Raw genomic sequence first — 72089 nt, forward strand, 5'->3', positions numbered from 1 at the left:
TTTTCTGCTAAGGGGACAGGACAACTTCACCGCATCAAAGGGACGATGGACGGGGCCATGTATCATCAAATCTTGGGTGAGAACCTCCTTCTCTCAGCCAGGGTATTGAAAATGGGTCGTGGATGGGTATACCAGCATGACAATGACCCAAAACAAACGGCCAAGGCAACAAAGGAGTGGCTCAAGAAGAAGTACATTAAGGTCCTGGAGTGGCCTAGCCAGTCTCCAGACCTTAATCCCATAGAAAATCTGTGGAGGGAGCTGAAGGTTCGAGTTGCCAAACGTCAGCCTCAAAACCTTAATGACTTGGAGAAGATCTGCAAAAGGAGTGGGACAAAATCCCTCCTGAGATGTGTGCAAACCTGGTGGCCAACTACAAGAAATGTCTGACCTCTGTGATTGCCAACAAGGGTTTTGCCACCAAGTACTAAGTCATGTTTTGCAGAGGGGTCAAATACTTATTTCCCTCATTAAAATGCAAATCAATTTATAACATTTTTGACATGCGTTTTTCTGGATTTTGTTGTTGTTATTCTGTCTCTCACTGTTCAAATAAACCTACCATTAAAATTATAGACTGATCATGTCTTTGTCAGTGGGCAAACGTACAAAATCAGCAGGGGATCAAATACTTTTTTCCCTCACTGTAAATGACTTAAATGTAAATGTTTCTCGATGAGCAGCTCTGGTTGTAGATCCTTGTTCCTGGAGAGCTACCGTCCTGTAGGTTTTCGCTCCAACACCACTTGTAACTAATCTGATTCATTTCATCCACCAGCTAATTATTAGAATCAGGTGTGCTGGATTAGGGTTGGAATGAAAACCTACAGGACGGTAACATCTCCAGGAACAGGGTTGGAGTGCAAACCTACAGGACGGTAACATCTCCAGGAACAGGGTTGGAGTGAAAACCTACAGGACGGTAACATCTCCAGGAACAGGGTTGGAGTGAAAACCTACAGGACGGTAACATCTCCAGGAACAGGGTTGGAATGAAAACCTACAGGACGGTAACATCTCCAGGAACAGGGTTGGAATGAAAACCTACAGGACGGTAACATCTCCAGGAACAGGGTTGGAGTGAAAACCTACAGGACGGTAACATCTCCAGGAACAGGGTTGGAATGAAAACCTACAGGACGGTAACATCTCCAGGAACAGGGTTGGAGAGCCCTGACATATATGTACCTCCATGCAGTAGCAGCTGGTGGGTGCTTAATTGAAGAGGATGGGCTCCAGTGGAGTTAATGGAAAGGCACCGAACACATGGAAAACATGGTTGACATTTTTGATGCCATTCCACTCACTCAACCCCAGCCATTAAATCAAGCCCATCCTCCTCACCACTCCCACCAGGTACTTCCACATACACATCAGTGGCGTTTAAGATGAGGACGACACATTGTTTTTAGGACCATGGCCTTATTTCTATTACAGTATATTGGGGCTAAGGAACAAAGAGCTAATATCTTGCAATCGATGTCCTAGCATTACATTATTGAGTTTATCCTTAGCTCAGAGTTGAGTTGAGGTTTGTCTTTGTATATATGAAATAAAAAAACTAAACTAAAAAACAGATTAAATCAACAACAGTTGGAAGTATGTCATTTCTGATGTGTATAGTGCAATTAACAACTATCAATAATACCTACTAAATTATAGGCATATAGTCAATCAAAAAATTACTCTAAAACGAGGAATGCATTTACTAAATTCAACTAATATAATTTATTATTCACAAAATAATTGACACTCAAACCATTACAGTGTATATGAAGTACATGATACATTAGAGAATAAAACACAGTAAATTACTATCACCAATAGGCTAAAACTTAACGTGGTAACATGTGTCTTCAGTTCAGAACAATCTCTAAGAGAACAAACTGTGTGTCTGATACACAGGAGCTTGGTAGCAAGTTCTCAAAGTATGAACAAATTCACTTCCCTTTTAACCAAATTCAAGCAGGAACGTACCCTCAACCTGAATTAGCATTTCTTAGCAATTTGCTATTAAAAACAAAAGACGGGAAAACACACCCAGTTCTAATCTAATCAACGCAATTGTAATGTTATGACCAGACAACAGGGATGTGCCTGATAACCAGTCAACCCAACATACAATTTCAATCCAGTCATTTTAAAAATACATCAACCAGAAAACATACAATGCAATAAGACCTATCAGCTCTTGAAACAAATCAAACACAACAATTTAATTCACATAGTAACATTATGTAACATTTAGTCAATTCATCAGTCATCACACCTCTCCTGGCGTCTGTGACCCCAAGATTTCTGTGAGAACATCTCATCCTCGAGATTTCCACGGCAAAAGGTGTGACTCTCTCCTGTGAGATCCATCCATACAGCCATCCATCCAGACAATGCCATATTGAATGAACACACCAAGCTGGCGTCAGCAAGTCACATCTTCATCACTGGCCTCCATCATCATTCACACGCTCTATTTTCCACTACAATCTCTCAATCTGGGGTCGGTGGGGCTTTAAAGTAACGTTCAAACTTGAATTGTATGAATATAAATGACTTGAGACTGATGCATTCCTTAACTGTGTTTTTTTGTTTTTGTTTTTTTGCTTCTATACTGAACAAAAATATAACCGCAACATGAAATAATTTCAAAATTTTTACTGAGTTACAGTTCATATAAGGAAATCAGTTGATTGCCCCCAAGACATGCTAACCTATCACCATTACCAATAACAGGGGATGTTGGCATTTTTGGGGGGGTGGATATGATATTTATGCCTCTAACTTTCTCATTCATCATTATTCACGATTCATTCATGATTATCCCCTGTAGGAAGCTACTCTACCTGGCACAGGGACACTGAAGTGCCCTCATTCCAAACCCCAAACCCTGGGTAGAGGGGCTCAGTGAATGTGGTCTGGAATGTGTGCAGGTGGGTCATCGTGTCAGAGTAGACCTCGTAGAAGGACAGAGTGCCGGCCGGCCAGTCTAGAAACACTCCTACTCTGGGGGGTGGGGGGGAGGAGGACTGGTCTCTCTGGGGTTGAGGAGGGTTGATGAGGGGCTGAGTAGGTATAACAGTCTCTTCATTATTGTGGAGGGCAGAGTAATTATCCCCACAGCAGATCAGACTCCAGGACTTGTCATTGTATCCAAGCTGAGAGCCAAGACCTTTTCTGATGATGCCTTTATATGTCACTGCTATTCTAGCAATCACATTCTCTACCTCCCAGTAACAGCGTTGAGTCAGACCCTCTCTACACAGCACCTGGGGATACAACTTAAATCTCTCTCGGTGATCAGGATGCGGCTGCTTCTTTTTAACTTTCTTCACCCTTTTGTTCCCCTCAGACAGAGAGAGGTTTCTGTGTGCTGTGTTTGGGTCCAGTGTGAGATCACAGGCATCTGCAGACAAGAGGGCAGGTTAGAGGAGAGATAATGGACTGGATCAGAACTTTGTGTGTATGTGTATGTGTGTGTGTGTGTGTGTGTGTGTGTGTGTATGTGTGTGTGTGTGTGTGGGGGGGGGGGATTCCTCAAAACAAGCAAACCTACATTTCTTCATCAGCTGTGGTTTTACCCAGAACTCTTCATTATGGTTCACACTGTGGGAGAGACAGAGGAACAGAGTGAGTGACACACAGCCTGTATGAAGTGTAGTCTGTGGTCCTCTGTAGCTCAGCTGGTAGAGCACGGTGCTTGGAACGCCAAGGTAGTGGGTTCGATCCCCGGGACCACCCATACACAAAAATGTATGCACGCATGACTGTAAGTCGCTTTGGATAAAAGCGTCTGCTAAATGGCATATTATTATTATCATTATTATAGTCCAGCCTGTATGAAGTGCAGTCTAGTCCAGCCTGTATGAAGTGTAGTCTAGTCCAGCCTGTATGAAGTGTAGTCTAGTCCAGCCTGTATGAAGTGTAGTCTAGTCCAGCCTGTATGAAGTGTAGTCTAGTCCAGCCTGTATGAAGAGTAGTCTAGTCCAGCCTGTATGAAGTGTAGCCTAGTCCAGCCTGTATGAAGTGTAGTCTAGTCCAGCCTGTATGAAGTGTAGTCTAGTCCAGCCTGTATGAAGTGTAGTCTAGTCCAGCCTGTATTAAGTGTAGTCTAGTCCAGCCTGTATGAAGAGTAGTCTAGTCTAGCCTGTATGAAGAGTAGTCTAGTCTAGCCTGTATGAAGAGTAGTCTAGTCCAGCCTGTATGAAGTGTAGTCTAGTCCAGCCTGTATGAAGTGTAGTCTAGTCCAGCCTGTATGAAGTGTAGTCTAGTCCAGCCTGTATGAAGAGTAGTCTAGTCCAGCCTGTATGAAGTGTAGTCTAGTCCAGCCTGTATGAAGTGTAGTCTAGTCCAGCCTGTATGAAGAGTAGTCTAGTCCAGCCTGTATGAAGTGTAGTCTAGTCCAGCCTGTATTAAGTGTAGTCTAGTCCAGCCTGTATAAAGAGTAGTCTAGTCCAGGACTGTATGAAGTGTAGTCTAGTCCAGGACTGTTTGGCATTCTGTTTTCTGGTCAGAACTCTAGTACAAATAGGATCGAGTAGAAAAAAACAACTAGATTTCCACAGTAACTGTACTAACTTGTTTCTCCAGTCTACAGTGTGGATCTTTCAGTCTAGCAGAGAGAAACTTCATTCCGGAGTCTCCTGGGTGATTACTGTGTGATACCATTCCCCATTCACTACATGAATCCAGTCCTTGTTATTGCCCGTCACTCTGTAATAACCTGCTATTCACTGTGGCAGTGTCTTTATACAGTCCCCCTCTACTCCCTGTTATTGGAACTGCCTATTGCTAGTGTTGTATTCATTATCATCCATTCACAGTGTTCTATTCATTATCATCCATTCACAGTGTTCTATTCATTATCATCCATTCACAGTGTTCTATTCATTATCATCCATTCACAGTGTTCTATTCATTATCATCCATTCACAGTGTTCTATTCATTATCATCCATTCACAGTGTTCTATTCATTATCATCCATTCACAGTGTTCTATTCATTATCATCCATTCACAGTGTTCTATTCATTATCATCCATTCACAGTGTTCTATTCAGTGACACTCTTCTTCTATTATTATATCCATTACATTCATGTTTATTGTATTTAACCATGGTTCTATTCCGTTTTAGACCATTCCTTGCCTCGTCTCTCTAATAAGACTTTGGTGTCAGTAGAGTCCCATAATGTCAATAAAGTCCTCTGTTTGGAATACTCTGGAGTTTGCCTTGTCTCTCTAATAGGAGATATAGTGCATTCAGAAAGTATTCAGACCCCTTCACTTTTTCCACGTTTTGTTATTTTACAGTCTTACTCTAAAATGGATTGAATAATTTTTCCCCCTCAATCTACACACAATACCCCATAATGACAAAGCGAAAACAGGTTTAGACATTTTTGCAAATGTATTAAAAATTAAAAACGGAAATACCTTATTTACATAAGTATTCAGATCCTTTACTATGAGACTCGAAATTGAACTCAGGTGCATCCTGTTTCCATTGCTCATCCTTGAGTTGTTTCTACAACTTGGAGTCCACCTGTGGTAAATTCAATTGATTGGACATGATTTGGAAAGGCACACACCGGCCTATATACGGTCCCACTCTTGACAGTGCATGTCAGAGCAAAAACCAAGACATGAGGTCGAAGGAATTGTCTGTAGAGCTCCGAGACAGGATTGTGTTGAGGCACAGATCTGGGGTAAGGTACCAAAACATTTCTGCAGCATTGAAGGTCCCCAAGAACACAGTGGCCTCCATCATTCTTAAATGGAAGAAGTTTGGAACCACCAAGACTCTTCCTAGAGCTGGCCGCTCGGCAAAACTGAGCAATCGGGGGAGAAGGGCCTTGGTCAGGGAGGTGACCAAGAACCCGATGGTCACTCTGACAGAGCTCCAGAGTTCCTCTGTGGAGACAAGATAACCTTCCAGAAGGACAACCATCTCTGCAGCACTCCACCAATCAGGCCTTTATGGTAGAGTGGCCAGACGGAAGCCACTAATCAGTAAAAGGCACATGACAGCCCGCTTGGACTTTGCCAAAAGGCACCTAAAGGACTCTCAGACCATGAGAAACAAGATTCTCTGGTCTGATGAAACCAAGATTGAACTCTTTGGCCTGAATGCCAAGCGTCACGTCTGGAGGAAACCTGGCACCATCCCTACGGTGAAGCATGGTGGTGGCTGCATCGTGCTGTGGGGATGTTTTTCAGCGGCAGGGACTGGGAGACTAGTCAGGAACGAGAGAAAGAAGAACGGAGCAATGTACAGAGAGATCCTTGATGAAAACCTGCTCAGGACCTCACACTGGGGCGAAGGTTCACCTTCCAACAGGACAATGACCCTAAGCACACAGCCAAGACAACGCAGGAGTGGCTTTGGGACAAGTCTCTGAATATCCTTGAGTGGCCCAGCCAGAGCCCGGACTTGATCCCGTTCTAACATCTCTGGAGAGACCTGAATATAGCTGTGCAGCGATGGTCCCCATCCAACCTGACAGAGCTGGAGAGGATCTGCAGAGAAGAATGGGAGAAACTCCCCAAATACAGGTGTGCCAAGCTTGTAGCGTCATACCCAAGAAGACTTGAGGCTGTAATCGCTGCCAAAGGTGCTTCAACAAAGTACTGAGTAAAGGGTCTAAATACTTATGGAAATGTGATATTTCAGTATTTCTAAAAAAACGTTTTTGTCATTATGGGGTATTGTGTGGAGATTGATGAGGGGAAAAACAATTTAATCAATTTTAGAATAAGGCTGTAACGTAACAAAATGTGGAAAAGTGAAGGGGTCTGAAATACTTTCCGAATGCACTGTAGGTGTCAGTAGAGCCGCAGGCCAGCTTATTCTGGAAGTTCTACTTCACAGTGATCAATCATTTCACAAGTGCAAAAATACCAGTGTGCAGACAACTCTGGCATTCCTGAAGAATACTGGAATACTGAACTTAGAGTCTCAAATGTGCAGTTTGGATCCCCCAGTCCAGCAGAGAGCAGCTTCACTCCTGAATCCTGCAGTTCATTGTGACTCAAGTCCAGCTCTCTCCGGGGAGAGGAGTTTGAGCTGAAGGCTGAGGCCAACGCTTCACATCAATTCTCAGTTAAATAACATTGATTTAGCCTAAAGAAGTCCTGACATTACAAAGAACATGTTGCATGACAGGAAACAAATTAGGCTGCAAAATGTCAGAACAAACAAACAGTTTGTGGTTCAAATAGGATAGAGTACAAACAAAAACAACTAGATTTCCACAGTAACTGTACTAACTTGAGTTTCTCCAGTCTACAGTGTGGATCTTTCAGTCTAGCAGAGAGCAGCTTCACTCCGGAGTCTCCTGGGTGATTGAAGCTCAGGTCCAGTTCTCTCAGGTGGGAGGGGTTTGACGTCAGAGCTGAAGCCAGAAAAGCACAGCCTTCCTCTGTGACTGTACAGAATGACAGCCTGCAGAGAAAAACAATCATGTTTTTACATGCAGACTGCCGCCCTCTGGTGGTGAGGCCCTAGAACTGATTTAGCCTGCATTCCTTTTCGAAGATGTGCTTTTAAGTACTGATAATATTTACTGTGGTTGGATTTATGTCTTAGGGGTGTGTGAAAGAATGTAAGCTTGTTATTTGTTCTTATTGCTGTTATTGTTGCAGTATAGCTGGTGTTGCTTAGTTTCTCCATCTTACTACTGTTGTGTTATTATTCACTATTGTCTGCAACAATTTGTCAGTATTTCCTATTATCTGTTTGTTTTCCGTTGTTCTTGTTGTATTACTGTGTGATACCATTCCCCATTCACTACATGAATCCAGTCCTTGTTATTGCCCGTCACTCTGTAATAATCTGCTATTCACTGTGGCAGTGTCTTTATACAGTCCCCCTCTACTCCCTGTTATTGGAACTGCCTATTGCTAGTGTTCTATTCATTATCATCCATTCACAGTGTTCTATTCATTATCATCCATTCACACTGCTCTATTCATTATCATCCATTCACAGTGTTCTATTCATTATCATCCATTCACAGTGTTCTATTCATTATCATCCATTCACAGTGTTATATTCATTATCATCCATTCACAGTGTTCTATTCATTATCATCCATTCACAGTGTTCTATTCATTATCATCCATTCACACTGCTCTATTCATTATCATCCATTCACAGTGTTCTATTCATTATCATCCATTCACAGTGTTCTATTCATTATCATCCATTCACAGTGTTCTATTCATTATCATCCATTCACAGTGTTCTATTCATTATCATCCATTCACAGTGTTCTATTCATTATCATCCATTCACAGTGTTCTATTCATTATCATCCATTCACAGTGTTCTATTCATTATCATCCATTCACAGTGTTCTATTCATTATCATCCATTCACAGTGTTCTATTCATTATCATCCATTCACAGTGTTCTATTCATTATCATCCATTCACAGTGTTCTATTCATTATCATCCATTCACAGTGTTCTATTCATTATCATCCATTCACAGTGTTCTATTCATTATCATCCATTCACAGTGTTCTATTCATTATCATCCATTCACAGTGTTCTATTCATTATCATCCATTCAGTGTTCTATTCATTATCATCCATTCACAGTGTTCTATTCATTATCATCCATTCACAGTGTTCTATTCATTATCATCCATTCACAGTGTTCTATTCATTATCATCCATTCACAGTGTTATATTCATTATCATCCATTCACAGTGTTCTATTCATTATCATCCATTCACAGTGTTCTATTCATTATCATCCATTCACAGTGTTCTATTCATTATCATCCATTCACAGTGTTCTATTCATTATCATCCATTCACAGTGTTCTATTCAGTGACACTCTTCTTCTATTATTATATCCATTACATTCATGTTTATTGTATTTATCCATGCTTCTATTCCGTTTTAGACCATTCCTTTCCTCGTCTCTCTAATAAGACTTTGGTGTCAGTAGAGTCCCATAATGTCAATAAAGTCCTCTGTTTGGAATACTCTGGAGTTTGCCTTGTCTCTCTAATAGGAGATATAGTGCATTCAGAAAGTATTCAGACCCCTTCACTTTTTCCACGTTTTGTTATTTTACAGTCTTACTCTAAAATGGATTGAATAATTTCCCCCCCTCATCAATCTACACACAATACCCCATAATGACAAAGCGTAAACAGGTTTAGACATTTTTGCAAATGTATTAAAAATTAAAAACGGAAATACCTTATTTACATAAGTATTCAGATCCTTTACTATGAGACTCGAAATTGAGCTCAGGTGCATCCTGTTTCCATTGCTCATCCTTGAGTTGTTTCTACAACTTGGAGTCCACCTGTGGTAAATTTAATTGATTGGACATGATTTGGAAAGGCACACACCGGCCTATATAAGGTCCCTGTCACGGTTTCGGCCGAGGCTGCCTCTCTTCCTTGCTCGGGCAGGCTTCGGCGGTCGTCGTCTCCGGAGTACTAGCTGCCACCGTTGAATGTTTCTATGTTCGTTTGGTTTTGTCTTGATTATGTACACCTGTTTTCTTTTAGCGCTAATTAGTGTCCTATAAGTTCTCGTTGTGTTTGTCAGTTGTTGTGTGTGATTGTTTCGCTGTCGTGTTTGTGCGCTACTGGTTACCGTTTGCTCTTTGTAGCTTTCCTCCTCTGTTTAGGAGGGTATTATCGCACATGTTTAGTGCGCCCTTTTGTTTACGCCTGTGTGCGGATTTCCTCGCCTCCGGGCGTTTGGCTCGTGTATTTGAGTGTGCTTTCACTAAAGTCTTTTGGACTTATTTTCTGCGTCCTGCGCCTGATTCCTGCACCACACCCACCTACAGCACCCTCTGACAGAATCACACACCTGAAGGATGGAATCAGCAGGAGCCGCAGCAGCACATGAGACTCTGGAGGATCGGGTCCGGGAGCAGAATGACCAGATCCTTCGTATCGGGACCGCCCTGCAGGACGTTATTAACACCCTTCAACGCTGGGAGACCAGAGGGACACCCCCAACTCCACCTCCCCTGCCATCACCATCGGCCAGTCAGCCCATTCAAGCTCCGGAATCCAGGGGAATTCGACTCTCGCTCCCGAGGGCCGATGATGGGACCGCTGCCGGGTGTCAGGGCTTCCTTCTCCAGGTGGAGCTATACCTGGCCACTGTGCACCCGGCGCCCTCTGGACACGAGAGCGTGTCCGCCCTCATCTCCTGTCTTACCGGCAAGGCGTTGGAATGGGCCAACGCCGAGTGGAGGAGAATAGACGCCACCACCATCACATACTCTGAGTTCTCCCGCCGCTTCAGGGCGGTGTTTGACCATCCACCTGAGGGGAAAGCGGCGGGGGAGCGTCTGTTCTACCTCCGGCAGGGGAGGAGGAGCGCCCAGGAGTTCGCTTTAGAATTCCGTACTCTAGCGGCGGATGCAGGGTGGAATGAGCGGGCCCTCATCGATCACTACCGCTGTAGTCTACGAGAGGACGTCCGTCGGGAGCTGGCCTGCAGGGATACCAGTCTCTCTTTCGATCAGTTAGTGGACATGTCCATCAGGCTTGACACCCTGCTGGCTACCCGCGGACGTTCCGAGGGGGGTCCGTCCATTTCACCCTCCAGCGCCTCCGAGCCGAGCCCTATGGAGCTTGGGGGCGCTGGCGCTAGAGAGAGGAGGGGTCGGAGTACGAGGGGGCCCGTCTCCTGCACCAACTGTGGCCGTGGAGGACACACCGCGGCTAGGTGCTGGGGATGGTCTCCTAGGGGAGAAAACGACAGGCTCCGCACTGGGGAGTCCTTCCAGGTGAGTAGGCGCCCCACTTACCCAGAGCTCTCTACTGCGCACTTCTGTATACCTGTGCGTTTTCCACAGGTAGCACCTCATTCCCAGCATAAGGCGCTGGTAGATTCAGGCGCGGCTGGGAATTTTGTTGATAGAAAATGTTGTTTAGAATTAGGGATTCCCCTTCTTCCTGTTGACGTCCCATTCCCCGTTCATGCCCTAGATAGCCGTCCGTTGGGATCGGGCTTGATCAGGGAGGTCACGGCGCCACTTAGGATGTGTGCGCAGGGGGGTCATGAGGAGATTATCCAGCTATTTCTGATCGACTCGCCTGCGTATCCGGTGGTGCTGGGCATGCCCTGGTTGAGTATCCATAACCCGTCTATTTCGTGGCAGGAGAGGGCTCTGATGGAGTAGTCTGCCCAGTGTGTGGGTCGATGTGTAGGCGTTTCCGTGGGGGCTACCTCGGTGGAGAGTCCAAACCAGGTGCCCGCATTGCACATTCCCCCTGAGTATGAGGATTTGGCTATTGTGTTCAGTAAGTCGAGGGCGACGCAGTTGCCTCCCCATAGGCAGGGAGATTGTGCGATAGACCTCCAGGCAGGAGCTGCGCTCCCACGGAGCCATGTGTATCCTCTGTCTCAGGAGGAGAAGAGAGCTATGGAGACTTACATAGACGAATCTCTGAGACAAGGATACATAAGGCCATCCACTTCCCCTGCGTCCTCGAGTTTCTTTTTTGTGAAGAAAAAGGATGGAGGGTTACGCCCGTGCATTGATTACCGTAGTCTCAATCAGATCACGGTGAAGTACAGTTATCCACTTCCTCTGATTGCGACCATGACGGAGTCATTGCACGGGGCGCGTTTTTTCACTAAATTAGATCTCAGGAGCGCGTACAACTTGGTGCGCATTAGGGAGGGCGATGAATGGAAGACAGCATTTAGTACCACCTCGGGGCATTACGAGTATCTTGTCATGCCATACGGGTTGATGAACGCTCCTTCAGTTTTCCAATCATTCGTGGATGAGATATTCAGGGACATGCAGGGGCAAGGGGTGGTCGTGTACATAGATGACATTCTCGTGTACTCGTCTACCCGAGTCGAGCATGTGGCTCTGGTGCGCCGAGTGTTGAGGAGGCTGTTGGAGCACGATCTGTATGTCAAGGCAGAGAAGTGTCTGTTTTTCCAGGAGTCGATCTCCTTTTTGGGTTATCAGTTGTCTGCGTCAGGGGTGAAGATGGAGGTTGACCGGGTGTCAGCCGTGCGTAATTGGCAAACGCCAACTACTGTTAAAGAGGTGCAGCAGTTTTTGGGGTTTGCGAATTACTACCGGAGGTTTATCCGGGGTTTTGGACAGGTGGCAGCTCCCATAACGTCTCTTTTGAAGGGGGGTCCGGTGCGTTTGCAGTGGTCAGCCGAGGCGGACAGGGCTTTTGGGAGGCTGAAGGACCTGTTTACTTCGGCTCCGGTGCTGGCGCATCCGGATCCCTCTTTACCATTTCAGGTAGAGGTGGACGCATCAGAGGCCGGTATAGGAGCCGTGCTTTCGAACGGTCCGGCACGCCACCTAAACTCCGCCCCTGTGCCTTTTTATTCCAAAAAGCTCAGTCCGGCGGAGCGAAATTATGACGTAGGGGACAGGGAGCTGTTAGCCGTGGTACAGGCCCTAAAGGTGTGGAGGCACTGGCTTGAGGGGGGCTCAACACCCTTTCCTCATTTTGACTGACCACCGTAACCTGGAGTACATCCGGGCAGCTAGGAGACTGAACCCTCGCCAGGCGCGGTGGAACATGTTTTTGACCCGGTTCGTATTTAAGATCACGTACATCCCTGGGTCACAGAACGGTAAGGCAGACGCACTGTCTCGGCGGTATGACACGGAGGAGAGGTCCGTGGAGCCCACTCCCATACTGCCGGAGTCTTGTCTGGTGGCACCGGTAGTGTGGGAGGTCGATGCTGAAATCGAGCGGGCGTTGCGCACCGACCCTAGTCCTCCTCAATGCCCGGAGGGTCGGACTTACGTTCCGCTCGAGGTTCGGGATCGATTGATCTATTGGGCTCACACGTCACCCTCCTCTGGACATCCTGGTATAGGCCGGACAGTGCACTGCCTTAGTGCTAAGTACTGGTGGCCCACGTTGGCGAGGGATGTGAGGGTTTATGTCTCCTCCTGCTCGGTGTGTGCCCAGTGTAAGGCGCCTAGACATCTGCCTAGGGGTAAGTTACAACCCCTACCCATTCCACAACGACCCTGGTCTCACCTCTCGGTGGACTTCATCACTGACCTTCCCTCCTCACAGGGGAATACTACTATACTGGTCGTTGTGGACCGGTTCTCTAAGGCCTGTCGTTTGCTCCCTATGCCGGGCCTTCCTACTGCCCTACAGACCGCCGAAGCTCTATTCATCCATGTTTTCCGGCACTACGGGGTACCCGAGGATATTGTGTCTGATCGAGGTCCCCAATTCACCTCCAGAGTCTGGAGAGCCTTTATGGAGCGTTTGGGGGTCTCGGTGAGCCTCACCTCGGGTTACCATCCGGAGAGTAATGGGCAGGTGGAACGTGTAAACCAGGATGTGGGTAGGTTTCTTAGATCATACTGCCAGGACCGGCCGGAGGAGTGGGCACGGTACGTTCCCTGGGCAGAAATGGCCCAGAATTCCCTACGCCATTCCTCAACTAACCTAACCCCTTTCCAATGTGTGTTAGGTTACCAGCCGGTTCTGGCACCTTGGCAGCAGAGCCAGATCGAGGCTTCTGCGGTGGATGAGTGGGTGCGGCGTTCGGAGGAGACGTGGAACGCTGCACACGTCCACCTGCAGCGGGCCCTCCGTCGTCAAAAGGCGAGCGCCGATCTCCACCGCAGTGAGGGGCCGGTGTACGCACCTGGCGATCGAGTCTGGCTCTCTACCAGAAACCTGCCCCTCCGCCTGCCCTGTCGGAAACTGGGTCGGCGGTTTGTGGGGCCGTTTAAAGTCCTGAGAAGATTGAACGAGGTGTGTTACAGATTACAACTGCCTATTGAGTATAAAAATATTAACCCCTCGTTCCATGTGTCTCTTCTCAGGCCGGTGGTAGCTAGCCCACTCCAGGAAAATGAGATCAGGGAGACTCCTCCGCCCCCATTGGACATCGAGGGGGCACCGGCGTACTCTGTGCGGTCCATCTTGGATTCGAGACATCGGATGGGGGGTCTCCAATATCTGGTGGAGTGGGAGGGGTACGGCCCGGAGGAACGGTGCTGGGTGCCGAGGAGAGACATTTTGGACCCGTCTCTCCTGACAGAATTCCACCGTAGTCACCCGACGCGCCCTGCTCCGCGTCCTCCTGGTCGTCCCCGAGGCCGGAGTCGGCGCACGTCTGGAGCCGCGCGTCAAGGGGGGGGTACTGTCACGGTTTCGGCCGAGGCTGCCTCTCTTCCTTGCTCGGGCAGGCTTCGGCGGTCGTCGTCTCCGGAGTACTAGCTGCCACCGTTGAATGTTTCTATGTTCGTTTGGTTTTGTCTTGATTATGTACACCTGTTTTCGTTTAGCGCTAATTAGTGTCCTATAAGTTCTCGTTGTGTTTGTCAGTTGTTGTGTGTGATTGTTTCGCTGTCGTGTTTGTGCGCTACTGGTTACCGTTTGCTCTTTGTAGCTTTCCTCCTCTGTTTAGGAGGGTATTATCGCACATGTTTAGTGCGCCCTTTTGTTTACGCCTGTGTGCGGATTTCCTCGCCTCCGGGCGTTTGGCTCGTGTATTTGAGTGTGCTTTCACTAAAGTCTTTTGGACTTATTTTCTGCGTCCTGCGCCTGATTCCTGCACCACACCCACCTACAGCACCCTCTGACAGTCCCACTCTTGACAGTGCATGTCAGAGCAAAAACCAAGACATGAGGTCGAAGGAATTGTCTGTAGAGCTCCGAGGCAGGATTGTGTTGAGGCACAGATCTGGGGAAAGGTACCAAAACATTTCTGCAGCATTGAAGGTCCCCAAGAACACAGTGGCCTCCATCATTCTTAAATGGAAGAAGTTTGGAACCACCAAGACTCTTCCTAGAGCTGGCCGCTCGGCAAAACTGAGCAATCGGGGGAGAAGGGCCTTGGTCAGGGAGGTGACCAAGAACCCGATGGTCACTCTGACAGAGCTCCAGAGTTCCTCTGTGGAGACAAGATAACCTTCCAGAAGGACAACCATCTCTGCAGCACTCCACCAATCAGGCCTTTATGGTAGAGTGGCCAGACGGAAGCCACTAATCAGTAAAAGGCACATGACAGCCCGCTTGGACTTTGCCAAAAGGCACCTAAAGGACTCTCAGACCATGAGAAACAAGATTCTCTGGTCTGATGAAACCAAGATTGAACTATTTGGCCTGAATGCCAAGCGTCACGTCTGGAGGAAACCTGGCACCATCCCTACGGTGAAGCATGGTGGTGGCTGCATCGTGCTGTGGGGATGTTTTTCAGCGGCAGGGACTGGGAGACTAGTCAGGAACGAGAGAAAGATGAACGGAGCAATGTACAGAGAGATCCTTGATGAAGTTGCTCAGGACCTCACACTGGGGCGAAGGTTCACCTTCCAACAGGACAATGACCCTAAGCACACAGCCAAGACAACGCAGGAGTGGCTTTGGGACAAGTCTCTGAATATCCTTGAGTGGCCCAGCCAGAGCCCGGACTTGATCCCGTTCTAACATCTCTGGAGAGACCTGAATATAGCTGTGCAGCGATGGTCCCCATCCAACCTGACAGAGCTGGAGAGGATCTGCAGAGAAGAATGGGAGAAACTCCCCAAATACAGGTGTGCCAAGCTTGTAGCGTCATACCCAAGAAGACTTGAGGCTGTAATCGCTGCCAAAGGTGCTTCAACAAAGTACTGAGTAAAGGGTCTAAATACTTATGGAAATGTGATATTTCAGTATTTCTAAAAAAACTGTTTTTGTCATTATGGGGTATTGTGTGGAGATTGATGAGGGGAAAAAACAATTTAATCAATTTTAGAATAAGGCTGTAACGTAACAAAATGTGGAAAAGTGAAGGGGTCTGAAATACTTTCCGAATGCACTGTAGGTGTCAGTAGAGCCGCAGGCCAGCTTATTCTGGAAGTTCTACTTCACAGTGATCAATCATTTCACAAGTGCAAAAATACCAGTGTGCAGACAACTCTGGCATTCCTGAAGAATACTGAACTTAAGAGTCTCAAATGTGCAGTTTGGATCCCCCAGTCCAGCAGAGAGCAGCTTCACTCCTGAATCCTGCAGGTCATTGTGACTCAAGTCCAGCTCTCTCCGGGGAGAGGAGTTTGAGCTGAAGGCTGAGGCCAACGCTTCACATCAATTCTCAGTGAAATAACATTGATTTAGCCTAAAGAAGTCCTGACATTACAAAGAACATGTTGCATGACAGGAAACAAATTAGGCTGCAAAATGTCAGAACAAACAAACAGTTTGTGGTTCAAATAGGATAGAGTACAAACAAAAAAAACTAGATTTGCACAGTAACTGTACTAACTTGAGTTTCTCCAGTCTACAGTGTGGATCCTCCAGTCTAGCAGAGAGCAGCTTCACTCCGGAGTCTCCTGGGTGATTGAAGCTCAGGTCCAGTTCTCTCAGGTGGGAGGGGTTTGACGTCAGAGCTGAAGCCAGAAAAGCACAGCCATCCTCTGTGACACGACAGTCAGACAGCCTGCATAGAGAAGCCACAATGTTTTTACATGGACTGCTGCCCTCAAATGGTAAGACCATAGAACTGTTGCCTGCACATTGTAAATATGGTACTGGAACTGACCATGTACAGTTGAAGTCGGAAGTTTACATACACCTTAGCCAAATACATTTAAACTCAGTTTTTCACAATTCCTGACATTTAATCCTAGTAAAAATTCCCTGTCTTAGGTCAGTTAGGATCACCACTTTATTTTAAGAATGTGAAATGTCAGAATGATAGTAGAGAGAATTATTTATTTAGGCTTTTATTTCTTTCATCACATTCCCAGTGGGTCAGAAGTTCACATACACTCAATTAGTATTTGGTAGCATTGCCTTTAAATTGTTTAACTTGGGTCAAACGTTTCGGGTAGCCTTCCACAATAAGTTGGGTGAGTTTTGGCCCATTCCTCCTGACAGAACTGGTGTAACTGCGTCAGGTTTGTAGGCCTCCTTGCTCGCACACGCTTTTTCAATACTTCCCACAAATTGTCTATAGGATTGAGGTCAGGGCTTTGTGATGGCCACTCCAATACCTTGACTTTGTTGTCCTTAAGCCATTTTGCCACAGCTTTGGAAGTATGCTTGGGGTCATTGTCCATTTGGAAGACCCATTTGCGACCAACCTTTAACTTCAAGACTGATGTCTTGAGATGTTGCTTCAATGTATCCACATAATTTTTCTTCCTCATGATTCCATCTATTTTGTGATGTGCACCTGACCCTCCTGCAGCAAAGCAACCCCACAGCATGAGGCTGCCACCCCCGTGCTTCACGGTTGGGATGATGTTCTTCGGCTTGCAAGCGTCCCCCTTTTTCCTCCAAACATAACGATGGTCATTATGGCCAAACAGTTATATTTTTGTTTCATCAGACCAGAGGACATTTATCCAAAAAGTACGATCTTTGTCCCCATGTACAGTTGCAAACCATAGTCTGGCTTTTTTTATGGCGGTTTTGGAGCAGTGGCTTCTTCCTTGCTGAGCGGCCTTTCAGGTTATGTCGATATAGGACTCGTTTTACTGTGGATATACATACTTTTGTACCTGTTTCCTCCAGCATCTTCACAAGGTCCTTTGCTGTTGTTCTGGGATTGATTTGCACTTTTCGCACCAAAGTACGTTCATCTCTAGGAGCGGTATGACAGCTGCGTGGTCCCAGGGTGTTTATACTTGCATACTATTGTTTGTACAGATGAACGTAGTACCTTCAGGCATTTGGAAATTGCTCCCAAGGATGAACCAGACTTGTGGAGGTCTACAATTTTTTTTCTGAGGTCTTGGCTGATTTCTTTTGATTTTCCCATGACGTCAAGCAAAGAGCCTGAGTTTGAAGGTAGGCCTTGAAATACATCCACAGGTACACCTCCAATTGACTCAAATTATGTCAATTAGCCTATCAGAAGCTTCTAAAGCCATGACATTATTTTCTGGAATTTTCCAAGCTGTTTAAAGGCACAGTCAACTTAGTGTATGTAAACTTCTGAGCCTCTGGAATTGTGATACAGTGAATTATAAGTAAAATAATCTGTCTGTAAACAATTGTTGGAAAAACTACTTGTGTCATGCACAAAGTAGATGTCCTAACCGACTTGCCAAAACTATAGTTTGTTAACAAGAAATTTGTGGAGTGGTTGAAAAAACGAGTTTTAATGACTCCAACCTAAGTGTATTTAAACCGACTTCAACTGTATATAGTATGCTTACTAACTTTACTGTGTTCTTCTTATTTCTCGTGTGATTTTCTTCTACCTTGTTATTTCTAGTATTACATTGTTATTAATTATTGCATTTTTGGGTTTTGAGTTAGCAAGAAAGGCATTTCACTGTACTTGTGCATGTGACATTAAAACTCGAAACTTGATGTTGTCTGCTTTCCTTTACGAAGATGTGTTTACCAGGGCCGGCCCTACCAATAACATGTGTTTACCAGGGCCGGCCCTACCAATAACATGTGTTTACCAGGGCCGGCCCTACCAATAACATGTGTTTACCAGGGCCGGCCCTACCAATAACATGTGTTTACCAGGGCCGGCCCTATCAATAACATGTGTTTACCAGGGCCGGCCCTACCAATAACATGTGTTTACCAGGGCCGGCCCTACCAATAACATGTGTTTACCAGGGCCGGCCCTACCAATAACATGTGTTTACCAGGGCCGGCCCTACCAATAACATGTGTTTACCAGGGCCGGCCCTACCAATAACATGTGTTTACCAGGGCCGGCCCTACCAATAACATGTGTTTACCAGGGCCGGCCCTACCAATAAGCGACATACAGTAAGTGGTCACTTTGGGCACCGTGGACGGAACTCAGTCGGGGTGTCAACTTGAGAGTATGAATAGTAGAATACACAAGATGGAATTTCTAAATGTGGTTTGTTGCATCAGCAGTTTTACTCTTGCTATGTCAGTCAATGTCAATCACTCAATTAGCGCATGTCAGCTAACATTTTTTTTAGATAGCTGGATAGACTAACTTACTTATCAATCTAAACCTTGTAATATATTGATTTAGCCTAAATAATTAATGTAATCACAAATAACATGTTGTATGACAGTAAACAAAGTAGGCCTCAAAATGTGAGAACAAACAAACAATTTGTCACACCTCAGTATTTCTAGTTTGCAGTGTGGATCCCCCAGTCCAGCAGAGAGCAGCTTCACTCCTGAATCCTGCAGGTCATTTTGACTCAGGTCCAGTTCTTTCAAGGGTGAATTTGCGGATCTTAGTGCATCGGCCACTGTTTCACAAGTCTCATTTGTGAGTATACAGCCAGCAAGTCTGAAAAATAATGAAACAACAAAATAAATATTTAATCCTGAATAGAATAACTGTACAATAACAGTTCAAAACATTCTATTTCACAGTCATGCCATTCAAAATAAACTAACCATTCAAAATAAACTAACCACCATGAAATAACATAATATAATATCCCCAAAACATAACAAAATAACCCCAACAATATAATTAATTGAACAAAAAATATTTACATATCCATTTGAATCCCAAGGCTAAAATCAAATGTCACATTTGATTGTGGAAGTATAATTTATTATATTGATATGTATTTCACAAAAATACTCACAAAGCCTTTCTGCAGCATCTCACAGCTGGGACCAGTCTATTACGCTTGTCCCATGATGCTTTGTATTTCCTCAGGTCAATCTCATCTAGTTCCTCCCCTGACTTTAGAAGCACAGAGGCCAACGCTGAGCAGTGATCTGCTGTGAGTTTAACTGAACTTTTCTTTTTATCCTTATGTGAGAGGTATGCTTGAATGTCTTTATTCAATGACTTGTCTCCCATTTCAATCAAACAGTGAAACAGGTTAATGCATCTTTCAGGAGAGATGTCCTGTGTTGGCATGTACTTGAGGTATTTCCTAATTTCCTCAACACTTTCGGACATTGCTTCAGCATTCTTCGACCTTGTCAGTAGGCCTTCCAGAAGCCGTTGATTGGACTCCAATAAGAAGCCATGAAGGAAGCGGACTAAGAGGTCCAGATGTCCATTCTCACTTTGTGAAGCTTTATTCACCACTCTTTCTAGGAAAGTATGCACTTTAGGCCGACCTCTGAACTTGACATTGATGAAAGACTTCAGATCATTCATTTCATTGCTTATGAAACAATGAAACACAAAAAGAGATGCAAAAAACTCCTGGATGGTTAGGTGGACAAAATAGTACACAGTGTTACTATAAATCACATTCTCTCTTTTTAAGATTTTTGTGAACATTGCAGAGTATAGAGATCCTTTCCGTTCCTCATCAGTGATGCCACATTCTACCAGGTCTTTTTCATAAAACATTTGAACCTCCCCCAGATGATTAAAGGCCAGGCGCCCAAGTTTTAAAATTAACAATCTGTTTTGTTTCAAGACATTCTGTGGATTTGTGTGATTCGTCTGGCCCTTCAAGTCAGTCAAGGTGACTAACAAGTGTGTGTACATGGCAGTCAGAGTTTTAGGGACTCCACTGACTTTTTTGCTGAGCATTTCTCCAAGAATCATGGCAGCAATCCAACAGAAGATGGGTATTTGGCACATGATGTGAAGACTCCTTGACATGGTCACATGTGAGATTATACTTCTGGCCAGCTTCTCATCCTTGACTTTCTTCCTGAAGTACTCTTCTTTCTGTTCATCATTGAACCCTCGTACTACTGTCACCTGGTCGATGTGCTTACAGGGGATCTGATTGGCTGCTGCTGGTCTGGAGGTTATCCAGAGGAGAGCTTTAGGAAGCAGATTTCTCTTGATGATGTTGGTTAACAACACATCCACTGATTGTTCATCTGTTATTTTAAACAAAGTCTCGTTATTCTTGAAATCCAATTGAAATCTGCATTCATCAAGACCATCAAAGATGATCATTACTTTATAGGTATCATATAGCAGACCATCAAGTTCTTTGAGAACAGGATGGAAGCTTCTCAGAAGACTATGAACACTGTCAGATCTTTGGATCAAATTCAGCTCCCTGAAAGGAAGGACATAGATAAAATCTATATCCTTATTGGCTTTTCCTTCTGCCCAGTCGAGGATGAACTTCTGCACAGAGAATGTTTTTCCGATGCCAGCGATGCCCTTCGTCAGCACAGTTTTGATGGGTCTCTCTTCTCCTTTCTCTTTTCCAAGTAAGGGTTTGAAGATGTCATTGCAGTTGATTGTGTCTGCTTTTAGCTGGGATGTATCCTCAAGCTGCGACACTTCATGTTCACTATTGACTCTTTCACTCTCTCCAGTTGTGATGTAGAGCTCTGTGTAGATCTTGTTGAATAGTTCTGGGTCCCTTTCTTTTCCAATACCCTCAGAAACATGTTTATATTTCTCCAGCAGTTCTGCTTTGTGTTTCTTTATGACTGTTGAGACATGATCTGCTGCATGCCTACAATTATAGAAATACAACATCAGTGACTGGCCCTGTTTATATCTGGTATTAACATGTGTCCTTTGTACTTTTCAAGGTAAGTGCACATATGAGGACGCAAAACCCTGAGTTGACAGTTGTGGAGGACGGAAGGCTTAAAGGGATAGTGCGACATTTTGGCAACTAAGCCCTTTTTTCTACTTACCCAGAGTCAGATGAACTCATAGATAACATTTTAGTGTCTCTGTGCAGTTTGAAGGAAGTTGAAGGTCGTTTCTGGAGCCATTGCTAATAGCTTTAGCACAATGACTGGATGTCTATAGTAACAGCTAGCCAAAATGTCGCACTATCCCTTTAAGACAGACTGTGAAAGGGATCTGGCAGACACAGTGAGCTGACTGTAGAGAGAGACTTGGTATATAGAGAGACTTGGTATGTAGAGAGACTTGGCTGTAGAAAGACTTTTGAAAAGTGCCTTTAAGCAGGACTGCAATGTTTGTTTGTGTGCATGCCTGTGTGTTGGCAGTTTATTGATATCCAGGCTATTGAATGGCAACCTCCAGGACACAAAAAAGGATGCCTTCTGTCCATTATATGGTGTGAACACATTTGGGACAATTAGGATGTTTGCTAAAGCCTAGCAACATTCTGCCTCACTGAATTTGAAAGGGGGGGGTAACTATACATTTGTGGCAGTAACGTTAATAATAAACATTCCAGCAAAATCCGAGCAGTGTTGACACAAACAAAATACTGTAATGCCAGGTGTAGGCCAGATTCAACATGCCCAGATCACTGTAATCTGATTTTATGTTATTATTAGGTTTCAGGTATAAAAGGGGACTTACAGCTTTATTATTAAGTCTTAAGTATAAAAGGGGACTTAGACACGACAATGAACGGCTAAAAGCAGTGAGTGGCTGTACTGTGTTAGCGATCACCTGATGGGTGGAGAAGAACAGTGGCTGTTTGAGCTGATACATGTAGAATGATCAGGAAATCAATAGAAAATGACTGACAATATTCTGGTCAGAGGCGACAGAATGGCTACCTGCTGCTTTAAACCGTTCGTCGTCGAGGTCTGTCTGAACTCTTAGATACTGTAATTCACTCTGTCTGGATGAGAGCGTCTGCTAAATGACTAAAATGTAAATGCAATAATCCTTGTCAGCGCATTGATTCCAATTGTCCATTGATGCAATGTTAAGCTAGCTATCATTACAAGAATCAGGCTAGCTATCATTACAAGAATCAGGCGTGAGCATCTGTCTGTTCATCCATCTTTATTAAACAGAACCCTAAATTCCTGTTCCGCCAGCATATCATTACTTCTATCACAGATTAATATTGATAAGGAAAGATACTTTGACTAAGCTGTGTACATACTGAACACATTTCAATTTAAATTTGCTCCAGTGTTTTTCCCCCCAATATGCTCTTTTAACATTTCTGATATGTAAATAAATAGCTAGTAAAAAATATATGTTTTCTTACCCTTGATGTGTGAGACTGGTTTGTTGGGCCTGTGGTAGGCACTCTGCATAAATAACAAAGAGAATGTTGCTTAGGATTCAAACATGTATACCAATCATTAACCAATCACTTGGATGTGGCATGGAAGCTATTGTAACAATAAAACTGTCTAACTGAATTTATTTTGCTCATGTGATCACAAACAACTCTGTAAAACCTTATGAAACAAATTAATGTACTAATGATTTTAAAAAAAATATCACTTACGGCCAACTTATAAATTGGCCCACTTTAACATAAAATCGTTTCAAATTACAACGCTAAATATTCTGATTTTTATTCATACCCCCGACCTCAATGACTGTATATAAGAAATGGACAAAGCCATCGATCACATGACACCATTCATTCCTACAGTACCATTCAAAAGTTTGGACACACCTACTCATTCCAGGGTTTTTCTTTATTTTTACTATTTTCTACTTTGTAGAATAATAGTGAAGACATCAAAACTATTAAATAACACATATGGAATCACATAGTAAACACAAAAGTGTTAAACAAATCAAATTATATTTTATATTTGAGATTCTTCAAAGTAGACACCCTTTGCCTTGATGACAGCTTTGCATACTCTTGGCATTCTCTCAACCAGCTTCATGAGGTAGTCACCTGGAATGCATTTCAATTAACAGGTGTGCCTTGTTAAAAGTTAATTTGTGTAATTTCTTTCCTTCTTAATGCGTTTGAGCCAATCAGTTGTGTTGTAACAAGGTAGGGGTGGTATACAGAAGATTGCCCTATTTGGTAAAAGACCAAGTCCATATTATGGCAAGAACAGCTCAAATAAGCTAAGAGAAATGACAGTCCATCATTACTTTAAGACATGAAGGTCAGTCAATCTGGAAAATTTCAAGAACTTTTAAAGTTTCTTCATGTGCAGTCGCAAAAACCATCAAGCGCTATGATGAAACTGGCTCTCATGAGGATCGCCACAGGAAAGGAAGACCCAGAGTTACCTCTGCTACAGAGGATAAGTTCATTAGAGTTACCAGCCTCAGAAATTAAATGCTTCACAGAGTTCAAGTAACAGACACATCTCAACATCAACTGTTCAGAGGAGACTGCGTGAATCAGGCCTTCATGGTCGAATTGCTGCAAAGAAACCACGACTAAAGGACACCAATAAGAAGAGACTTGCTTGGACCAAGAAACACAAGCAATGGACATTAGACCGGTGGAAATCTGTCCTTTGGTCTGATGAGTCCAAATTTTAGATTTTTGGTTCCAACCGCTGTGTCTTTGTGAGACGCAGAGTAGCTGAACGGATGCTCTCCGCATGTGTGGTTCCCACTGTGAAGCATGGAGGAGGAGGTGTGATGGTGCTTTGCTGGTGACAGGGTCTGTGATTTATTTAGAATTCAAGGCATACTTAACCAGCATGGCTACCACACCATTCTGCAGCAATACGCCATCCCATCTGGTTTGCTCTTAGTGGGACTATCATTTGTTTTTCAACAGGACAATGATCCAACACACCTTCAGGCTAAGGGTTATTTGACCAAGAAGGAGAGTGATGTAGTGCTGCATCAGATGACCTGGTCTCCACAATCCCCCGACCTCAACCCAATTGAGATGGTTTTGGATGAGTTTGACCGCAGAGTGAAGGAAAAGCAGTCAACAAGTGCTCAGCATATGTGGGAACTCCTTCAAGACTGTTGGAAAAGCATTCCAGGTAAAGCTGGTTTTAGAGAATGCCAAGAGTGTGCAAAGCTGTCATCAAGGCAAAGGGTGGCTATTTTTAAGAATCTCAAATATAAAATATATTTTGATTTGTTTAACACTTTTTTGGTAACTACATGATTCCATATGTGTTATTTCATAGTTTTGATGTCTTCACTATTATTCTACAATGTAGAAAATAGTACAATTAAAGAAAAACCCTTGAATGAGTAGGTGTGTCCAAAGTTTTGACTAGTACTGTATGTAAAGACTCAACGGCGCATTTGAAGCCAAGGAAGTCGGGTTAAAATGGCGTCTCATGGAAACATAACATGCGCAGTCAAAGATGCTGGATAAATGAAGATAGTTCACTGAGGCCTTCTACCATTGAAAAACATGGTCAACTACACTTAACTGGGTGTGTCTCCCATAGACATAGATAGTAGCTGGGTCTGGTCTACTTAGTTCATTGGGTTTCATTGAACCAAACCCCCCCACAAAAAAACAGGGAGTGGTCTGTCTCGCTTCCTCTTCCGTCTCTGGCGCAGTTTGAGCTACTCCAGGAAGTGACGTTGCAGGCGTAGCTCAGTGCTGCCCCCTCTCATGGAGTATCTCAATTTGAAGGCCAACCGGCATACTGCAGGCGGCCATTAGCAACAAAATTATCCTTATAACTTATTCTGTTTGCGATTTTAAAATAATAGATTGTTGGTTCCATGATTGTCTTCAATTTATTTATTCACTTACACTAAGATTGCCATTTCCCCATTCACTATAATGGGGGATCCTGTTTTCTGCAAACAATGCCTGCAGTACCGCGTCGGACTTGAACTTCATGGCTTCAATGAGAAGGGGCAGTCGTTCTCCACAAATTTTGCCTACATTTAACTAGACGGGTATCATACGAAGCAAGCTAGATCTACTCATGTTTTTCTAAAGCTAACCAGCTTCAATTAGCTTCACATTCCAGCTCAGCTTCATCCGTACTACGACGGTGGATACTGCTCATCCGGCTGTCGCTAACTCTAGCAGGCTTGTAACTACACGTGCATGTGTCATGTGTCTGGTTGAAAGCCGAACTCTTCATTGAGACAATGTTGAAACCATCAATCCATGGGTGAGTCAGTGTCACATTTTCATTTGTGTCGAAATCAAAATGAAAGAAAAGTTATCTTGCAAATTCAGCAGGCTACGGTGTGAAAGATTATTTTAGAAACGCAGTCTTTGTCTTATTATTTATTGTTAATGCCGTCTTTGGTATGCTTATCAATGCACAAGGAACTTTTTCTCCACTCTTATCAATAAAATAATTGTATTAAGTCATACAACATTTGTACTGTGCGTGAAGTTTCAACTGCATTCTGTCATTACTACATAATGTGATAGGTATATTATAATTTGACTATTTTTTAACACAAAAAACATTTGATTAATAAAATATTTAATCAGTCGTCTTCCTCAAATAGAAAGGATGATGATGCAATCTTTACAAGAGGGAGGGAATCTAATTTAATTGGTCCTCAACTCGTGGCTCAGTCATTTCATTCAGCGTATGTGTAGTTAGCCGTGAGTTAGCCTAGCCCCGAAGCAGGTTAGTTCTGAAAGATTCGTTGCCATAGAAATGTACCAGGCTAAAAGGTGAGTGGTTATACTACGTTGAACTCAGAATTGACCAAAGTTACCCCGCTAACTCCTCAAACCAGGTACGTAGGATACCTCTCAGGTAAAGGGGCAATCTGTAGTTCAAACATCAACAAAGTGGACATCCAGCCACTGTTTTTGGTAGAACTCAGAATTGACCAAAGTTACCCCGCTAACTCCTCAAACCAGGTACGTAGGATACCTCTCAGGTAAAGGGGCAATTTGCAGTTCAAACATCAACAAAGTGGACATCCAGCCACTGTTTTTGGTAAACAGCTGAGAGATGGGGCTGGAGAAATGTAACTACTCTCAAATTCATAGACAGAGGAGAGCTATGGATGCAAGGACTGATCAGCCATGAGATCAAAACTATAATTGTAACAATTCTTTGAGGCAGTGTTTGTTTACGAACAATGGAGTAAAACAAGCGTATATTTTGGGTTGCCAGGGACAGTTACACTAAGCTCACAAGGCATTTATAAGTTATATTCTTCAAGAATAAAAGGGTTTATATCATTAATTTGAATTTATAAAAATGTATGTAGCAATCGCAGGTTGCCCATTTAAGTAACTGAGAACATTCTCTTCTATAATAACAAGCTGAAAACAAACAAAAAACTGCACACTTTGAACCAATTGTAAACTCTTCACCTGGTATAAATCTGGCCCCTAGACTACAGAAGCCTCATTTGAAGTGAGTATTTTTTTTTGTTTTTGTACTTATCACAGCTATTTTAAGAATTATTCACCTTTGTTCAGAACCTGCACAGTGATGCGTCTTGCATTGCAGTGGTAGAACACTGGGGCATTTACAATGCTTTCATTCTGAGCTGTGATGGTAGGCTGGTGACTGGAGGCTGGTCTGTTCACAGAGAGAGAGAGAGACAGAGAGGGAGGTAACACTGGTAACACCACTCCCTGTGTCCTCAACCTGATACTACAACACATAGACAACTTTGACATTAAGTATTACACTGAATCTCAGGTGAAAACATAATTGTGACAACATTGGGATGATAAACTTCAACATGTGATACCATGAAACTACACGTGCCAACATTTTAAAGTTTTTCACATGTGAAAATACATATTAGATTTCCACATGTGAAAGTTACCTTTGGTCTTACCTTTGGTCAAAGGATGTTGCTTCACTGTTGACATTGCCATGCTCATCTCTCCTCTGAGTGCTCCTTGTCTTTACATCGTAGTCCTCCTCTGTAGAAGGGAAGAAAGACTTCAGTCAAGGGTTTAGAGAGATGGGTTATGGCAAACAGTTACTTTACAGTATGAGGAGAAAAATCGCCAGAATATCATCTCAGTTTAGACACACAGCTTTACCTCTTCTCTTCTCTGTCTCACTCAGATCAAGAGACCGGGTCGGTCTGAAAAATGACAAAACATGTAAAAAAGGGTTTTGTGTTTGTGAGGCGAACAGAAAATGTAGTTTTGTTACACGGTGTTCCAGAGTTGTTAGACTTATGAATGTGTGCTGTGCTGGTAAAGAGTCTTAGAGAGGTCACACAGCATAACAGGAAAGAATCATGTTAACAGGAATGGTATATGATGTAATGTATTAATATGTCTTACCTTTCTGTCAAGGGGCAGATAGATTGAGAAGATGTAGAGGGAAGTTGAGGGGAGGGCTGAAGAGAAGAGTGTTTGGGAGTGGGGTTTAGGAGAGAGGGAGGGGTTGGGAACGAGAGAGGAGCTGCTCTGTGTTCTCCTACTGCCTCCTGAACATGGTCACCTCCTACCAAGGGGACAGAGAGCATTATGATACAAAATGGTTGAAGGAGGAGGAGTTACAATTTTCTGGAGCACACCCTGACTTAGGACTGTAATATATACACCATATATACTCATATTATTTTACACATTTTGTAACTGTATAATTTAATAATTGAAGACCCATTACTGCCTCTAACTTGTCTAAATGTCTCTGAACAGTGGTTACTTGTAGTTGGGTTACTGGATTGCTGTGCAGTTTCCATAGGTTCAGCATCCTCATCTGTGTCCAATACAAGATGCTTTCCATGCCCCTGTAACTACAGCAAAGAGTTACTGTAATTCTGTGTCAGATGAGGTTGCATGTAAAGGTACATTTGCTAACATTGATTTTGGCTGTATAATTACTCTATGGATTATTATATTAAAGTATTTTAGTTTCAGAAACAGCTCATCATGAATTTGCAGTACTAATTAGAAAATGTGAAATGACTGTAACTGGCTTTTGTATTAATTTCTGTATGTGACTTCCCTTACTGAAAAAACACATGAGTTCATGTGAAATTGTCACGTTTTTCAAATGTAAATTGTATTTTATTATGTGAAATCATGTGAAACACTTCACATGTGATGATATTTCACAAGAAAATTCACAATTCACATGTGATCACCATGTGATTTTGGAACATTTCACGTGATGATATTTCACAAGTGGATTTTTACATGTGATCACATATCCTTTCACATGTAAATAAACATTTTCACATGATGCCCTGCAAACGTCACGAAATAGCTACACTGTTTTCAACGTACATATTTGACACACTTTGACATATATGATTACATTGTTTATGTTTATTTATACAGTAACTATTATTCAACATGTCCTCACATGGGATTTGAACACAACCTCTTGGTTCACGGCATTCTGATCTCCTGCTATGCCACTACGTCGTGTCAATGACTGATTTCATCTGTATTCTTAAACTTTGGACTTCAAAGTAAATCTCAGCTTTGTATAATATACTCAATAAAAAAAACGATTACATTTATCATAGTGATTCAGGAGTTACATTAAAACAGAATAATATGGCCCAGGAACATTAGACAACTATACAGAAAACTCATATAACGCAAATGTCTAGCAACCCAAAGATTGGTTGTTCAAATCTCATCACGGACAACATTAGCATTTTAGCTAATTAGCAACTACTTAGCATGTAACCCTAACCCTTCCCCTAACCTTAACCCTTTAGCCTAACCTTAACCCTAAACTTAAACCTAACCTTGACCCCTAGCCTAGTTAGCCTTAGCCAGCTAGCAAACGTTAGCATTAGCCACCTAGCTAACGTTAGCAACAACAAATTAGAATTCATAACATATCATACGTTTTGCAAATTCGTAACATATTGTATGAATTGGAATTCGTAACAGATCATACGAATTGGAATTCGTAACAGATCATACGAAATGGATGATGGACCTCCACAAATTAATACATACCATACAAAACGTAACATATCATACTAAATGGAGTGTCCCGGATTTACTGTACAGAATAATATGAAATGCTCTGAGACCACGTTGTAGTCAGATTAACTGATAACTAAAACAGCAGTGCAGATGGCACTCTTTGCTAAGTGCAGAGGTTATGAATGTGTAGAGCAGGGATCATCAACTAGATTCAGCCGCGGGATGATTTTTTCTTGAGCGGATGGTCAGAACATAATTAAGCAATAAGGCCCGAGGGGGTGTTGTATATGGCCAATATACCACGGCTAAGGGTTGTTCTTATGATACAGCCCTTAGCCGTGGTATATTGGCCATATACCACAAACCCCCCGAGGTGCCTTATTGCTATTATAAACTGGTTACCAACGTAATTATAGCAGTACAAATATTTTCAAAATACGGTCTGATATACCACGGCTGTCAGCCAATCAGCATTCAGGGCTTGAACCACCCAGTTTATAATTACAAATCATTTGTAGATTACGAATTGACTGCAAGAAGCGCAAACAGATATGTTTGACTAAAACATAATAATTTCAAACCTTGCTTACATTTGTACACAATCACGTGTCTTTATTATGCATGGGAATACTTGGGAACAGATTTCTTAAATTAAAATCCCTTGGAGCTAATTTCCTGGTGTTTTTACAGTCTTTGATGTCCAACCCAGTTGGAGAACCCTGGTGTAGGGGACTTCTGAGAATGCTTCAGACTTTGCGGCGCAGCAGAAAAATCAACATACTGCGAATCCAGAGGTTGTGAGTTCAAATCCCAGGTGGGGTCATACTGAAAAGTCAGTACTAAGTGATCATGTCAAATGTTGTCATTAATTAAAGATTTGTACACTATTTTAGCTGAATAGCGTACCACTTACATTAAAACCACCATACCATTTAATTACTTCCCTTACAAAAAAAAAATGAGACGTGAGGTCGGTTGTTCACACGTAAAACCACATGTTCACATGTATTCAATATAGAGTTCACACGTTAGCACCACCTTTTCACATGAGGAGAATAACATGTTTTCACATTGCAGGTTCATATGTAGTTTCATGTTATCACATGTTGATTTATGCTGTCACATTAACTTTACATAAGATCACACGTGATCACATGAAATGCATTTGTTTTTTCCCATAAGGGTTATTCATACAGAGATTTAATGGAATATCTTAAGGTGACTCACACGTGAAGAGGACCTTTTCCTTTCGGGTTTCCTGTCATCCTTATTTTCAGATTTCCTTTTACAGGCTGTCAGGTGTCTGCTCACTGATGGTTTCCATGTGTGGTCAAGAGCACGTTTGCATGTTTTGCAACGGAGAACGTCTTCACTCCAAACTGTGTTAGGATACTCTGGTTGAATGTCATTGGCCAATTCTTTGCCCTCATTCTTAGCTTTCTTCTTTGCTAAATGACGGGCTGAAGCCAGATGTTTGTCTATTGATTGCTTCTTTATGTGGTCAAGTACACAGTTGCAAGCGTTGCAAAATAATAGTCCATTTTTCTCCTTTGTATCAGGAAACTGTTCCTCCCTGGTTTTAGGCGATGCACGACTTCTGTGGCCAACTCTTGGTGTGCTGTTTTCATCTGGCATTTTGTCAATATTTCTATGGCAGTATTCATAAGCCAAGCACTTTGTTTATTGAAGAGATGATCCTAGCTGTTAAGGCACGGCATGCCCTTTGCTATCACAGGAAGCACCTGTCCGGCGATACAAAGATGAGGACTTGTTAGTACAGTGGTTCTCAAACCTCTCCTCAGGGACCCCCAGACGTTTCACAACTGTGTTGTAGTCCTGAACTAGCTCACCTGATTAACCTAGTCAAGGGCTTGATGATTAGTTGACAAGTTGAATCAGGTGTGCTATCTCTGAAATAGTTAAAATACATGTAATGGCTGGGGGTCCCCGAGGAGGTTTGAAAACCACTGTGTTAGGATCAGGTGAGGCTTTCCCACAAAAGGCAAGTCGTGCATTACATAGGCTACAGTTTCACATGGCAAGTCGTGCATTACATAGGCTACAGTTTCACATGGCAAGTCGTGCATTACATAGGCTACAGTTTCACATGGCAAGTCGTGCATTACATAGGCTACAGTTTCACATGGCAAGTCGTGCATTACATAGGCTACATTTTTCAAACCATGATAGGGAAAAAGAGGCAAATGTTATAGAGAGAGAGTGAGAGAGAGGTCAAACCCTGTACCCTGGACTGTTCTATGGTAAAACTCCTTCCAGTTATCTGCTGCCAATGACTGGAACGAATTGCAAAAATCTCTGAAGCTGGAGACTCTTATCTCCCTCACTAACTTTAAGCATCAGTTGTCAGAGCACCTTACGGATCACTGCACCTGTGCACAGCCCATCTGAAATTAGCCCACCCAACTACCTCATCCCTATATTGTTATTTATTTTGCTCATTTGCACCCCAGTATCTCTATTTGCACATAATCTCTTGCACATCTGTCATTCTAGTGTTTATACTAATTGTAATTATTTTGCACTATAGCCTATTTATTGCCTTACCTCCATAACTTGCTACATTTGCACACACTGTATATATATTTTCTGTGGTATTTTTGACTTTATGTTTTGTTTACCCCATATGTAACTCTGTGTTGTTGTTTTTAATCGCACTGCTTTGCTTTATCTTGGCCAGGTCGCAGTTGTAAATGAGAACTTGTTCTCAACTGGCTTACCTGGTTAAATAAAGGTGAAAAATAAAATAAATAAACTGTGTAGCTTACCTGCCAGGTGTGTCCAAGTTTTGTCCAAGCTGTGTGCACATGTTGTAAAAAGAATATAAAATGTTTTAATTTAGTTCTAAACAAACTTTCATTGTTTCTTTCATAACACTGCTTACATGTCAGCATTATCACTTCCATATCTGTCCACTTAAGTCATTATTATCTTAACACTGGGCGTGGCCTTGTGAATAGCATATAGGATAGTGAAATCTAGTAAATGGAAGGCCTGGGTACACTTCCTGGCATGTCTGGTTGTGTGTTGGGAAAATAAATAGTGTTGGGTAATCTTGCAAGGGCTACTTGGCAAATGTTTGTTGATTTATGTTTCATTAAAACATATTTCTAAAATATTTAAACAACCATATGCTGGCTATCGCAATGCTAGGATACTGCTCTAGGCCATGTATCTCGGCAGTGAACCCTGACCTGACATGGCAGTGCGTGCCACTTCGTCACTCTACTTACAGTGTTACTCCACAACCCCAGCAACTGCTACAATCCAGGTCAGGAAAGAAGAGGAAAGTTCATGTAGGTGTGTCATCCCTTCACTTGGCCTGAAGACAGGTACTGTATCTGCCCAGACACACACAATCTAATTACATCATGCCAGGAATGTCAGCAGCATTGGGTAGGATTTCAATGGTGGATACAGCAACAGGTGTCCTAAACCAGTATAACAAATGATTTACAAAATACTTTTGCAGGACCGTAGAAGTCATATCTGTCTTTTATAATGTATTTCAAATCAATTTGAGTTGATAAAATTGTCAAGTACACTTATTTTGCTGTTCCACCATAACCACCTGTGATCATTAACAGTTTTGTTCAGCAAATACGTACTTAACCGTACAAACCCCCCCACATCTATATACAATTAATTATACGTTAGTACCTTTCTGGTAGGAGAAGTTTACGTTTCTCTGTAGCGTGGTGTGTCTTTGTCACGTGAGTATCTACTCACTTTGTGTTTGTGAATTGTGCTTCATTATCACGCCTCTACGGCCACACCCTCTCTCTCTCGCATGAATACACACATCTCCCTCTGCCTTTAGTAACTACAGGGTCATTGATAAAACATTTTTACAGTGTTGAGTTTCAACCAAAAGATTTACCACACATTCACTGTTAATTGACGGTTTAGAAAACAGGCGCATTATCCCACCAGTAGTATGTTTCCACCAAATGTATTTTAAAAATCAGCGCGTGATGCTTACATTTTCATGTACCGAATAAAAATCTAAAGTTCGATGTGTTTCCATCGCATTTTCAAATCGACCGGTAGTTTTAAACTTCGTTTTTGGCACATGCGCTCTAGCCAACATCTTGCAGACACAGTGCAGGTAGGCTGGTATACATGATGAGATTATTATGGATAAGAGCGAGAATATGTTCATTTGTCAAACGGCAGTCATCATGTCACCAGAACCAGACCCTAGATATTTATTGAAAAGGAGCATCAAAATCACATTTCACTTTCACCACCCTTTGAAATTCCTAAGTTATTTCATCTGTAGCCTAATAAAACGGCGTGCTTTCCCGAGTCCTAGTGAGAGGACCACACACACCATATCATCGCATGAATCAAAGTTAACTGCAATATGATTGTTATTATATTAATATTTGCGTATAAAGGCATTTCCATCGCCATTTCTCGCTTAATTAATTTTACTGACGCAAAAAGATCCCACCACGTTGAACGAACAAATTCTCTGTCGGCATTTATCAAATTGAACCGAAACGTCCTCTTTCCATGACAGCTGTTGTGTTATTTTTTTTTTTTAGACGGTATGACTTTACTCGCATTAAAAAATGTGGATGGAAACATGGTTAGTGTCCATACCTAAAGTCATGATCACTGTCAACAACATCCCATCATGTCACATGGTTGGGTTAGAACTAGCCTGGGTCTGTTTAAGTTATTATTTAACTCCTTGTCTGGCATGACACAGAGTACAACGAGTGGAATGTTAGCAAAAAAGGTTCTGGATTTCAGGCAAGTGTCGTAGTAAATATAAACTGTTATAGATTGATCTGAATATATGTTGTGTAAGATGTTGTGCAAGACCTATTAGGGTCAGGAGCTTGTTTTCAATAAATGCTGTTCCTATGCAAGAACAATGGACAGAGGACCATATCTTGTCACCAGGTGGCCAAGGACAACACCCACGCCACAGGCCACAATCACTTGTTGCTCCCCACGAGTTTCCCTTGAGACACACACACACACACACACACACACACACACACACACATCTCACTGTGGACGCACACTCATTCTCAACTCCCCTTCTACTGGTCGGGTGCCAAGGGCAGAGGACTCTGCCGTGCACCAATGGGGCATCTGCTCTGGACAGAGCAGACCCGCCTCCTACGCCTCGGGAACCAATCAAGGGACTAGAAGAAGGACCCCTTCCTTTATGTTACATTCTATAAAGTAATGCTGTAAACTCTTTTTAATGGCCCTTCTCAACTGTCTCCTTAAGAGGCAATTGGTTGGGTCCATGCATGTAGCTTGAACAGTACCAGCTATCTCTGTTTTAATAAACTGCCTTTTGCTTAAGCAAATTCCTCTCTGTCTAGCGTCGTTGGTTTTGTACTTCCTCTCCAATTATGTGTTCACCAACACAAGGTTAGAACAGGAGTGTGACTGTGTTACCATGGAGACTCAGGTGTTCCTCCAGGACACAGGAGACTACTCTACCTGGCACAGGGACACTGGAGAATAACCCAGCCACATCCACCTAAACCCTGGGTAGAGGGTCTCAGTGAATGTGGTCTGGAATGTGTGCAGGTGGGTCATTGTGTCAGAGTAGACCTTGTAGAAGGACAGAGTGCCGACCAGCCAGTCTAGAAACACTCCTACTCTGGGGGGTGGGCGGCACGAGGACAGAGCAGGTATAACAGTCTCTTCATTATTGTGGTAGGCAAAATAATCATTCCCAGAGCAGAACAGATTCCAGGACCTGTCTCTCTGTCTGTATCGCTCTCTTGTGGTAGAAATATTAGTTCATTAATATCTCTCAGAAACCAGAGCTTGTGAATTCAGTATAGACTTTATTACAAAGTAACAAGCCAAGCTGGTCCATGGAGCAACTGTTTATCCTGACTCTGAGCTCTCCTTTTATACATTTTCATGCTTACACAACATACATAGTCACTCCACTTTATGTAAATGAGAACGTATTTTAGTGCCACTGCACTATTTGCTTCCAAAGTCCAAGTATTATCTCTCTAGGTGGGGTTTCCCCTCCCCTTTGACAATCATGTTTCTTCTGTTTTACCCTTATCATTTCATAACATATGTACTGGAAAATTACCCATACTCTCTGTCTGTCTGTCTGTCTGTCTGTCTCTCTCATAAAAAATACTACAGTTTACTATAGAATACTGTAGTAAACTGTAGTATACTATAGAATCCTAAACTCTACACTGTAGTATCCCTTCAATCGTGTAGTGCTTACAATATAATGTTGTAGTATACTGTAGAATACTGTCCATTGATCACTTAAACACTTGTTTTTGTGTTTTTTCTTTCTTTCTCAAACAGTGATTAGGCCTCATATTCATCTGGTGATGAAATCATTGAATCACCTGACTTCCTCTTTTATCAAATCAAATCGTATTTGTCACTTGCGCAGAATACTACTGGTGTAGACCTTACCGTGAAATACTTACTTACAAGCCCTTAACCAACAATGCAGTTCAAGAAATAGAATTAAGAAAATATTGACTAATTAAACTAAAGTAAAAAATTAAATAAAAAGTAACAATAAAATTACATAACAATAACGAGGCTATATCTTCTAAACATAAATAGTAAACCAAGATGAATATTAGGCCTACTATAAGATACCTTCCAAGTCAATATATGTCAGTGTTTATTGAAGGAAGATTCTTACCTTTTTGTTTACAGAAGTTAGCTTTTCTCAGAGTAGTGTCAGTGGAACTTCGGGAAGTGGCTTTGTGTCTGTGACACGTCTTTCTTTTCCCCAACGCAGTTAAGCCAAAACCACGCCCCGTTATTCAGAGGGGCGTTCTACAACGCTTTGAGCGCTCTCCAAGTCCGGAAGTAAATATCATGTAGCGCGAAATTTCTGTCACTGATTAACATTTGCCTTGTATTTCAAGATTGAAAAATATTTCAGTCACTGAATAATAACATTTGCCTAAATCCTTAATACATACATATTTTTTTCTATGCCAGTGGCTAACCACTCCCCTTGAGCATTTTGTCTTTGATTGAGACAGTAGGAACTTCAAAGGGAACATCATTTTACTTCACATGTGCTTTATTCACTTTGGGTGAGAACTATTTGCATACACTGAGTCAGACAACTTGTGATGTCTAATTTCTGATGGCCTTTTACTTTTAGCATGTGAACAGTATGGGTGCTCAGAGTGTTAGAAATTGCGTAATTCAAATCTGGTATTGGAATAAGAATCAAACATAATCAAGAGATATTCAATCCAAGCTAAATTTATTATATGCAAAATGTATGTATGATAAGTATGAAGGTTCGTATATACGGGTCCACTGAAATACCACGCAGGGCACTCAGAGAACTAATCCATTGTTATGAGTTCTCCTTAAAATACTCTGACAGAGATAGTTCCCGCTCCCTGCTGGGCCTATCAGAGTAGAGACTGAGCGTGGTTTAGACTTACTCAGCCAATCCGTTGGCGCACCGGCTGGTCCCAGCCCCTTGGCGCTCCACTGTTGCACACTGTTACCAGGCATAAATTGTTATCATAACAACCTGTGGAGTCAGCACTTTTTTGCAGTACCCATGTCCTTGGACGGTTCACAGATCACAAAGAAGCAGTGTAGTCTAGTATTTTGAGACACAAGTTCTTATCTCATCCTAGCCCCTAACGTTCCTCACATGAATCACAGCTTGTTATGTGAAACAATTTATATCAGTACAGTACAAACCTTCTATGTTTTAATCACCAATGCATTCCTTCTAAGCTATTCATCACATCCAGATCCAGTTCTGAGAAACTAGATCCCCACAAGAGCCACTGTTCTGGCTTTTTGGTCGTCCAGTCGTGAGACGCCGTTTTGTACCAGCCTTGGTGGAACGACAGGCAACAGCTGTAGGCTGACAGGGAATCATAGGGCCTGGTCGTCTGGCAGCTCTTCGGAGTGCTGCTGCGCTGTTGTCCGCTGTGCTGATGTGAGACTTCCCAAAGCAATGGATGGCTGACACAAGCCTTGATGGACTGCCTTTAATTGCATTAAATTGCATCGCCATTGCCACCAGTGCTTCACTAAAGATGTCATCGATACTCAGCCTGTTGAGGTCATCCAGCATTCCAGCAACCAGGTCAGTTGGTGATAATTCAGAGGATATGTCTGTAAAATAAACAAACATATCGTTTTGGTGCAATGTAAAATTCTAGGAATTCATCACATTGTTAGGGGACAGACAACTGAAATTACAGAAAATGTGTCACTGTCAAAATAATGGCAGTACTGAATGTGAACTGCTTAGAAGTACAGTTCACTTACCCTCATCATTGTCACTGGGCACAGGCTGTTGGTCAGAGGCACTCCGTTTGTTCCTCCAAGCAGGTGGCCATGTCTGCAAGTGAACATAGAAACTACTAAGATACGACTACTAAGGTACAATGCGCAATGAAGGTTGTATATTTGGATGGTTCAACTGCACTCAATATGGATGACAACACCATATAGCATTATTTTGAAACAACAGTAGAAAACGATAACCCAAACAGAATACAAGTGAATACAATACTTTTCCTGTATTCATTCATGAAGATCTACTGTAAATCTTGTGTTGGCACCTGTAACCAGCCTAAACAGAAGGGGTATTGTATTTATTATCTGACAGTCTGCATGCCTAACATTTGCTCTATCCCATTGACGAAATATCATTTGACCCACTTCAATCAATACCTTGTATGTCCTTTCCTGGGTCTTGTTACGCTGAGCCTCCATGTCACTCCAGTGTCTCTAGTCTTTAGAAGCCACTCATGTAACTCCTCAACAGAATTCACTCCTAGGCGTAGGCTCAATTCAAAAGTTGAGTGGTCTCTCTGAGTAGGTATCTCCACAAGTGAACAAATATTATATTTGTACCCAGGGGGTTGCCAACTCTAAATAGGAAAACAATGTAACTTGATGTGTTGTGTGCTATAGTCAGAGCAACTTAAACAATTTTATAGAAATGATTAGCTAATAAATATTTGAGAAATTATGAATAGTAAGCATTTTACCTGATAATAGACTACTAATGATAATATAACAACTTTAAATACCAAGCTAGTAAAGTTAAGTAGCCTAGGTTAATTTAGCTGATCATTGAAACTCTGAAAAAAAAAAAATACATGGGCAAATGTTACCAAACATGTTAATAATAGGCCTGCAGTACGGTAGGCAGCTAATTGTTAAATGACACTTTCCATCGTTACCTTGGAAGGTAACTGTCTCTCAGGGGTGTGTGTTCATCCATGTCTCTCAACAGGCTGTGAGGCAACGGTTGTCGGGAGCCAACAAACGCTAGCCAATGGGAGCGTAGTAGAACGCCTCTCTGAATAACGGGGCGTGGTTTTGGCATAACCTAGTTGGGGAAAAGAAAGCGTCTGTGACAGCAAAAACATTTGAAGAAGCAGGAAACCACACCTAGCTGGGTTTGTTAAAGAGACAGAGAAGGAAAATGTCCCGCATCTCAATCTTTCGCGAAAACACGTTTTTTTTATTCTTCAGATTTCAAACAATCTGCAGAATTGAACAAATGAGCTTGAGCTTGGAATAAGGTTGAATGATTGGTTGATTTTCCCCCTATATCAAAATTCCAAAAATAACCTAATTAAATTGGTTAAATTAACAGAGATTCTTAAGTGGCCCATTTATATAAAGCTATCGGTATTACTGGGCTATATCAGCCAATAGGCTCGAAATAGTTTGAAGAGAGCTGAGTTGGAGAGACTCGTACTTTCACTAGAGCTACGTTTTATAGCCTAACGTTACCTTTTAGGAGTGGGACGATTTTCAGACGGAGACATATGATCAATATGTATTTCTAGGCAATGTAGTAAACTATAGCCTAATCATATTTAGGAAATACATTTCCTTGGGAAGATAACTGCCCCATGCTTCTCCACCCCATGCATAGGCAGCCTACTCTATTTAATTGAGACCACACCTATATACTAGGCGCACTTGATCTCGCGCACTCAATTGAGAGGAGAAGTAGGCTAGATAATTTGAAGCAGCGAATTCTGAGGGTGAATAATGCGACAAAGATGTCATTTTAGTACAATAGGTAGGCCTGGCCTAATCCACACAAAGCAGAAAGACGACAATTTCAAAATAATCTGCGGGACAACAAAAATATCTGACTGCCCGCGCAGCCTGGTCTCATAATCTACAATCGGGATACTCAAATAGTTTTGATATGTTACGTGTGGTATTGTTACATAAAACAGATGGTTACTTAAGGCAAAAACGAAAGTAGGGTGGGTGGATGGTTGTGAGTTCGAATTATCATGGTCAGCATGAAATTGAATTGCTAATTTGCTAAGTGAGGCTTATTTGATCGAATTAAAGTTTTCGTAATGTTTAGATTGTTACGAATTTACTGATAAGTGGACGCCAGTGGCACTGATAAAAAAAACATTTAATATCGGAGTTGTCTGTTGTTCACATGCATATCTGCCCTCTCATTGGCTAATCCCGCCTCGTCCCTCCTGCCTTCCACCTTTTGAGGACATTTTATTCCCATCGTTAGAGCAGACAGTCCAATATCTTGCCAATATAATAGATTATCTTTGCTGTCGGGAGGAAGGGTCTAGAGAAGTCAGATTTGTTTTTCATTTAGTTAAAAATGTACAAAACTATATAACAATCAGGCAAAATCACAGCATAAAGCCACAACACAAAGATAAAACAATAACCATAAAATAAAAAGATGACGGATTTATATTACACTCTACTGCGCTCGGTTTGAACAACGTAAACTGCGAAGGCGGAGTTTGTTGTTGTATTTTTTTTCTCAGACTCCACCCCTATTCCGAGTCTCGCTGTCAGTTTTGAGCAGGGCATTCGGCGTTTGCCGCCAGGCTCCTCAATTGCCAATCAATTGAAACATCCGCTCACCCAGGCAAGAACCGGGTGTCATGCTCGCTCACTGTCACTGAGAGAACAAGAAGTAGCTAAACCCATTTGAAGACGTAGGAAACAAGGCCTGCTATTGGCTGAGTTTGTGCAAGATACAGATAATAAGAAAGAAAGAAAGAAAGAAAGAAAGAAAGACAGACAGACAGACAGACAGACAGACAGACAGACCAAGAGATAAAATATTCTCTCTTGCTTCAGAGGATGTGCTTTGATTTTGTCGCCCTTGTGCTTTTTGTGAGGCTTTCTACTTTGAATATTTTTTTTAACGGTAATGTCCAAAATGCATCAAATATTATGGCAATGTCCAAAATACATCAAATATATCCCGTCTGTTTAATATTTTTTCACAATACAATGTAATGGTTAGTAATCTACTGTATTCAGTTTATACAGTATGATACTGTTGATTATACAGTAATTTACTGTGACAATTACAGGATTTGTTTTACAGTGTACATATGTAGACTGGAGGAGGCTGTCTAGAGAGGAGAGCAACAGTGGTATTGAGCCACTGGAGCGCGCTCTCCCTCAATCTCAGGCTCAGGGTGTCTAGTGACACCACATGACCCCTGATAGAGTATAATGAAGTCTTCTCCCAGTTATATTAAACACTGAATCCTGGGGAAACATTATGGGCGACATTTTCAAGGTGCAAAATATTTCTTAGCTTTTCTCAATGCTGCTGTGAAGTGACTATTCATGCAATGCCATGACTTTGACTTCGATTTTACTGCCGCAGAAACAGGAAGTGACTATGGCGCCATTTTAGTTGTGCAAGAGAGCGCGGATCTGTGATGAAAATACCTGTTTTACACCACGAAAATGGTGCCCTAAGTTTGCAAAATAATGCAGCCCATGTCAGCTAAGTGGTTTGACACTTCATTCAGATAGTAATGAAATACTCATATGGGGTTACTGAACACAATCAATTGAATTAATAATAGAAAGTGTTGATTATTTGGCTTTGGGGAGAGCACAGAGCATGAAAGAAAACCTAGCGCTGCAGGAAGGGGTGCTGGAAGTGCCGCAGATAAATTGAAATACATTTGCCAAATTATATAATTACTCCCCGTCTCTATAAAAAAAATAAACTGAATTAAACTACACCAGCATAATTTAGCTAGAGGATCAATCGTTTATATATATATAAAAAAAATGGCTGTAGATTGTGTTTTGTCCCATTATGAGAGCATAGGCCTAGTCTACAGTCGGGAATCCCGCTATTAGGCAGCCGCAGATATAAAACAGCTGATTGTTGAGTTGTCGCTGTCAATGAACATCAGGCAGCAGCTACAAGGTATTTCGCAATATTTCGAAATACAATTGCGGGAATAATCTGTTTGAATAGGTGAGTGCCACTGGAAAGATGGTGGACTCTAATTTCCTCATATTGTAGGCCTAAGATCTGTGTATCCACTCATTTCATTGGCCTATGCTATTGGTTGCATTTAAGACATGGGTCGTTCGTTTTATTGATCTCAGTATGTAAATGTCAGAGTAGCTCGTCATTTTGATCATTTGTGTGATATAAAAAACATTATTTAAATGTCTCCAGTCATGTAAAATGATGTCGAATTGCAGTAAATGATTTTAGAAAGCACTTATTTTCTCAGACCCACAAACCCCTCAGCCCCTGGTCTTCAGGACTGAGCCCCAAATGTTATGAAACTCTGGTGAAGGCCCGGAGTATAATTTTCATTGTCAACTAAAAAAAATACATAGGCCTAAAGTCGACAAATAAAAACAGTAGAAAATATTGTTAAAAAAGTATGGTTCTTTCAATCACATTCATCTCTCTACTCCGCCTGTCTGCCTCCCTTTCTATCTGTCATGAATTGAGCTAGTGAAGTGCAACATTGTATCATGAAATCATCACTGGGTCTGGCCGGAAGCTGTAGCTAGCGAACTTGAAACATTGTATCAACTAGCCTATTCTTGGCCCTCAGAGTTTCCTGCGCCAGTGAGCTCTTGGACAGATAGCTATTTTTAATGACGTTTCCACTGGACATATGGAATCATCAGATCGGGATAGTTTGCTCTTTCACACCGAGGCTTGGTGATTATCGGGCCGGGAGTGTTGGAAATATTTTTCAAATACTGAGGAACTATCATTTGCAATGGATGTAAAACAAAACTGACTTCGTTGACTTACTCTGTGTGAGGTGAAGAAAAAATGACTGAGAAGCTCAGTCATACATTGCAGAATGGGCACTCTCCTACATATTCATGCATTCGGGGGAGAGACGCACAATATCATCGCCACACAAACCTCCCCTTCTTCTTGATGCAACATTTTTTATATTATACTCAAGACACCTTATCTTCACAAATATTTTAGACGCGTTTAACTGACAGCCGCAACTCAATCAGCTAGACCTATTGCCATGCGCAACACCAAATTGGCTGCTTCCCAAACACAGTATAAAAAAAAACAAAAAAAACAAGAAGCTCTGTGGCAAAATCATGATTCCTGATGAAGTATTTTGAATGATTCGATTTAGACAGGAGTAATTATATAATTTTAGCGAAACATCAATTTACTTTAGGGCAATCCAGCATTCTACCAGTGCAATGTGCACCCGCCAATTTGCCAACTTTCATTTCCAATTCGCAAGAGTTCTGTATAATGACGAGATGCTCATGTCTCCGCCCTAACAATGGGAGTCTTTTAACGCACTGACTATACGATGAACTAATTAGAGAAATAAAAGTAGTGCTTTTGTTTGTCTAGTGACAGTGGTACATGCTGATGAGACAGGTACTGAGTTTACTGACAGCACCAGTGGAGGCTGGTGAGGGGAGGACGACTTATAGTAATGTCTAGAATGGAATGTATCAAACACATAAATATATTGGTGCTTTACTGATAAATACACATAGGCTCATTTCCCAGTCAAGTGGAGTAAAAAACACTGAATAAGCAAAGCTTTCTAAAAGTGATAAACTGTCTCTTTTTGTTGAAGCCAGTGTTACATTCACAGTAGGAAAATTATTGAATGAATGAACGGATGTAGAGACGGAACGACCGACAAACAAACAAAAGAATGAACGAACAAACAGATGATTGAACTAACGAACAAACAAATAAATCAATAAATGAATATACAAACAAATAAACAAATTCAAAATATTTTTTGGGGAATAAAAATATGAATGAATGAAAGAACAAACAAATTAATGAATTATTGAATGAATATAAAAACTAATTAACAAATTAACGATCAAATAAATGAATGAATTAAAAACACAAATGAATGAAAACATGAATTCATGCTTTGCCATACAGATCAGTGACAGTAGCAGACTATGTAGCAGAGTGTTTAATGGTGCAGTACATCTATGAGGTGTCTACATCTGTAGGGTGAGTGTCTGGGTGGTTACTAGCATCAGAGTCTGAACTGAAGGAGACAGTATTATAGTGGAGACAGGCTGGATCTCTGGGGAAGTTGACAGTAGCATAGTGGAGACAGGCTGGATCTCTGGGGAAGTTGACAGTAGCATAGGTCACACTGTCTTGAACCTATGTTACGGACCAACGTTGGAGTAGATGTCATCTGGACGAGGATTGGTTGCCGTGGCATAGATGGTGGTGATGTCACAGGCTGTATCTGGGTTCTGATTGGTTGCTGTGGCGTAGATTGGGTTAGTGATGGTTCCTATGTCTGGATCTTGGTTGTCTGTCATTGAGTCAGGAACCAACGGTCTGGCAGAGTGTTTGGCTGCTGAAGAGGAAAACCAACAGATTTTATTTATAAAAGCTATATTTATTTTCTGACATGTTTATGAAAAATAATAATAATGATTGCGTGTAATAACTACTGTACCTGTTGGTCTCCTGTCTCTGTCTCTCCTCTGTCTAAAGAACATGAACAGCAGCAGACCCAGCAGTAGTAGAACAACACCCAGACCAACACCAGAGAACATCACATCACCTAGAACACCCAGACCAACACCAGAGAACATCAGATCACCTAGAACACCCAGACCAACACCAGAGAACATCACATCACCTAGAACACCCAGACCAACACCAGAGAACATCAGATCACCTAGAACACCCAGACCAACACCAGAGAACATCACATCACCTAGAACACCCAGACCAACACCAGAGAACATCACATCACCTAAAACACCCAGACCAACACCAGAGAACATCAGATCACCTAGAACACCCAGAGACAGTACACAGGCATAATGTTCCAGTGATGCTACATTTAGCTAGTCTGTACTGTACTGTACTTCTGTGTTTCTTCATTTCAGAGGGAGGGAGGAGGGAAGACAACATTAGACAGAGAAACAGGTGGGTGTTGAGGAGAGCAGAAATAAAGATGAAATGTTAATGATGAGATATCAATAGGAAGAGTCAGATAATTTAATCTAATACCAAGTATCAGGCAAAGTCAGTGTGTTTTTGTTGTGATTCAATCTCATTCATTGTCTGGAGGAGGAAGATGCAGTGGCTATTTTCCACCACAAATTGGTGTATCTTTACATTCATAGTTGTAGTTTATAAGGGTTTAATGCTAGGTAGTTGTATACCATGTAAACGTTTGGTGCTTGGTAGTTGTAGTCCATGTTACATTATGGTACTTAGTGGGTGGTGATGTTGTTACCTTGTGTTCTAGCCATGTCTGTGGGTGGTGATGTTGTTAGTCCTACTGAAAGGAAGAGAGAGAGAGAGAGAGAGAGAGAGAGAGAGAGAGAGGAGAGAGGAGAGAGAGAGAGAGAGAGAGAGAGAGAGAGAGAGAGAGAGAGAGAGAGAGAGAGAGAGAGAGAGAGAGAGAGAGAGAGAGAGAGAGAGAGAGAGAGAGAGAGAGAGAGAGAGAGAGAGAGAGAGAGAGAGAGAGAGAGAGAGAGAGAGAGAGAGAGAGAGAGAGAGAGAGAGAGAGAGAGAGAGAGAGAGAGAGAGAGAGAGAGAGAGAGAGAGAGAGAGAGAGAGAGAGAGAGAGAGAGAGAGAGAGAGAGAGAGAGAGAGAGAGAGAGAGAGAGGTAAGTGTGTAGGCTATAGAGAGCAGTTCTACTGAGGGTAATATACCTGCAGTGGAGTTTGAGGAGTCAGTTGCCATGGTGATGTTTGTTGATGGGTGTGTTGTGGAGAGGAGAGGTCTGGAGGTGACGGAGCCAGGGTTGGGAGGAGAAGGAGCTGTAGAGAGAGGAAAAGAGAGAGAGTCAAGGAGAGAGAGAAGAGATACAGAGAGAGAGAGAGAGAGAGATAGATATAATGCATCAACAAAAATATATAATGTGCAAAATGTAATCATTCACATAAACACACTAATAGAAACTCTTAGACACCAACCTCTCTCCACAGTTAACCTGACTTCAGTCTTGTGATACCACCACCATGTGTTTATTTCACACCAGTAGGTCCCTGAGTCCTCTAGGGTCAGGTTAGTGATGGTCACAGTGAAGAGTCTTCTCTCTGTGTCGTCATACAGAGAGTATCTCCCTTTATGAGTCCACGTTGGGTGTTGATACCTTTGGGTTTTGATGACATCAACCCGGTAGGCCCAGATCCCTTTTGAGAGGTACTTCTGGTATGTCTCAAACCCTCGTGCATAAAGACACTGAATGCCAGCATTTCCTCCTTCTGTCCCTTTCTTTGTGATCACTCCTGACACCACACAGCTCACAGCTATGACACAATCAAAGAAACAGATTCACATCATCTCTACAACATCAGTTGCCCATTGTCACCATATTTCACAGACAGTCAGGTAATGGAGATACTTGAGTGATATGTAGAGAATGTTTAATAATCTGTGGCTGAGTGATACAGTACATTTATGTGTTCAGCACTACAGCAATACAGTAAAACAGCGTTCAATGATATAGTAAAGTACAGCATTGATCACTGTCACACATGCCAAGAATTGAGTGCTGTGTTCAGTGAGTAACACAGTTCAATATGGGGTGTGTATTAATGTAATACATTCATTCTAATAGTAACAGTTCAATATGAGGTGTGTATTAATGTATTGAGGTCTGATAGTAACAGTTCAATATGGGGAGTGTATTAATGTAATACATTCTAATAGTAACAGTTCAATATGAGGTGTGTATTAATGTATTGAGGTCTGATAGTAACAGTTCAATATGGTATAATAATAATAGTACTCACCACAGAGAAGTCTGATGTTGACAGACATGAGATTCCTCATTCTACTCTCTAGCGTCCCTCCTATGTTGTCAAAATTAGACTGTTCTCCTCTCACTCCAGTCCTCTACCAGTCACTACCAGTCTAGTCCCAGATACTCAGACTCTCTACCAGTCACTACCAGTCTAGTCCCAGATACTCAGACTCTCTACCAGTCACTACCAGTCTAGTCCCAGATACTAAGACTCTCTACCAGTCACTACCAGTCTAGTCCCAGATACTCAGACTCTCTACCAGTCACTACCAGTTTAGTCCCAGATACTAAGACTCTCTACCAGTCACTACCAGTCTAGTCCCAGATACTCAGACTCCCTACCAGTCACTACCAGTCTAGTCCCAGATACTAAGACTCTCTACCAGTCACTACCAGTCTAGTCCCAGATACTCAGACTCCCTACCAGTCACTACCAGTCTAGTCCCAGATACTCAGACTCTCTACCAGTCACTACCAGTTTAGTCCCAGATACTAAGACTCTCTACCAGTCACTACCAGTCTAGTCCCAGATACTAAGACTCTCTACCAGTCACTACCAGTCTAGTCCCAGATACTCAGACTCTCTACCAGTCACTACCAGTCTATTCACAGACACTCAGACTCTCTCACAGTCACTCCTAGCTATGAACACATCTCTATCCACGTTTTAGAGTTCTGGCAGCTGTTAAGTCCAGCCTCTCTCTCTCTCTTTCTCTCTGGATCGAAATCATCAGTTCCTCTTTCTCTACTGTATGTTGATATCTGGGGTTTTCTTCCATGTCAGAGTGTGTGTGTGTTTTGTTTTTAGACACACACACACTTATATTTGGGTGTTTGTTTGAATAAATATAAATTAATATGGACACTTGGTTAAGGTTATCTTATTGTTATACAATGGTTGGGTATAATCCTGGACGCTGATTGGTTAGAACATAGAGAGAGAGAGAGAGAGAGAGAGAGAGAGAGAGAGAGAGAGAGAGAGAGAGAGAGAGAGAGAGAGAGAGAGAGAGAGAGAGAGAGAGAGAGAGAGAGAGAGAGAGAGAGAGAGAGAGAGAGAGAGAGAGAGAGAGAGAGAGAGAGAGAGAGAGAGAGAGAGAGAGAGAGAGAGAGAGAGAGAGAGAGAGAGAGAGAGAGAGAGAGAGAGAGAGAGAGACAGATGTTGGCCTACAGGTAAGTGTGTAGGCTATAGAGAGCAGTTCTACTGAGGGTAATATACCTGCAGTGGAGTTTGAGGAGTCAGTTGCCATGGTGATGTTTGTTGATGGGTGTGTCGTGGAGAGGTCTGGAGGTGACGGAGCCAGGGTTGGGAGGACAAGGAGCTGTAGAGAGAGGAAAAGAGAGAGAGAGTCAAGGAGAGAGAGAAGAGAGACAGAGAGAGTCAAGGAGAGAGTGAGACAGAGATATAATGCATCAACAAAAATATATAATGTGCAAAATGTAATCATCTACATAAACACACTAATAGAAACTCTTAGACACCAACCTCTCTCCACAGTTAACCTGACTTCAGTCTTGTGATACCACCACCATGTGTTTATTTCACACCAGTAGGTCCCTGAGTCCTCTAGGGTCAGGTTAGTGATGGTCACAGTGAAGACTCTTCTCTCTGTGTCGTCATACAGAGAGTATCTCCCTTTATGAGTCCACGTTGGGTGTTGATGCGTTTGGGTTTTGATGACATCAACCCGGTAGGCCCAGATCCCTTTTGAGAGGTACTTCTGGTATGTCTCAAACCCCCGTGCATAAGGACACTGAATGCCAGCATTTCCTCCTTCTGTCACTCTCTTTGTGATCACTCCTGACACCACACAGCTCACAGCTATGACACAACCAAAGAAACAGTCTAGTCCCAGATACTCAGACTCTCTACCAGTCACTACCAATCTAGTCCCAGATACTAAGACCAATCTAGTCCCAGATACTAAGACTCTCTACCAGTCACTACCAGTCTAGTCCCAGATACTAAGACTCTCTACCAGTCACTACCAGTCTATTCACAGACACTCAGACTCTCTCACAGTCAATCCTAGCTATGAACACATCTCTATTCACGTTTTAGAGTTCTGGCAGCTGTTAAGTCCAGCCTCTCTCTCTCTCTCTCTCTCTCTTTCTCTCTGGATCGAAATCGTCAGTTCCTCTTTCTCTACTGTATGTTGATATCTGGGGTTTTCTTCCATGTCAGAGTGTGTGTGTGTTTTGTTTTTAGACACACACACACTTATATTTGGGTGTTTGTTTGAATAAATATAAATTAATATGGACACTTGGTTAAGGTTATCTTATTGTTATACAATGGTTGGGTATAATCCTGGACGCTGATTGGTTAGAACATCATTCCAGCCGGTGTCTATTCCACAAGTTACCACCGGCTAAAGCTATGATGTTGAAATTCCTATTTACTCTGTTCCATATCACTGCGCAATCCACTGTCTCATCAGCCCAGCCAGGCAATTTATAAACTTGATCTCCACTGTAAAAATAATCTAAACATAATCTCCCATTTCTTTTAGACCAGCACTTGGTTTTCAATAGCTGTCTGTCTCTCTAACATTTGCAACATTGATTCATTATTGAAATTCGATTTCCAGCTGTCGCATCGTAATGAACGTGTAGGGGTCTGGAGTCGGGACAAGACAGATAGGCAGGCAGCTTTTCTCAGCCAGTCGAAATCATGAATTTGCATCATTTTCATGGATATATTCAAAGAAATGTCCATAGAAAACTGGTGAAACTAAATGCAGCTAGTTAGCAGTCTTTTCAGCCTCAGGTTGAAGTGATTGTGTTAGCTGTGTTGTTGGCTAGCTCCTCTGAACAACAGTGTTCTGACGAGAGAGAGCACATTTTCTATGCCAGGTTAGATTGTGCATCATTAGCTCATTGTTATGGATGTACCAAATAAATTTAAATAGAAAACAGCTTAAGAAATGCAAATGCAGCTTCTTTGTACAGAACTAAAAGACTGAACGACTGGGTCGCGTCTCTGCCAATAGAACCGATAGAATGAACGACCAGCCGGCTTGGGTAGCAACCCTAGATTTGTGTCGGGAATATTATCTTGTGGAAGGATGAAATAGTATGAATACATTTAAAAAAAAAATTTTTTTAATGAAAATATGTAAATCATTATTTGAACATTTTGGTAACCCGTTGTATAAAAGTGATAATGCCCTTGAAACCTAACAACACCCGTGGCAATATATCCTTGGGCCTAAAAACACCCATGCCAATATATCCTCGGGCCTAACAACACCCATTCCAATATATCCTCCGGCCTGACAACACCCGTGGCAATATATCCTTGGGCCTAACAACATCCATGCCAATATATCCTGGGGCCTAACAACATCCGTGCCATTATATCCTCCAAACACCGGCTTCTCTGGCATTATCAATTAAAAAGCACATTCACACACACACACACACACACACACACACACACACACACACACACACACACACACACACACACACACACACACACAGCCACTCACACACATACACACACACACACACACACACACACACACACACACACACACACACACACACAATTATATTTGGGTGTTTGAATAAATATAAGTGAATACTGCCACTTGGTGAAGGTTATCTTATTGAAAGCCACATTCACAGGTTCCTCATTGTATCATTAATCATTATAAAGTATACATTGTAACTTGTGTACATTAAAACAGAGCAACAGGCTAGTCAATACAGGCATTTGAAACCCCTGAGATTTCACACAATTAAATTACACATTTAAATTAAACACAGACTTGTTCATTAGAAAACTCTTGGGTATGTTGTGGTGGTGTGTCACTACAATTGCTTTACGGGAACCTGGTTCAATTATGTTTGTAGTATTGTAGTGTAGCTAGTCACTGAATGGCTCTGAATTCACTAACAGAGTCTGTGTCTGGGGGTTACTAACACTGGAGTATGTAACAGAGTATGGGGTTACTAACACTGGAGTATATAACAGAGTCTGGGGGGTTACTAACACTGGAGTATATAACAGAGTCTGGGGGGTTACTAACACTGGAGTATATAACAGAGTCTGGGGGGTTACTAACACTGGAGTATATAACAGAGTCTGGGGGGTTACTAACACTGGAGTATATAACAGAGTCTGGGGGGTTACTAACACTGGAGTATATAACAGAGTCTGGGGGGTTACTAACACTGGACTATATAACAGAGTCTGGGGGGTTACTAACACTGGACTATATAACAGAGTCTGGGGGGTTACTAACACTGGAGTATATAACAGAGTCTGGGGGGTTACTAACACTGGAGTATATAACAGAGTCTGGGGGGTTACTAGCATCAGTGTCTTTACTGAAGGAGACAGTAGCGTAGTGGAGAAAGGCTGGATCTCTGGGAAAGTTGACAGTAGCATAGTGGAGACAGGCTGGATCTCTGGGGAAGTTGACAGTAGCATAGCTCACAGTGTCTGGAGCCACTGTAGACGGACCAAAGTTGGAGTAGATGTCATCTGGACAAGGATTGGTTATTGTGGTGGCAGTCCTTTGGGAGTTAGCAGATTCTGAGGATTGTAAAGAGGACATGTAATATATTTGTAATCCCTGTGTGTGTCTGTGTGTGTTTGTGTGTGTGTGTGTTTGGTTTTACTATGCTTGTGGGGACCAGAAGTCCTCACAAGGATTGTAAAAAAAATGAAATTTCAGACAATAATATTTTCGGCTTAGGGGTTAAGTTTAGGGTTAGGGTTTGAATTAGGGTTGGTGTTACAATCAGGGTTAGGGGTTAGGTTTAGGGTTAGGAGTTAGGGGTTTGGGGTAAGGTTAGGGTTAGGGTTAGGTTAATTTTAGAATTAGGTTAAAGGTTAGGGTTAGGGTTAAAGGTTAGGGGAAATTTGATTTTGAATGGGAATCAATTATTTGGTCCCCACAAGGATAGAAAAACAACATGTGTGTGTCTCACCAGTAGTTATCTTTGTTCTGGTCCTTTGTCTGATGAATATGATGAGAATGAGGACCAACACACACACCACCATCCCCAGACCTGCCCCCATATACACCAGTACTGGCTTTTCAGTGTGTGTATGTGTGTGTGTGCCTGCCTGCGTGCAAACACACACACACACACACACACACACACACACACTAATACTCCATATTCACACCTGACCCCATATACACCAGGACACCTGGAGAACACACAGTAACACATTAGTAACACACACACCACCGTCCCCAGACCTGTCCCCATATACACCAGGACACCTGGAGAACACACAGTAACACATTAGTAACACACACACCACTGTCCCCAGACCTGTCCTGTCTGTGTGTTTGTGTGTGTGTGTGGGGGGGGGGGGAGACTTTACAGAATACTGTATATATCATAGATACCATCAGACCTGACCACAGACAGGAGAGACTTTATCAGGGTTACAACATTTCAGTAACTTTCCCCAATCTTCCAGGTTTTCCAGAAATGACCAGAATAACTCAACCCTATGCTTTACAGGCTATAGATATCAGACTGATGGATCGTTACCAGGGTCATCTGGTGGGTTGGTCGGTAGACTAGTGGATAGGTCAGTTAATAAAGTAAAGTAAGGTAGGTTGGAAGATTGGTCAGTTGTTTGGTCGGTCAGTTGGTTGGTAGGGTCTGTCAGGTGACAGACAGACAGACAGACAGACAGACAGACAGACAGACAGACAGACAGACAGACAGGCAGACATAAAAAACACAGTCAGACAGACAAAAACACAGACAAAGAGAAAGAGAGAGAGAGAAAGAGAGAGAAAGAGACAGACAGACAGACAGACAGACAGACACACACACACACACACACACACACACACACACACACACACACACACACACACACACACAGACAGACAGACAGACAGACAGACAGACAGACAGACAGACAGACAGACAGACAGATCGACAGACAGACAACAACACAGACAGACATACAGAGTAGATAGATTACAAAGGTGTGATAAAGGAAAAGTCTGAGTAAGACAGTGATCATAGTAACCATAGCAACAGAGGCCATGGTGTCAGCAGCAGCTCTCCACAAAACCTCAAATGTTGCATCACTTCCTGTGGGCCTCTGAGAGACTCACATCTACATGGCCTCAAATCTTCCCTGGGACAGATGTAAATTAGCTGTTAGCTAAATCTGATTATACGCATCAGTTCTCACTTCTGAGACTTCTGCCACCACTGAAATCAGTAGACATGAAACATACCAGTACTCTGACTCTGTCCTGCACCGGGAGAGTCCAATGTAGGAGAATCTAGAGAGAGGGAGAGAGAGAGGGGGGGGTGAGAGAGAGGAGAGAGAGAGGAGTGATTTCCTCCAGCGTTACATCATTTTATATCACAACATATTAGTTGTAATGTCTGAGATGAGAGATTCATCATACCTGTTCTTGATGAAGAGTGACCACCGATGTCTTCAGATGTCAGAAAGGATGTTGCAGAGAGGTTTGGGAGGGTTGTGGAGAGGTTTGGGAGGGTTGTGGAGAGGTTTGGGACGGTTGTGGAGAGGTTTGGGGATGTTGCAGAGAGGTTTGGGAGGTTTGTGGAGATGTTAGAGGATGTTGCAGAGAGGTTTGGGAGGGTTGTGGAGACATGGGGTCTGGGGGTGACAGCTGTAGTAGCTGTGTTGAAAGACAAAGAACAGGTATCCACAAATACAGTCACCATTTTGCTTTTCTCTCACTGGAAATATGACATGAAGCCTATAAACAAGCAATAAACTGGGAATTTGAAAAGGCTAATGTGATTGTGTTAACTTACCATCTGTAACTATGAGATGCACCTCTTGGAATGTGTCTGGGCCAAATCTCACCACTCCACACCAGTAGGTCCCAGAGTCTGACTTCATCAGGTTCTTGATGGTCACATAGAAGACTCCATTTCTTAAGTCTTCTATGGTGTATCTCTTTTTATCATTATAACGTTTTCTGCCCTCAGTTTGAACAAGTAAATCTCCCTGGTTACATTTTCTTTTGCAGAAATATTTGTCATTGTCACCTGCCCATGTGTGAGAGCATTTGATTTTGACTTGTCCTCCCACCACCTCCTTCACATTCATGACAGCTGACTCCACAACACACAGAGCTGTCAAACAGAAACACACAGTACAGTCACAACTGATGACCTGTGAGATATACTTTAACCTGCTCAAATCTTACTTTAACCCTGCATAAAACTTACTTTATCCCTGCACAAATCATACTTGAACCGTGCACATCTTCCTTTAACCCTGCATAATCTTACTTTAACCCTGCATAAACCAAGGTAAAAGACCAACATATCAAGCATTCTAAGTTCAGTGCATTGTCATAAGGTACATGTGAAAAACAAACTCAGAACTGTAAAACCTTATAGACAAGTAAAAAAATGTATTCCTTCTGTACTATATAATCCAGACAGTAGTATAGAAACTGATACAGACAGACAGAGCTCACCTGAGAGAAGACAGCAGGAGACAACATGGAGTATCTTCATTCTGGACAGTTAATCCTCAATTACTATACCGTAGAAGTTACTTTACTATCACAGTTACTATACTGTTAAAGTTACTTTACTATACTACCAGCTAGCACAGGTCCACAACAGCTTCTCTGTCAGCTATTCGTTTGACAGCAGGGTGTTTCTGAAATGATCTGTCTTCCTTAGTTGAAGCTCCTCCCTCCTCTAACACCCTCCTCTCTCTCTCTCTCTCTCTCTCTCTCTGTCTCTGTCTCTGTCTCTGTCTCTGTCTCTGTCTCTCTCTCTCTCTCTCTCTCTCTCTCTCTCTCTCTCTCTCTCTCTCTCTCTCTCTCTCTCTCTCTCTCTCTCTCTCTCTCTCTCTCTCTCTCAATTCAATTCAATTCAAAGGGCTTTATTGGCATGGGAAACATATGTTTCCATTGCGAAAGCAAGTGAAATAGATAATAAACAAAAGTGAAATAAACAGTATAAAATGCATGTCAGAGAGATTGAGATAGTGATGGTGGTGGTAGAGTGGGTGGACATTAGCTGATACATCCTAATTTCTCTGTAGTGACCTCAGTGTCTGCAGGTCTATATGTGCTGCAGAGTGAAACTGGTTCAAACCGGCCGAAGGTTAGACTTCTAAACCACAAGACAACTCAGCTAGCTGTGGTGACTAAGTGTTAAAACTGTCAACTTCTCTGTTCTAAAGTTACCATGTTTGTTTCAGCAGAGGAGGAACACATTGTTGAGATGATGACAACATAGTTAAAGTATACATCAATATATTGTATTACTTTTCTATGACATTTCATTGATCCAAATACAGTCTTTGTAAATGATCAACTCAACAGATGAGTTTCTGAACAGAAGAAACACTCTCCTCTACAACCCAACTCCCCCTTAATGAATGATGTCATCACATAACAGACAAGCGAGTGGCGCAGTGGTCTAAGGCACTGCATTGCAGTGCCACTAGAGATCCTGGTTCGAATCCAGGCTCTGTCGTAGCTGGCCGCGACCGGGAGACCTATGGGGCGGCGCACAATTGGCCCAGCGTCGTCCAGGGTAGGGGAGGGAATGGCCGGCAGGGATGTAGCTCAGTTGGTAGAGCATGGTGTTTGCAACGCCAGGGTTGTGGGTTCGAGTCCCACGGGGGTATATATAAAAAAAAATGTATTCACTAACTGCAAGTCGCTCTGGATAAGAGCGTCTGCTAAATGACTAAACTGAATTTAACCAGTAAACCAATAATACAACCTCCACATCGGCCCCTACAGAATGTTATCAGTACTGACAAATAAATATCCTATAATCTCGACCACCAGCAGGCTCTCTCTCTCTCTCTCTCTCTCTTGCTATTGAGCCTGGGGACGAGGTTACAGTTATTCTAATGAACTATATGTTTCAACTCAGTCAATTCAGGAAGTTAAGTGAAATTCCATTCATGGAAAATGATGGTCATCAATGATAATTTGAATTGCGATTCATTGTTTGTATTGAAATGGAATTCAAGTACAGATGCAGAGTTTCAAAATGGTATATCATGCATTACAGTTGGAGGAAACATGGGAAAGTTATGCTAATTTGAAATGTAGTAAACTTGTTGTTCCGCCTTGTTCTCCACGGAGGTCATACGTAAGTCATTCAAAGGTGTTAACCCTCGCAAGGCTGCCTACCCAGACGGAATCCCTAGCCGAGCCCTCAGAGCATGTGAAGTCCAGCTAGCTGTTGTGTTTTCAGACATCTCTCTCTAGCTCAGGCCATTATCCCCACCTGCTTCAAGGTGTCCACTATCATCCCCATTCCCAAGACAGGGGAAGTACCTGAACTGAATGACTACCGACACGTAGCACTCACTTCCGTCATCATGACGTGCTTCGAGAGGCTAGTCAAAGACCACGTCACCTTCTAAGCTCAACACAAAGCTCACAGCCCTGGGACTCACCTCCTACCTATGCAACTGGGGGCGTGGTGCCAGGTAAACAGGTGCCAGGTAAACATCCTCTCTCTCAACATCAGCAAAATAAAGTAGCTGATTGTGGAACCTCACAGTGTTCTACAGGCGCACCATCGAGAGCATACTGTCGGGCTGAATCACAGCCTGGTACGGCAACTCCACCGCCGCTGGCTGACCGCAAGGCGCTACAGAGGGTGGTACTCAGCCGAACATACCGTTGGTGCACACTGCCTACTCTCCAGGACACCTACAACACCAGGTGTCGCAGGAAGACCAAGACGATCATCAGGGACCTCGGCCACCCGAGCCACGGCCTGATCTTCCCTCTCGCATCACTTAGACGTGGACAGTATAGGAGCATCATGTCAACAACTGGAAGACAAAGGTTACCATGTTTGTTTCAGCAGAGGAGACACATAACTGAGATGATGACAATACAGTTAAATTATATATCAGTCTATTTCATTATATATGTTTTACATTTCATTGATCCACATTTACAGTAATTGAGAAAAAAGTATGGTGCAAAATGCATTTTCATAGGTACAAAAATGATTCAAATGTTACAGAGACTTTACTGACTCACATTTTGTCATAAGCAGATGCTGTGTTCATAACATCTCATAAATGTGTAAATACTAGCATACGACTGAGAACATTCCACTTGAACGTCCCTCCAACTGGTAATTACTAGTGGGAAACTTGTCTATCATCTCTGAGCTCTGACTTCACCCACATACTGACCACCGACGTCACACACTAAGGAAATTACCTTGACAACAGCATTTTCAGCAGTTAAATACAACAACAAAACAATATTTATATTAAAACAATATATTAATATGGTTGTTGAACACTATAATTTGTTTACAAGCATGATAGCTGTACTTTTATTTCATGGTTGAGGCATTTAGTTTGATATTAGCCAATCAGCGTTCTAAATTAGTTCACAGCATGTGAATGCTTACAATTCGTTGCTCCCAGTTTACTAGAAGTATTTTGAGAGTTTCCCACGTGTTATGAACGCAGCATTAGTTTGGGACTGTTGTTTTGTGGATGAGGTTTTGGTAGGTGGAGTCTTGGGTTGTTGTGTTGAGGGTTTGGTAGGTGGGGTCTTGGGTTGTTATGTTGAGGTTCTGGTAGGTGGAGTCTTGGGGTGTTGTATTGAGGGATTGGTAGATGGAGTCTTGGGTTGTTGTATTGATGTTACCCTCTCTTACACACCCTGTGATTCCTGTATCTGGATTGGAGTCTGGCCCTGTGGAACACATAACATACACTGTACTGTATTTACAAAACTTTGTTGACACCCCTACAAATTAGTGTATTCAACTATTTCAGCCACACCCGTTGCTGAAAGGTCTATAAAATTTAGCACACAGCCATGCAATCTCCATAGACAAACATTGCCATTCGAATGGCCCTACTGAAGAACTCAGTGACTTTCAATGTGGCATCGTCATAAGATGCCACCTTTCCAACAAGTCAGTTTGTCAAATTCCTGCCCTGCTAGAGCTGCCCCGGACAACTGTAAGTGCTGTTATTGTAAAGTGGAAACACTACCCCAGCATAATACAATGACATTCTAGACGATTCTGTGCTTCCAACTTTGTGGCAACATTTTGGGGAAGGCCCTTTCTTGTTTCAGCATGACAATGCCCCCGAGTACAAAGTGAGGTCCATACAGAAATGGTTTGTCGAGATCGGTGTGGAAGAACTTGACTGGCCTTTACAGAGCCCTGACCTCAACCCCATTGAACACCTTTGGGATTAATTGGAACGCCGACTGAGAGCCAAGCCTAATTACCTAGCATCAGTGCTCTTGTGGCTGAATGGAAGCAAGTCCCTGCAGAAATGTTCCAAAATCTAGTGGCAAGCCTTCCAAAAAGAGTGGATGCTGTCATAGCAGAAAATGGGGGAACAACTCCATATTAATACCCATGATTTTGGAATGAGATGTTCAACGAGGAGGTGTCCACATACTTGCAGTGTCCACATACTTTAGGTCATGCAGTGTATCATAAACAATGGTTGCAGTGTGTGTGTCTGTTGCCTGCGTGCATGTACAGTGGCATGCAAAAGTATTCACCCCCCTTGACATTTTTCCTATTTGTTGCCTTACAACCTTGAATTAAAATGGATTTTTTGGGGGTTTGTATCATTTGATTTACACAACATGCCTACCACTTTGAAGATGCAAAATATGTTTTTGGGTGAAACAAACAAGAAATAAGACAAAAAAACACAAAACTTCACATGCATAACTTCACATGCCCCCCCCCCAAGTCAATACTTTGTAGTTGCAGCAATTACAGCTGCAAGTTTCTTGGGGTATGTCTTTATAAGCTTGGCACATCTAGCCACTGGGATTTTTGCCCATTCTTCAAGGCAAAACTGCTCCAGCTCCTTCAAATTGGATGGGTTCCGCTGGTGTACAGCAATCTTTAAGTCATACCACAGATTCTCAATTGGATTGAGGCCTGGGCTTTGACTAGGCCATTCCAATACATTTAAATGTTTCCCCTTAAACCACTCAAGTGTTGCTTTAGCAGTATGCTTAGGGTCATTGTCCTGCTGGAAGGTGAACCTGCGTCCCAGTCTCAAATCTCTGGAAGACTGAAACAGGTTTCCCTCAAGAATTTCCCTGTATTTAGAGCCATCCAGGCGCCTGACCAGTTTCCCAGTCGCTGCTGATGGGAAACATCCCCACAGCATGATGCTGCCACCACCATGCTTCACTGTGGGGATGGTGTTCTCAGGGTGATGAGAGGTGTTGGGTTTGCGCCAGACAATTGTGTTTACCTTGATGACCAAAAAGCTCAATTTTAGTCTCATCTGACCAGAGTACCTTCTTTCATATGTTTGGGGAGTCTCCCACATGGCTTTTGGCGAACACCAAACGTGTTTACTTATTTTTTTCATTAAGCAATGGCTTTTTTCTGGCCACCCTTCTGTAAAACCCAGCTCTGTGGAGTGTACGGCTTAAAGTGGTCCTATGGACAGATACTCCAATCTCCGCTGTGGAGCTTTGCAGCTCCTTCAGGGTTATCTTTGGTCTCTTTGTTGCCTATCTGATTAATGCCTTCCTTGCCTGGTCCGTGAGTTTTGGTGGGTGGCCCTCTCTTGGTAGGTTTGTTGTGGTGCCATATTCATTCATTTTTTAATCATGTATTTAATGGTGCTTCGTGGGATGTTCAAAGTTTCTGATATTTTTTTATAACCCAACCCTGATCTGTACTTCTCCACAAGTTTGTCCCTGACTTGTTTGGAGAACTCCTTAGTCTTCATGGTGCCGCTTGCTTGGTGGTGCCACTTGCTTAGTGGTGTTGCAGACTCTGGACCTTTCAGAACAGATCTATATATACTGAGATCATGTGACAGATCATGTGACACTTAGATTGCACAGAGATGTACTTTATTTAACTAATTATGTGACTTCTGAAGGTAATTGGTTGCACCAGATCTTATTTAGGGGCTTCATAGCAAAGGGGGTGACATTTATTTGGATACATCCATAACAATGTGCTAATGAGGCACTATTTCGCATGGCATAGAATGGTAGCCAACAAAATAGCTAACACATTCACTTCGTACCGAAGCTGGAAACACTGCAAACTAGCTGCTCTTTTTTCAATTTACATTTCTTTGTATATATCCATAAAAATTATGCCAGCTGATTCATGATTTCGACTGGCTGAGAAATGCTCAGTGCCTGTCTGTCTTGTCCCGAAACGTTCATTACTATAGGACAGCTGGAGATCGAATTTGAATGTTGAAACAATGTTGCAAATGTCGGAGAGACAGACAGCAATGTTTATACAAATCTCTGCTGTTGAAAACAAAATGTTAGTTTAAAAGAAATGTGAGATAATCTCTAGATGCTTTTATAGTGGAGATCAAGTTTATAAATTGCCTGGCTGGGTTGATGAGACAGTGGACTGTGCAGTCAGATGGAACAGAGTAAATAGGCATTTCAACATCATAGCTTTAGCCGGTGGTAACTTGTGGAATAGACACCGGCTGGAATGAGGTTTTAACCAATCAGCATTGGTAGAGAGAGAGAGAGAGAGAGAGAGAGAGAGAGAGAGAGAGAGAGAGAGAGAGAGAGAGAGAGAGAGAGAGAGAGAGAGAGAGAGAGTGTGATAAGTTCAGAGGTAGGTGGATGGTTGAGTATTAACCTGTAGAGTGGTAGTTTCCCTCAGTCTCTCTAGATGTGAATGCTGGTGGTGTGAAGAGGACATGGGGTCTGGTTGTCAGAGATGAGGTTTTAAATACGTTAAAACATGAATTAAACTATGAGTGAGAGATTTGAGAACATGTGATTGAGTGTTAACTTACCACCACACCATAGGTCCCAGAGTCTTCAGGATCTTGATGATAACGGTGAAGTCTCCATCTCCTCTGTCATCTATACTGTATCTCTCTCTCTCAATATAGTTATTGCTGTCCTCAGTTTGAACCAGAATATCTGAACCAGTGCAGGTGTCCTTGCAGAAGTCTTTTATGTTTTTCTGTGTGAATCTATGTGAGCATTTGATTTCCACCTGTCCTCCTTCAAGTCCAGTCATTGCCAAACCCTCTGACTCAACTGGACACAGAGCTGTCACGTGAAAACATGAGAAATAGTCCAGTTCATATTAAAACCTGTCACCCCAACACTTCATCTTTCTAAATGTACTGTTACACACTATTTGTATGAATACATAAAACACACACTAAAGTACCTACAGTATGTCATAAAACTGTAATACAACTGAGTGAACTCACCTAACAGAAGGGTAACCATGGTGATGAAGACTTTCTCCATGCTGCTCTACCCCAACTCTCTCTCTCTCTCTTTCTCCCACTTTCTCCCCCTTCTTCTCTCTCTCTCTCTCTCTCTCTCTCTCTCTCTCTCTCTCTCTCTCTCTCTCTCTCTGTGGAGAACACTGAAAGTACTGGGGAGTGGCTTCCGTCTGGCCACTCTACCATAAAGGCCTGATTGGTGGAGGAATGGTTGTTCTTCTGGAAGGGTCTCCCGTCTCCACAGAGGAACTCTGGAGCGCTGTCAGAGTGACCATTGGGTTCTTGGTCACATCCCTGACCAAGGCCCTTCTCCCCCGATTGCTCAGTTTGGCCGGGCGGCCAGCTCTGGGAAGAGTCTTGGTGGTTCCAAACTTCTTCCATTTAAGAATGATGGAGACCACTGTGTTCTTGGGGACCTTCAATGCTGCCGAAATGTTTTGGTACCCTTCCCCTGAGCTGTGCCCCGACACAATCCTGTCTCGGATCTCTACGGACAAGCTTGGTTTTTGCTCTGACATGCACGGTCAACTGTGGGACCAATCAATTGATTTTACAACAGGTGGACTCTAATCAAGTTGTAGAAACTTCTCAAGGATGGTCAATGGAAACAGGATGAAGATGAGCTTAATTTCGAGTCTCATAGCAAAGGGTCTGAATTCTTATGTAAATAAGGTATTTCTGTTTTTATTTTATTTTAATACATTAGCAAAAATGTCTAAAAACCTGTTCTTGCTTTGTCATTATGGGGTATTATGTGTAGATTGATGAGGAATATTATTATTATTTTTTTTTTCATTTTAGAAGAAGGCTAACGTAACAAAATTTAGAAAAAGTCAATATATTTTATACAATGTTTATTAACTAGTGACGACCATGAGAGAGTGTTGAATTTGGTCAACATAAACAGATTTATATTACACCAAAAAACACAATATAATAGTACAGGGTAACAATAATAATAATAATAATAATAATAATAATAATAATAATAATAATAATCAACTGGGTGATTATCACTAGAAGTCTCAGTCAGAGACAGTATAACTCTTCTCCCAGTAATACTAGTATACAAAAAAGTCAAACTTTCAACATAGGCCAGAAATACAGTATTTCATAATGTCAATGTCACTTACATGTTGGGCACACCACATTATATACAGAATATTTATATACATATTTATTTCTTATATATGTTATACTAATGTAAAATAAAGTTACATGATAGAGAAGTGAATAACCAAAAGAAGTCTCCCAGTCTAATCCAGAAGTCTCCCAGTCTAGTCCAGAAGTCTCCCAGTCTGGTCCAGAAGTCTCCCAGTCTAGTCCAGAAGTCTCCCAGTCTGGTCCAGAAGTCTCCCAGTCTGGTCCAGAAGTCTCCCAGTCTAGTCCAGAAGTCTCCCAGTCTAGTCCAGAAGTCTCCCAGTCTAGTCCAGAAGTCTCCCAGTCTGGTCCATAAGTTTCCCAGTCTAGTCCAGAAGTCTCCCAGTCTGGTCCAGAAGTCTCCCAGTCTGGTCCAGAAATCTCCCAGTCTAGTCCAGAAGTCTCCCAGTCTAGTCCAGAAGTCTCCCATTCTGGTCCATAAGTCGATTATTAATGAATTCATTAGATTGTCTGATATCACAGTTGGGAGAAAAGACTTCAAACTACACTGTAAAAAAAATAGGCCAGTTACCTTTAAGTTACTGTAAAAAAAAAGTACAGTATATTATTGTAAATGCAACAGAAACTTTGGTTTGTAATGTACTGTTAAACCTGAGTTTCTTTGGAATTTACAATAACATACTGTACTTTTTTAAAGTAATGTGTTTGGTTGCAGTACGTTTCCGTAAAAACAACAGGATTCTTTTTACAGTGTACTTGCTAGCATCTAGTAAGTGAGTATCTTAAGTAGACTCAGCGATATGAAGTAGATGCATAAAGTAAACAGCATAGTGGGTCATTTTCCGCAACAACTCAGAACGTTGAAACGCGAGGGTAGACTTCTCGGATGTTTTGGTCACAGACCTACCACGCTGTGACAGGATGAAGCGAACCTGTGCACATGCGCATGTACCTGTGTGAGAGCGAAGTCTTGCATGTCGCCCATCGCAATATCTGTGGTGCTGCTCGTGGCAATGTCATTTTGCTGAGTTTTCATAAACATGTTCACCGGTGATATTAGACTGTCAAAAGTACCAACATTGAAGCCTATATTACAACAGGAGGCAACATAGGCAGACTTTGTCTTGTTTAGCTGGGGTGTTCACGGGCGCAGGGGAAAACAAAGTCTGCCTATGGGAGGCAATAGAAACACTTCCACTTCAAAAGCCGCAAATTAGTCCCTAAATCCAATCTTTGTTTGCAGTTCCAGGTTTTGGTAAATTGAATCTTGGTTTGCAGTCTTCTGGTTCATGGTTTGGTTAGTTGAATCTTGGGTTGTTGCAGTGTTGGGGTTCAGGCTTTGGTAAATTGAATCTTGGTTTGCAGTGTTGGGGTTCAGGGTTTGGTAGACAGCATCATCGTTTTTGATATGAACCATGGTGTCTGTAGCAGGGTCATTCTCAAAGTCCTGGTTCCCCTGAAAAGTTACAACAACATTAGGCCATAATCGGTACCATCAGACAGTGGTGTTATGTCCATAGTCCTTATTTGGGGAAATATGAACATGCTTTATTCTGTATTCATGTTGTATAAATACATTTGATGAATTGTTACAGGTGATGATCTGAATGGTTAGGTTAAATCTGTTAATCTGATAGCTCAGCAGACACCCCGATGACCAACCACCCTGTCCTAACCTTTAACCCCTCACCTCCTCACTGTTTCCTAGGTGGGTGTTTGGTCTGCTAGAGGTCTGTCTGCTGGAGGAGACCAGCCCTGTGGAACACACAACATCTTAAATAGAGTACACACTTGTAATGTTTTGTGTGTGTGTGGGCGTGTGTGCGTGTGTGTCTGAAACATACCTTGCACCTTGTTACATTTCCATCTGTAGACTGTGAACAGGATGACAGTTAACACCAACACAGTTAGACACACAGACACCATGATCACTACAAACTCCATTGGGATTGATGGTGATGTGGATGATGACGGGGAGACAGATGACGGTCCAGGGTAATTGGAGGTCCCTGGGGTGGATGAAGAGGTGGGTGAGGTTGGTGGTGCGGATGGTGGTGCAGGAGACCTGGATATCACTGAGGTGAAAACATCATGTACAGTGGGGGGAAAAAGTATTTAGTCAGCCACCAATTGTGCATGTTCTCCCACTTAAAAAGATGAGAGAGGCCTGTAATCTTCATCATAGGTACTGTAGTGTATTAAGAATTATGACTTTGCTAATGTTTTTAAGTGGAACCTGAGAGGATGTTTATTCAGTTTCAGAGGGAGCCGTTTTAGGGTGACACCCCATAGAACAGACAGAGTCTGTGTGTTGTAGACAGGGGATTGGACAATATGGGGAACCCCCCATATTTTGGGAAAGATTATAAGTACTGGGTTTGAACAAAGAACATTAGAGCAGCAGACATATTCTTTTCGGACACTGCTCTCCGGATGCTCTAGACATCTGTAAACTTATGCTGAAATCTTGTGATATGAATAAAACGTATGATCAAAGTTCAGTATAAGCGGACTCCTTTGTTTAACAGCATAATTAGCAACATTGATTCGACACTACAGTACACGTCAACTATGACAGACAAATTGAGATTTTTTTTCTCCAGAAAATCACATTGTAGGATTTTTTATGAATTTATTTTCAAATTATGGTGGAAAATAAGTATTTGGTCACCTACAAACAAGCAAGATTTTTGGCTCTCACAGACCTGTAACTTCTTCTTTAAGAGGCTCCTCTGTCCTCCACTCGTTACCTGTATTAATGGCACCTGTTTGAACTTGTTATCAGTATAAAAGACACCTGTCCACAACCTCAAACAGCCACACTCCAAACTCCACTATGGCCAAGACCAAAGAGCTGTCAAAGGACACCAGAAACAAAATTGTAGACCTGCACCAGGCTGGGAAGACTGAATCTGCAATAGGTAAGCAGCTTGGTTTGAAGAAATCAACTGTGGGAGCAATTATTAGGAAATGGAAGACATACAAGACCACTGATAATCTCCCTCGATCTGGGGCTCCACGCAAGATCTCACCCCGTGGGGTCAAAATGATCACAAGAACGGTGAGCAAAAATCCCAGAACCACACGGGGGGACCTAGTGAATGACCTGCAGAGAGCTGGGACCAAAGTAACAAAGCCTACCATCAGTAACACACTACGCCACCAGGGACTCAAATCCTGCAGTGCAAGACGTGTCCCCCTGCTTAAGCCAGTACATGTCCAGGCCCGTCTGAAGTTTGCTAGAGTGCATTTGGATGATCCAGAAGAGGATTGGGAGAATGTCATATGGTCAGATGAAACCAAAATAGAACTTTTTGGTAAAAACTCAACTCGTCGTGTTTGGAGGACAAAGAATGCTGAGTTGCATCCAAAGAACACCATACCTACTGTGAAGCATGGGGGTGGAAACATCATGCTTTGGGGCTGTTTTTCTGCAAAGGGACCAGGACGACTGATCCGTGTAAAGGAAAGAATGAATGGGGCCATGTATCGTGAGATTTTGAGTGAAAACCTCCTTCCATCAGCAAGGGCATTGAAGATGAAACGTGGCTGGGTCTTTCAGCATGACAATGATCCCAAACACACCGCCCGGGCAACGAAGGAGTGGCTTCGTAAGAAGCATTTCAAGGTCCTGGAGTGGCCTAGCCAGTCTCCAGATCTCAACCCCATAGAAAATATTTGGAGGGAGTTGAAAGTTTGTGTTGCCCAGCAACAGCCCCAAAACATCACTGCTCTTGAGGAGATCTGCATGGAGGAATGGGCCAAAATACCAGCAACAGTGTGTGAAAACCTTGTGAAGACTTACAGAAAACGTTTGACCTGTGTCATTGCCAACAAATGGTATATAACAAAGTATTGAGAAACTTTTGTTATTGACCAAATACTTATTTTCCACCATAATTTGCAAATAAATTCATTAAAAATCCTACAATGTGATTTCTGATTGATTGGACATGATTTGGAATGGCACACACCTGTCTATATAAGGTCCCACAATTGACAGGCCATGAGGTCGAAGGAATGATGGACTCCATCATTCTTAAACGGAAGAAGTTTGGAACCACCAAGACTCTTCCTAGAGCTGGCCGCCTGGCCAATATGAGCAGTCGGGGGAGGAGGGCCTTGGTCAGGGAGGTGACCAAGAACCCAATGGTCACTCTGACAGTGCTCCAGAGTTCCTCTGTGGAGATGGGAGACCCTTCCAGAAGAACAACGATCTCTGTAAGCACTCCACCAATCAGGCCTTTGTGGTAGAGTGGCCAGACGGAAGCCCCTAATCAGTAAAAGGTACATGACAGCCCGCTTGGAGTTTGCCAAAAGGCACCTAAAGGACTCTCAGACCATGAGAAACAAGATTCTCTGGTCTGAGAAAACCAAGATTGAATTCTTTGGCCTGAATGCCAAGCGTCATGTCTGGAGGAAACCTGGTACCATGTTTACGGTGAAGCATGGTGGTGGCAGCATCATGCTGTGGGGATGTTTTTCAGCGGCAGGGACTGGGAGACTAGTCAGGATCGAGGGAAAGATGAACGGAGCAAAGTACAGAGATATCCTTGATGAAAACCTCCTCCAGAGCGCTCAGGACCTCAGACTGGGTCGAATGTTCACCTTCCAACAGGACAACGACCCTAAGCACACAGCCAAGACAACGCAGGAGTGGCTTCGGGACAAGTCTCTGAATGTCCTTGAGTGGCCCAGCCAGATCCTGGACTTCAACCCGATCAAACATCTCTGGAGAGACCTGAAAATAGCTGTGCAGCGATGCTCCCCATCCAACCTGACAGAGCTTGAGAGGATCTGCAGAGAAGAATGTGAGAAACTCCCCCAATACAGGTGTGCCAAGCTTGTAGCGTCATACCAAAGAATACTTGAGGCTGTAATTGCTGCCAAAGGTGCTTCAACAAAGTACTGAGTAAAGGGTCTGAAAACTTATGTAAAAGCCTACCTTTGACTACCCATTTTTGTTGGTTATTTATGTAAATGTGATATATCCTTTATTTTTTTGTCTTTGTCATTATGGGGTATTGCGTGTAGCATGATGAGGATTAAAAACAATTTAATCCATTTTAGAATAAGGCTGTAACGTAACTAAATGCTTAAAAAGTGTATAACCTGGTATCTGGATGCTGGGCAGCTTAGAATGCAGATGTACTGTCTCAATCTATGTCTAGAGCAGTGTATCTTAATCCTGGACCTGGGGACCCAAAGGGGTGATCATTTAGTTTTAGCCTCAGCACTACACACCTGATTCCACTAATCAAAGGTTTGATGATGAGTTGATTAGTGGAATCAGGTGTGTAGTGCTAGGGTAGAAATAAAAAATGTGCACCCCTCGGTGTCCCCAGGACCAATAATGAGTAAAACTGGTTTAGAGGTTACCTGTTGCTATGACTACCGTTGTCCTGCTGACAGTGGGGCGGTGACTGCTCAAATCAAATCAAATCAAATCAAATTTTATTGGTCACATGCGCCGAATACAACAGCTGCAGACATTACAGTGAAATGCTTACTTACAGCCCTTAACCAACAGTGCATTTATTTTTAACAAAAAAAGTTAAAATAAAACAACAACAAAAAAAGTGATGAGAAAAAAAGAGCAGAAGTAAAATAAAATAACAGTAGGGAGGCTATATATACAGGGGGGTACTGGTGCAGAGTCAATGTGCGGGGGCACCGGCTAGTTGAGATAGTTGAAGTAATATGTACATGTGGGTAGAGTTAAAGTGACTATGCATAAATAATTAACAGAGTAGCAGCAGCGTAAAAAGGATGGGGTGGGGGGGCAGTGCAAATAGTCCGGGTAGCCATGATTAGCTGTTTAGGAGTCTTATGGCTTGGGGGTAGAAGCTGTTGAGAAGTCTTTTGGACCTAGACTTGGCACTCCGGTACCGCTTGCCGTGCGGTAGCAGGGAGAACAGTCTAAGACTAGGGTGGCTGGAGTCTTTGACAATTTTGAGGGCTTTCCTCTGACACCGCCTGGTATAGAGGTCCTGGATGGCAGAAAGCTTGGCCCCAGTGATGTACTGGGCCGTACGCACTACCCTCTGTAGTGCCTTGCGGTCGGAGGCCAAGCAGTTGCCATACCAGGTGGTGATGCAACAAGTCAGGATGCTCTCGATGGTGCAGCTGTAGAATTTTTTGAGGATCTGAGGACCCATGCCAAATCTTTTCAGTCTCCTGAGGGGGAATAGGCTTTGTCGTGCCCTCTTCACGACTGTCTTGGTGTGTTTGGACCATAATAGTTCGTTGGTGATGTGGACACCAAGGAACTTGAAGCTCTCAACCTGTTCCACTACAGCCCCGTCGATGAGAATGGGGGCGTGCTCAGTCCTCTTTTTTTCCTGTAGTCCACAATCATCTCCTTTGTCTTGGTCACGTTGAGGGAGAGGTTGTTGTCCTGGCACCACACAGCCAGGTCTATGACCTCCTCCCTATAGGCTGTCTCATCGTTGTCGGCAAATTTAGTGATGGTATTGGAGTCGTGCCTGGCCATGCAGTCATGGGTGAACAGAGAGTACAGGAGGGGACTCAGCACGCACACCTGAGGGGCCCCCGTGTTGAGGATCAGTGTGGCAGATGTGTTGTTACCTATCCTTACCACCTGGGGGCGGCCCGTCAGGAAGTCCAGGATCCAGTTGCAGAGGAAGGTGTTTAGTCCCAGGATCCTTAGCTTAGTGATGAGCTTAGAGGGCACTATGGTGTTGAATGCTGAGCTGTAGTCAATGAATAGCATTCTCACGTAGGTGTTCCTCTTGTCCAGGTGGGAAAGGGCAGTGTGGAGTGCAATAGAGATCGCATCATCTGTGGATCTGTTGGGGCGGTATGCAAATTGGAGTGGGTCTAGGGTTTCTGGGATAATGCTGTTGATGTGAGCCATGACCAGCCTTTCAAAGCACTTCATGGCTACAGACGTCAGTGCTACGGGTCGGTAGTCATTTAGGCAGGTTATCTTAGAGTCCTTGGGCACGGGGACTATGGTGGTCTGCTTGAAACATGTTGGTATTACAGACTCAGTCAGGGACATGTTGAAAATGTCAGTGAAGACACTTGCCAGTTGGTCAGCACATGCTCGGAGTACACGTCCTGGTAATCCGTCTGGCCCTGCGGCCTTGTGAATGTTGACCTGCTTAAAAGTCTTACTCACATCGGCTACGGAGAGCGTGATCACATAGTCATCCGGAACAGCTGGTGCTCTCATGCATGCTTCAGTGTTGCTTGCCTCGAAGCGAGCATTGAAGTGGTTTAGCTCGTCTGGTAGGCTTGTGTCACTGGGCAGCTCGCGGCTGTGCTTCCCTTTGTAGTCTGTAATAGTTTTCAAGCCCTGCCACATCCGACGAGCGTCAGAGCCAGTGTAGTATGATTCAATCTTAGACCTGTATTGACTCTTTGCCTGTTTGATGGTTCGTCGGAGGTCATAGCGGGATTTCTTATAAGCGTCCGGGTTAGAGTCCCGTTCCTTGAAAGCGGCAGCTCTACCCTTTAGCTCAGTGCGGATGTTTCCTGTAATCCATGGCTTCTGGTTGGGGTATGTACGTACGGTCACTGTGGGGACGACATCATCGATGCACTTATTGATGAAGCCAGTGACTGATGTGGTGTACTCCTCAATGCTGTCTGAAGAATCCCGGAACATGTTCCAGTCTGTGCTAGCAAAACAGTCCTGTAGCTTAGCATCTGCGTCATCTGACCACTTTTTTATTAACCGAGTCACTGGTGCTTCCTGCTTTAGTTTTTGCTTATAAGCAGGAATCAGGAGGATAGAGTTATGGTCAGATTTGCCAAATGGAGGGCGAGGGAGAGCTTTGTATGCGTCTCTGTGTGTGGAGTAAAGGTGGTCTAGAGTTTTTTTTCCTCTGGTTGCACATTTAACATGCTGGTAGAAATTAGGTAGAATTTAAGTTTCCCTGCATTAAAGTCCCCGGCCACTAGGAGCGCTGCATCTGGATGAGCGTTTTCCTGTTGATTTATGGCCTTGTACAACTCATTCAGTGCAATCTTAATGCCAGCATTGGTTTGTGGTGGTACATAGACAGCTATGAAAAATATAGATGAAAACTCTCTTGGTAAATAGTGTGGTCTACAGCTTATCATAAGATACTCTACCTCAGGCGAGCAAAACCTCGAGACTTCCTTAGTATTTGATTTGACATCCTGGTGATGTCAAAATTAATAGGCGGAGCTGAAATATTTTTTTTTAGTTAAGACTGCATTGTTGAACAGGGAACAGGAAGTGATGTGTGTAATAGCAACGGTGTGATACTGAGTAATAGACAACATTCTGCTCCTTAATAAGAATGATGTGCAGCTAAATACTAAAACTGAATATTACTGTTTCTCTTCAGTACTAATACTATTGCTAATGTGTGTTATACAAAAGACAATAGAGTTCTAGTACTGAAGAGAAACAAAATGTTGAAATTAAAATAAATACAACAACATGAAACACGTACCACCCAGTACTGTGAGAAGCACTTCCTTGGTCGTGTCTATGAAGAATCTGTTCACTCCACACCAGTAGGTCCCAGAGTCTGACATCTTCAGGTTCTTGATGGTAACAGTGAAGTCTCCATCTCCTATGTCATCTATACTGTATCTCACTCTCTCAATATAGTTATTGCTGTCAGATTGAACCAGAATATCTGAACCAGTGCAGGTGTCCTTGCAGAAGTATTTTTTGTTGCTCTGTGCAAATATATGTGAGCATTTGATTTCCACCTGTCCTCCTACAAGTCCAGTCACAGCCAAACCCTCTGACTCAGCTGGACACAGAGCTGTCACATGAAAACATGAGAAATAGTCCAGTTCATATTAAAACCTGTCACCCCAACACTTCATCTTTCTAAATGTACTGTTAAACACTATTTTTTATTGTGAATACATAAAACACACACTAGAGTACCTGCAGTATGTAATAAAACTGTAATACAACTGAGTGAACTCACCTAACAGAAGGGTAACCGTGGTGATGAATTCTTTCTCCATGCTGTTCTACCCCAACTCTCTATCTCTCTTTCTCCCACTTTCTCCCCCTTCTTCTCTCTCTCTCTCTCTCTCTCTCTCTCTCTCTCTCTCTCTCTCTCTCTCTCTCTCTCTCTCTCTCTCTCTCTCTCTCTCTCTCTCTCTCTCTCTCGCTCTCTCACACACATTCTCACTTTCTCTCTCTCTGCCTCTCTCACCCTCTCGGCCTCTAACTAGTTCCTTCCATCTCTCTCTCTCTCTCTCTCTCTCTCTCTCTCTCTCTCTCTCTCTCTCTCTCTCTCTCTCTCTCTCTCTCTCTCTCTCTCTCTCTCTCTCACACACATTCTCACTTTCTGACTTTATCTCTCTCTCTCTCTCTCTCTCTCTCTGTCTCTTTCTCTCACACACATTCTCACTTTCTCTCTCTCCGCCTCTAACTTGTTCCTCCCATCACTCTCTCACTAGGGGGCCTTGCCCACCCTACCATACCTCCTTGCCCTCCCTACCATACCTCCTTGCCCACCCTACCATACCTCCTTGCCCACCCCTACCATACCTCCTTGCCCACCCTACCATTCCTCCTTGCCCACCCTACCATACCTCCTTGCCCACCCTACCATACCTCCTTGCCCACCATACCATACCTCCTTGCCCTCCCTACCATACCTCCTTGCCCACCCTACCATACCTCCTTGCCCACCCTACCATACCTCCTTCCCCACCCTACCATACTTCCTTGCCCACCCTACCATACCTCCTTCCCCACCCTACCATACGTCCTTGCCCTCCCTACCATACGTCCTTCCCCACCCTACCATACCTCCTTGCCCGTCCAAATTATATATTGAAATATTGATCATTTATCTGACAGAGCCGATAGAAGGACGCATCAATCTCAGATAAAGCATCCGAGCGAAACAGCGCCCCTCTGTCTCTGTATGTGTAGACCATGTATCTGATGCTGTCTGGTCATAAAGAGTATGACATGTCATACTATTTCTTTCCAGACAGCATCAGATACATGGACTACATATAATAAGAAAGAGGGGCGCTGTTTCGCTGACTAGGATGCTTTCTCTGGTGAGAGAGTTTCAGTAGAGAGGAAGAGGCGAAGCGACAGGGCTCACTCTCTCCAGAATCTGTCCAAAATAAGCCCAATGCGTTTCTATGGGCAGAATAAGCAGACCTAAGCTTGTCGCCTGCTTTCCCTCCATTGGAACAACATTGTTAGGGTGGAGACATAATTTTCTCCTCATTATATACAGATCTCTGGTTTCAGCCACTTGTGAATTAGGAAGGAAAGTTGGAGGAAGCACAGTGTAGTGTTCAGATGCTGCCTCCCCCTAAAGTAAATTGATGTTTTGCCAAAATTATATAATTACTCCTGTCTAAGTAAAATCATTCAAAATACTTGA

General features: G+C 42.8%; 2 protein-coding genes across 3 annotated transcripts; both read right to left on the bottom strand.

Moving 5' to 3' along the window:
- Positions 1 to 2747: 2747 nt before the first annotated feature.
- On the bottom strand, positions 2748 to 36103 carry LOC121533071 (NACHT, LRR and PYD domains-containing protein 12-like). Its single transcript, XM_045211729.1, is given in 17 exon segments — positions 2748 to 3400; positions 3551 to 3600; positions 7262 to 7435; positions 15920 to 16093; positions 16241 to 16414; positions 19046 to 19219; positions 19527 to 21329; positions 22806 to 22848; positions 26897 to 27009; positions 27275 to 27362; positions 27486 to 27529; positions 27735 to 27897; positions 28102 to 28192; positions 30573 to 31087; positions 32132 to 32160; positions 32597 to 32704; positions 36031 to 36103. Coding segments are annotated over 14 exon segments (4068 nt in total). The 5' UTR covers positions 30981 to 31087; positions 32132 to 32160; positions 32597 to 32704; positions 36031 to 36103; the 3' UTR covers positions 2748 to 2831.
- A 7400-nt stretch (positions 36104 to 43503) lies between these two features.
- Positions 43504 to 46576, bottom strand: LOC121533140 (CMRF35-like molecule 5). Of its 2 annotated transcripts, none has more exons than XM_045211655.1 (5): positions 46399 to 46576; positions 45577 to 45912; positions 45313 to 45420; positions 44099 to 44206; positions 43504 to 43993 (listed from the first exon to the last, which is right to left on the bottom strand). In XM_045211655.1, the coding sequence occupies exons 1-5, from the start codon at positions 46436 to 46438 to the stop codon at positions 43800 to 43802; spliced, it is 786 nt and encodes a 261-aa protein (XP_045067590.1). In that variant the 5' UTR covers positions 46439 to 46576; the 3' UTR covers positions 43504 to 43799. The 2 variants fall into 2 exon arrangements, with proteins under 2 accessions (XP_045067590.1, XP_045067589.1); XM_045211654.1 differs by having other exon boundaries at positions 43504 to 43996.
- Positions 46577 to 72089: the final 25513 nt, after the last annotated feature.

The sequence above is a fragment of the Coregonus clupeaformis genome, chromosome 38 (genome assembly GCF_020615455.1).
Source record: "Coregonus clupeaformis isolate EN_2021a chromosome 38, ASM2061545v1, whole genome shotgun sequence".
Classification (NCBI taxonomy): Eukaryota; Metazoa; Chordata; class Actinopteri; order Salmoniformes; family Salmonidae; genus Coregonus; species Coregonus clupeaformis.

Excerpts from the sequence above, each read along its gene's own strand:
- LOC121533140 (XM_045211654.1), bottom strand. The coding sequence starts at position 46,438 with ATGAGGAATCTCATGTCTGTCAACATCAGACTTCTCTGTG. Across the intron at positions 45,421-45,576 it reads CAGGTTAACTGTGGAGAGAG|CTCCTTCTCCTCCCAACCCT; the intron begins GTTGGTGTCTAA and ends CTCTCTCTACAG. Across the intron at positions 44,207-45,312 it reads CTCCTCAAACTCCACTGCAG|GTGATGTGATGTTCTCTGGT; the intron begins GTATATTACCCT and ends TGGGTGTTCTAG.